At 35.3% G+C, this 72089-nt stretch overlaps 1 protein-coding gene and 1 long non-coding RNA gene across 2 annotated transcripts; both read right to left on the reverse strand.

Moving 5' to 3' along the window:
• Positions 1-4401: 4401 nt before the first annotated feature.
• LOC111512327 (UDP-glycosyltransferase UGT5) lies at positions 4402-41369 on the reverse strand. The gene is made up of 4 exons (XM_074183632.1): positions 41015-41369; positions 31395-32198; positions 12161-12380; positions 4402-5059 (listed from the first exon to the last, which is right to left on the reverse strand). The coding sequence occupies exons 1-4, from the start codon at positions 41259-41261 to the stop codon at positions 4783-4785; spliced, it is 1548 nt and encodes a 515-aa protein (XP_074039733.1). The 5' UTR covers positions 41262-41369; the 3' UTR covers positions 4402-4782.
• On the reverse strand, positions 21602-23467 carry LOC141485939 (uncharacterized). Its single transcript, XR_012467544.1, has 2 exons — positions 22848-23467; positions 21602-22787 (listed from the first exon to the last, which is right to left on the reverse strand). It is a non-coding gene; the product is annotated as an uncharacterized lncRNA (long non-coding RNA).
• Positions 41370-72089: the final 30720 nt, after the last annotated feature.

A 72089-nucleotide genomic window follows, 5' to 3' on the forward strand; every position in this document is an offset into this window, starting at 1 on the left:
GTTACATGTCAGATTGATAGAAAGAAAGAAAGAAAGAAAGAAATGCTTTATTGACTACGATATGCACAATATACATGGGTAGTAGGTCAATTTACGAAGAGTGTTGAAACATCCCGTGGTTTATATAAACACATACTTATTCGCAGTAGACAAAGACAAAAAATATACAATTATGTAAAGAAATAAAATATATATATATATATATATATATATATATAAAAAAAAATATATGCGATGGGGGCATCAGCATTGATTGGATTGAATTGATATTGCCTCCTGATATTCACTAACGGAATAAAAACAGTTATCAATGAGTGCTTTTTTAATAACTGTCTTGAACGCATGCAAACCAAGACATCTTGCATACATATCAATTTTATTGTAGAGGCTGAGATTCAATGTATTAGAATGTGATGATTTCAATCTCAACTTTAGTGGTCTCAGCTGGCAGCCACTGCGTGTTGGATAGCTGTGAAAATCAGAGTTCAGCTTGAACATTTCTTTATTTTTATGAATTTCAATGAGAGTTTGATATATGTAAATACAAGGTAGTGCCATTATCTTATGTTTGATGAAAATTTGCTTGCATGATTCATCAAAACGTGCTCCATCGATGATTCTCAGTGCTCTCTTCTGCAGTCGAAATGCTCGTATAGCCTGAGTGGAGTTACCCCACAGCAGGGTTCCATAGGATATGTGAGAGTGAAAAAGGGAGTGGTATGAGATAAGCAGTACATCAGTACTGACAATTTTTTTAAGTTTGCGTAACACAAATAGCTGACTGGACAGTTTGTTGCACAAACTATCAATGTGGCTATTCCACTTAAGACCGTCATCAAGTATTATTCCCAACAGTTTGGCAGTTGACCCATTGGTAAGATATTTGTTAGAGGAGAATGTGATGGTTTGGGTTTTATCTTTGTTCATTTTCAGTTGATTTGTGTTAAACCAGAGTTCTGCTCTAGATTTCGTGGCTGTCATGTGTATTTTGAGTGTAGTGAGGCTCTGATGTGAATTGAGCAGGGAAGTGTCGTCCGCAAAAGCAATACACATATCCGGCAAGAGGAAGTTAAATATGTCATTGATATATATGGTGAACAATAGTGGCCCTAAGACGGAGCCCTGTGGTACTCCGTATTGGACACTTGCTTGTTCAGAGTTACCCCCATTGACAGAAACACATTGCAGTCTATTGGATAGGTAAGATTTGAAAATGTTAAGTGGGCTTCCTCTCACGCCATAGTATTCTAGCTTTGTTAACAGTAGCTGATGGGAAACACAGTCAAAGGCCTTGGAGAGGTCACACAGCGTAACACCTGTTAGTTCACAGGACTCAAAACCCTCAATTATCTTTTCAACCACCCTGCTTACTGCTTGGACTGTGGAACGATTAGTACGGAAGCCAAATTGACAATCATGGATTGTGTTATGTTTGTCAAAAAAAGAATTCAAACGAGTTTTTAAAATCATTTCAATAATTTTTCCTAGAATTGGAATGATTGAAATAGGCCTATAATTGTCGGGTAGGTCTTTATCGCCTTTTTTAAATATCGGTATTACCTTAGATATTTTGAAGATATCAGGGAAGACTCCCTCCACGAAGCTCAAATTAATGAGTGCTGTCAATGGATCCACAATACTATCCCCCACTTCTTTCATGATTTTGCTATTTAGGCAAAATATATCAAAGCGGGGAGAATTTTTTAATCTTTTAATTGCTGACCACACTTCATGTTTAGTGACAGGTTCTAGAAAAAAAGAATCTTTCGGTTTCGAGGTGCGATCTAAAAAATCGATAACACAATGATTGTTCTGTGGTAACTGTTTAATTATAAAGTCAGCCACTGAAGAAAAAAAATTATTGTACTCATCTGCTGATAGATTACTACTATGTTCAGTGTTGCCTATTTTTGCTTTGTTTCTTTCGAAATTTATTAGCTTCCAACAGTCTCTACTTTTATTTGCTGAATTTGATATGAGGTTGCTGCAAGATTCTTTTTTTGCTAAGGTAATTTCCGATGGATAGTGATTTTTGAGCTTTTTATACGCAACTTTATCTTCTGTGGTACCTGTGCAATCAGACACAACTTTAACTGCATGCACTTGTCTCCTCAGTTCTCTCAGGTGATCATTATAAAATTTTACAGGAGTTTTATTGTTGTTTTTCACTCTCTTCGTCGGTAGAAACTTGCATACTAGATTATGTAAGCTGTTTGTAAGAAATTCAGCTGAGTCATTTATGGGTGCGTCTGTAGTGTAAAAAAATTGAAAATCTATTTCTGCAAGACTGTTTTTATTCTATTCAGCCCTATTTTGGTTACAGGTCTAGAGATTCGAGAACATTCAGCATCATGCTTGCATTGAATATCAATATATTGTCCTAGATGATCAGAGATACAAATGTCAATGACACCAGAATCCGTGATATTATACACGAGATTTGTGGGTATGTTGTCTATATGACACGTTCTCCATGTTGACAACGCTACGCCGACGATTCGCGTGCAATATCCAAGTAGCCCATTGTCGGCGTTTCCATAACAACTAAACTTACCCAAAGAAAATAGTTTTATTGTCGATTGTTATAATATAAACAGTTCTGATTTATTGAATATTGAATATAATGGAATACGAAGATTCAGAGTTGGAAAATACACCTCCAGAAATTGTTCAGAAAACAATTGATATTTGCAAGAATTTGCTACCAAGCATATCAAGAGAAAATTATGAAATAGCTTTGTCAAGAAGATTGAAATCATCAATATTATGGTCTCAGTACTCGATAATGAGGAGTACCTTAATTATTAAAAACTGTGTTGATATATCAAAATACGTAAAACTATGTGCATTTTTTGAAACGAAAATCTGAAAAATATGCTCCAAAACAGTCAAAAACATTAACTTCTGAAGAAATTCAACAATTTTTAAAAGATGCACCGGATGAAAAGTATTTGCTAATAAAAATTGATGATATGGAAAATCTTAATTCGGCCCTTTAATGAAATTACTCGATACTAAAACCAAGGTTCCTAGAAATTTCACAGTCACAGGAGAATTCTACCAAATTTACAAAAACATATATGAATCTTCAACCATGCACAAATGAAACACGTTTTTTTTATTAGAAAAATAGCAAATGTACGAAACATCCTGTGGGGATAATAAATTTGGCACCATGGCTAAAGAAATAGCGAAATTTTTGCAATTGACGAACCCTAAATTATATACTGCTCACTGTTTCCGAAGGTCATCTGCGACTAATTCAGTTAATGCAGGGGCAGATCTTTCAACTTAAAATGCCATGGGGGTTGGAAATCCAGCAATGTTGCTGAATCTTATATCGACAACTTCATAGCTAACAAAATGATAATTTTAAAAAGTATAGTAGAATCCTTTCAGCCTCCGGCGCCTTTAGAACCTGAACACAATAATGGTGTGGAAGCTCAGTACGTTTCCCCATCAACTTCAACCGCAGCTAATATTTCAATTACTGAAAACATGTTGAAACAAAACGACCTACCAGAAATTATTTTACAAAATTATTCAGATATAACTGTTAATTACTATTTTGAATAAAATATAAAAATGAGTTAATGCCATACAAGTTTTTTTTTTTGGGGAAAGAAAGTTTTTGCTTTCTACTACTCCATCTGATACATTAATTAATCACTCCTAAAAATATAACCCCTCCAATTCAGACATACAAGTATTATTATATATGTATTTTAGTTTTCAATACTTGGAAACAACGAATTCAACCGTAGAAAAAGTACAGTGTACAATGCGTAAGAAAATGATATATTACTCACTCGATCGATTTTCTCACTTGATGTATAATATACAAGTTAGTTGTAAAAACGTTTCAGTGATGATTTCCTGACTATTTCATAACGGTATTTTAATTTTATTCCATGAACATTTCTATGACAAATTTATAAAACATTTATTTCTATTGCCTACAACTATATTGTGTTCACGGCTCGTCTAATAAAATCAATCAGTATTTTGGGAGTAATTATAAAACACCAACATAAAAAAAACATTTGCAGCACCATGAAATTATAAAACAATTTTGCTGGTTGAGTATGAATAATACTCCAGTAATATTCATTTAATTTGAGAGTAGTACTGAACGATACTGTTTTCACAATTTTGTGGAATCAAGCATCAATTATGGATGATTGGTTGAGTTGTCGTTCGTAGGGGTGCGACAAATTTTTCAACTCATGGCTACCAATACTTTTATCGAACAATGATAAGAAAATGTTCATCGTGAAGAAGCCGTATTCATTATTACTTTCAATGTAGGTAGTAGAAACTGAGTTTCTATATCATTAGCAGGTTTTTTTGGTATTTTGAATGAATTATACGGAATAATTGGAATTTGATACTGGTCTTGAACTGTTTTGCTTTCAAAATTTTATTTAACATTCCTTAGAAGAAAAAATTGATGGATGCAGCTCTTACTACGTAGTAGGGAATCATAACGAAGAAAAGAGAATATGAACTTTCTATGTTATTAACCACTTTTATTTGTAACTAACGTTACTGCAGTTTCATCCTAAGGACATTTTCAAACTTATACATTGAACTAACGATGGTTCATTACATTAGTCCTTATAGAAAGTTCCAATTCTCTTTTATTCATTAACATTCCTTTTAACATTTTCTGAATCACTGATAAGGAGATTCCTGTTGAATACACGAAATACTTCTTTATTCAAAATAGTGAGGTGATTAGGTATCATAAGGAACTACCTTCAGGATTTTCACATCTAACTCTCAATTACTTTTGATTTTCATGTCACTTTTTCTTGACAAACATAACTTTTTCATCAATAAATACGAAACAAACATCAAAATGATACCAATGATCAGAACTACTGAAATAATATCTAGCAATAAATATTGATACCACGTTAAGTTCAGGGCAGCCACCCTCAGATGCGGTGCTCCTTTGTTTCGGATAACGTATTCTATCCAGTAAATCGCAAGATCCATGGGTTTCACTTGACGGTCATGCATCAAAGCTGATCTCTTTTTGGCATTTTCCCTGTACCTAGGAAGAAAAAAAAAAGTTACTTTATATACAATATGAACGAACTTAAAAAAACATGTATCCTGGTGTTTAATGAAAGTGAATTCCATCAAAGATCATCACTGTATGGTATGAAACGATACACTCTACATGAGAGATTGATTAATGCTGGCCTGAAAGGTCCCGGGTACAAGGAAGAGAACGCATTTTTTGTTCAAAATTGGCTTTATAAAAATCTATGTAATCTCTTTCTAGAGTAACATAATCATTCCAGGGCCGCTCTAACATTTCGATAGCACTTTTGTGGAACAATTCATCTTTTACCTCAGAATAGGTTTCAGTTTCAGCTATAGCCTCCCCATTCGACCAAAATTCGTCACCGATGAGCATTTTTCATAGGTCTGCGAACAGCCAGTAGTGACTAGGAGCCAAATCTGGCGAATACATTTCTTCGCAATTTCGCCTGTAATACTACGATAATATCCTCTTCCTTTAACAGAGTAATAACGTACAAAAATTAGAAAGGTCTGAATGGTGGAATTATTGGATTTCTCAACCGAGAAATCCTCGTGAAATCCCACTTATCTGTCATCAAAGTACCATCGACGAGTTTTTATATACAGTGTCATTCCCAAAGTATGCACCAACTTATTTATTAAGGGTTTTTCAACAACAAATGTTTGATTTTGAGACAGGAGTAAATTACTCTTTTTCTGGAAAATCTCGGAAAATGTTAATCTGAAAAGTTGTTCAGCATTGAAAAAAACATCTAGATTTGGAGTCATGGCCATCTAAGTGGAGTTTTATTTTTTACCCATTTTTTTTAATGGGGACTACGAAAATTGAAAATTTGCTAAAACAATAAATAGACAGCATCCTGAATACGACGGTTCATTTTAAAAGCCTGCAATATTACAAATCACACAACTATGGTGTTAACCACGGTCAATTTTTTTGAGAAGTAAAATAATCCTCAAAGTTTTTGGTGCAAAGTTATATTTATTTTTTGTTAAGACCAAAAATTACTCAAAATTGTGCAGTCTTGTAACAAGAACTTCTTATACAACGATATCAAATCACAAAACATTAAAATAAAATAGATAATTCGGAACAAACTCATTGATTATCTGGAGATTATTTTGGAGATTCATTTTGGACAAGAAAATCTCCAAAAAATCAATGAGTTTGTTCCGAAATACCTATTTGATTTTGATGTCGTGTGATTTGATATTATCGAATGTCAAGTTCTTGTTACAATACAGTATGATTCTGAATAATTTTCGGTGTTAACCAAAAATAACTTTGCACCAAAAACTTTGAAAATTATTTTACTCCTTAAAAAATTGACCGTGGTTAACACCATAGTTGTGTAATACGTGATATTGAAGGCTTTCAAAATGAAACGTCGTATACAGGATGCTGTCTATTTATCATTTTCATTTTTCGTAGTCCCCATTTTAAAAAAACGGGTAAAAAAATTCGCTCAGATGTATTTTTCGATGATGAACAACTTTTTCAGATAACGTTTTCCGAGATTTTTCAAAACAAGAGTACTTTACTCATGTCTCAAAATCAAATTTTTGAAGGCTCCTCGTATATTATATATGTCTTACTGTATTTTGTTGGTGAATGTTCAGTTTTAGGGGATGCACAAACTTTAATCAAGAATAACTTTTTGTCGAAAAACCCTTAATAAATAAGTGTCCCATATGGTGCATACTTTGGGGATGACACTGTATATTTGTCACCAGTGAAATAATACTTAACTGCCTATCAATCCTAGGTAACCCTCTCACTATTGCGTTGTTTGTTTTATTTAAATAAAATTTGGCAGCTGCCGTCACCAGATGCAGATTTCTTCACATCAAAATTTGGATGTAAGGCAAATCCCAAAAGGCTGTAGTGTTCGTGCCGAACGCACGAAGGCTGGTCTTTTTGATATCTAGTCATTCAGTATACCTACTCACAATCTTAATTATGTGGTTCCAGAACTGAATTTTAATCTTAGTTAAAATGCTTTTCACTCACTATTCTCTTCTCGATAGATTGACAAAAAGTCTCTTATTTGTTTTTGTTCTCTTAACTTCATCTGACTCTACGAGGATGTTATTTTTCTCATTCCGAAAGGAGATGAAATTCCAAGGTTTCAAATATAAGGTGAAATGAGTAGGAAAACTACTCCATGGACAAAATAATAAAAAAAAACAACGTGTAAAATCTTATATAGAAGGAAAATGTTGAATTCTATGAAATAGAACCCTGGAAATGCCGCCAATTTTACCATGCTATGTGCTAATTATTTAACCTGTTGAATAACTTCGAATTTTCGCCCTCTTTCTTTTGCAATTGTAAAATTATTCTAGCTAAACAATCAGCACTAGGAACTCAACAAAATATATGTGACAGGCAATATCTGGTTTGTTGAAGGATATACACAAAAATGTTTCATACAAAAGTTTTAGGAGTTCATGAGAGCTATATTTTGATATAATTTTTAAATATACAGGGTGTTTGGTGTAGGTGCTACAGACCAAAATTCCATTTTTTAAAATAGAACGCCCTGTATATCATTACATATTCAGATGCTACGTTAAATTCTGATATCATTTCATGTTTGGTTTTTGAAATTCGGTTACGGCGTTGTTGAGTTATTGCTTAAAATGTAAAGTCTTGAGAACGACTATTATTTTTTAAAATATCTCATACAATTATTCTCTCTGCATCAGATCACATGAAAATTAGTCGAAATTTTGGGTGTTCGAAGTAATGGTTACAATTTTGAGTTGTGGAATTCAGTCAGGAATCATTTTGAATATGAAACAATTGCGAAATTGAAAGAGGTGTATTCGAAAACAAATCTTTAATTAATAACAATGTAAATAATATAACTTGATAAATCATTTCATAAGAATGGTAGGTACCTAGAAATAAGTCATAAAAATTGTTCAAAGTGATGCCCATTAGATATTATACAGGCTTCGAAACGTCGAATCACTTCTCTCGTACAAGTCGCTCTTATAATAGGTTCGTTCCAACCAGCGTCAGAAACACTTTCTGACAGTCACGATTCTGCGCAGTAATGTGATTGCGTTCCAACGTGAGTTTCCAACCATTAGTAAACTATCAGTTTTCTGTTCCATCCAAGATTCAAACCTGTTCGAAATCTATCAGAATGGTTTGAGGATTATCTTCTAACCATCAATCTGACGCATGCGTATTCCGTATTATTGTTTCTGTTTTATGTTCATGCAACTTACAAACAACATAACCTGCAAAAATTGTTATAAAATAAATGATGTATTTGCAGGCGCAGGAAAAATTCGGAATTCTTTAAGTGAACCTATAATATGAACATCTTTAATTACACAAATTAATTATTGCGGTGACCTCCCAGTTCCATGTTGATAAGTGAATAGAATAGAGATATAAAATACTGCAACCTTCTTTTACTCTCCAGAAATACACTTGATTAGATTTATTTTTAAAGAATTGAAGGGGTTATATTTTTGGGAGTGACATTCGTTGTGGAATGTTTGAAATACAAACTGAGTAGAGAAAAGTATCTTCTGTATAATTCAGTGTTCATATAGAAGTATTTGTTTCGAAAGAATTTTTTTTTCTTTCGTGTACTTCAATATTTATATGAAAGTAACTGTTTCAGGAGGACATTCTTTCAGTTTGTGTCTGAAAGTTACTTCTTTGCATGATCTACACATCCATGATCTACACATTCATATTGATTACTTCTTTCCTTTCTTTGGAAGATTTCCTCGTCCCTTTTTTTGTATTAAGATGGAGTAGTAGAAAGCCAAAAACTTTCTTTCCCAAATTATTTTTGAAGGTTAGGTTGAAATTCCATGCCAAACTTCAGTTGAACTATCAGCTGTTCCAATCAGAAATTTCAAATCAATCAGAAACCAATATTTACCAGACATGCGCGTTGTCAACGATTCACAAACAGTTGGAAATCTGTTTGTGACTCAAGGTTGGAACGAACCTATTATCAGGCGTAATATCACTGCACGCTAGTCGAATTTTCATTTTCAGATCATCCACATTCAAAGGGGGAGTAGAAAAAACAATATCTTTTAAATAACCCCATAGGAAAAAATCAAGCGGTGATAAATCTGGGGAACGAGCCGGCCACCGAATTGGACCCTTATTACCAATACATCTATTTGGGTACGTTCTATCCAGATATTCAGTAACAACCTGTGAATTGTGAGGAGGAGCACCATCTTGTTGCCACCAAATTCCTTGTCGTTCTGCTATGGGAATATCTTCCATCAACTGGATCAAATCATTTTCTAGAAAATGTAAATATCGCAATCCATTGAGATTTTCATTGAAAAAGTAAGGTCCTATGATGCGGCCATTGAACAATCCACACCATACATTAATACCCCAAGTAGTTTGAAAATTACTTTCGCGGACCCAGTGGGGATTTTCTTGAGACCAATAGTGACTGTTATGTCGATTCACAACTCCATTATTGTGGAATCGCGATTCATCGTTCCACAAAATTTGACTGAATATGTTAGGACTTTCATGTAATATTACCTGAATACAAGCAATGAATTCAAGTCGTCGTTCAAAGTCCGTGGGTTTCAAACCTTGTACCAACTGAATTTTGAATGAGTGGTATTTATTTCCTTTCAGAATTCTCTGTACATTAGATTTACTCACACCGACTTCTTCTGCAAGAGTACGGATAGAAACATGTGGATGAATAATAATATAAGCCAACACATTGATCTCTAAATCTTCAGTTCTAACAGATCTCGTATGATGACGATGCTTTATAGTAGAAGGAAATGACCCAGTTCGCAATTTTTCTACAACTCTCGAAAAAGTCATTCGTGACGGAATGGGTCTGTCTGGAAAACGTTCTTGGTATAGACGTTGTGCTTGACGGCAGTTTTTCTGACATTCCCCAAAAATTAATAACATATCAATGCAATCACTTGGAATAAACGCGAAAGGCATACTGGAGTTTTTGCACAAAGAACACAGTTACTGTTTTGCAAAGAATCACTGAATCGAACTGACAAGTAGATACAATTCAACAACATTTGTTACTATGGCATCAACAAGCATAAGCTACTTGATGAAATTGTGCAATATAAAGCAATTCACCCTCAAGTTAGTCACATTCTCAAGAATTTCAATATTATATTCAACTGATATCGATATCGTATCGTACTGGTGAGAATAATGGTTTGTATTCAGTAGTAGTCTAGTTCAATTTAATAAAAGATTTAGACTGGATTCGTGTACGAGTAAATAAGTTTTTTTGAAACTTTATATTTAAGGAAAAGTGCAATAACTCAACAATGCCGTAACCGAATTTCAAATACCAAACATGAAATGATATCAGAATTTAACGTAGCATCTGAATATGTAATGAAATACAGGGCGTTCTATTTTAAAAAATGGAATTTTGGTCTGTAGCACCTACACCAAACACCCTGTATATTTAAAAATTATATCAATATATAGCTCTCATGAACTCCTGGAACTTTTGTATGAAACATTTTTGTGTATCTCCTTCAACCAACCAGATATTGCCTGTCACATAAAATGTGGGACACCCGATATATATATAGAAGTGAACTCAGACAAACTCTCAATATCAACTGATTGATAAAAAAAACACTCACATAACGCCTCTTTGAGTGGTTCATGGTCAACCACAGGTTTACTGCCAGTCTTCAAGCATAGCCCACTGACTAATAAGAAAACCATAGGTTTCGTTGACTCGGGGTGTCTTCAACACCAACACTTTTATTTCAAACTCCCGTGTAACCATCAACGGTTTATGATTTTACTGCTGATTTTCCTTAAATTTCGCACCACGCGCTTAGGAAAGAAATAAGTTCCCTATTTAGGCCACCTTCCTCAGCCTCGAAGGCTGAGGGATGAGACCCCCGATCTCGTCTCGACGGGCTTTGGTGACCGACTTTTTGTGTCCCTCCAAAAAACTCACAAGCCCTCGCGTCAGCAATGCTACTCACAAAATCCTCATCTTAGCATTTTTAACCTCCCCAGACGTATGATAATCGACAGGATATAATATATTCATTTGTTTAGTCTAGCCCAACTTGAACATGACCACAACGACGCTCGAAGATCCGACAGTCATGAAAAAGTTCGGCGCTTTTTCAACTGGAAAACGGGTGATCGACCTCGATCTCTATGAATGGCAGTTATTACACGGCCTTCAAACGCTCTGTTGATGGAATTTCTCTTCTCAAGATTGTCGATGAATATCACACCACGCATATCTGGAACTACCAAAGCCAGACGATTGTTGTGCTTTTGGGCGCTTTGCACGAAGTCACCATACGCATGCAATATGAAGCAAACATTTTCATTTGATAGCTCTGCCATGTCAGCTAACTAACGCAACTTTTCTTTTCGATCATTCAAAACGATTTTGTGAATTTTTTTATGTTTTCTGGTGTTACTGCCTTATTTTGGACGTCCACCGCGTTCTGCATCATCGGTGTCTCTAAGATCATCTTTGAAGTCAGCAAAACAACGTTCAGTTGTTGTTTCTGATAGAACAGAGTCATTATAATACTTTTCAAGCCATTGCTCTGCTTGAACAGTATTTTCATCATCAAGAAGCAGTGTGAAATTTAAATGCGAAATTGTTTTCAATCCATTGTTTTGCAAATAACAGAAGTAGACTTTCAGTACAATAACTACCAAACTTATTGGTAGAATATCATGAAATTTCAACAGCTTCCTTCTGAAGTCTAGTACCAACTGGAAAAGCGGTTATTCCAATATTACTAGTGCCCTCTATGTGTGGGGCCCGAGACTTTTCAGCCCATGTGGTATATACCATACTCCACCCTATGAAAAATCAACAGACCAAGTTGCTATTCCAAAAAGATTTCATGCAAAAGAAATTTAATTCGTGAGATGTATGGGGTCTTGTGTTTTATCATTTCATGTATCACACACCTATTTGGGGTAAGGCAACATGGAGTATGTGTATATCATATCTGCAGTCGAACCGAGAACAACCGGCAATTCAAAGTTATAAAATGAGTACGTACCCAGTGAAAAATATGAAAAAGCAGATTATAGATCTGAAATAATATGTTTGCTTACTTGGGATCATTTAAGAGTTGATTTAATGCATCAGAGATATCGTCTTCAGTAATCTTGGATATTGACAGCGATAACGCATATCCTCCTGCAACTGCATGTGCTGCATTCATTTTCTGGTCTCCAAAAATGGGTAGAGCGAGAATGGGCACGCCATGGTAGATAGTTTCTGTTGTACTCAATAATCCACCATGAGTGATGAACACCTTCACATTCGGATGAGCTATTGAAAAATGCATTTTGTTCAATTTGAAAAAGATCATAAACAAAAATTATTATCCAAGAATTTTTTAATTCTCACATCAGTAATATTCCATTTAGAAACATGAACTTTTTCCTTATTACAACAAAACTGCTGTCACATCTCCTGAATATGCTAACTTGGTTAGTGCAACGTGTGTTGGGAGAAAAGTGTCCCCAATAGAATCAACATCAAGTGGAAAATCATAATGAAACCTGATTTTTGGAGTTAATAGTGAATTTGAGAAAAAAATGAAAAAAATTAAGCTCTGGTTAGTTGAAAAAATCTGTCGGAATCTACTTCAACCATCTGTTGCATCTCTACGAACGATAACCCTCCGAGGTTTGAGTTTGTGCGGAGTAGTATAGCTAACGTGGTTCTAGATACAATGGTAACCATGCCATCGAGCTGTCCATCGAGAGCGTAAGGGATGCGGTTGTTTGGGGTGAAGAAGCATGTCAAAAAGGCCTTGTTGTCGAAGAATAATGGTGTGACAAAGAGTTCTTGAGCAACCCTTGTGTAGATCGTCAATGACCAGAGGGTTGTGATGGTCAATGACCAGAGGGTGTTGTAAGAAGAGGCCTCGGCAGGTGTAGGTTAGCCGTGTCGTAGAGCCGTTTTGGCTCAGTGAATGGTCTTCGGCCAACCCTCTTCAACCCTCTTCGGCCCTCTTCGGGCAACCCTTTTCGGGCAACCCCTGTTGGGGCACCCTCATCAGGCGACCCCTTTTCGTTAAAGCAGGCGTACGTCAATGTGTTCGATGAGTCGGTGCACCAGTTGACCTTGAGACAACTTTGTTGCAGTTAATTAGGATATCGTTGCATTTCATGGGAATACTTGTTGTTTGCCTGATAATAAACCAGATTAGCTGACCTTAAGGTCATATGTATGATTAAATATGGATATTTTTTGCAAATGAATTGGAAAATACGTAATTCCTCATGAATACAAGGTTTCATTCGATTTACAATAACAAGTAGAGTGTAATAATAAAAATAACATTGCTACGTTTTTTATGTTTTATTTTTATGTAATAAAAATTTTTATAAATGATTCAATATATGATCTACAAACTGGACAATTATCACATCTGATAGAACAATCAATGCAGCATGCTACATGTTTACATGGTACAAATAATATATCCATTTCTTTTTCTAAACATATTTTACAAATATTACTTGAATTTGTGGGAACGTTGTCTTTGGGTGGTTTTTCTTCTCCTTTTTCTTAAGTTTCTTTTCCAGAGAGCAATGTATTTCCATCAAAAAATATACAATCTGGTTGCCATCTGAAGTGATCCATCAGCGGATCGTCTCCCATTTTCCATTCAAATCCTTCAATGTGACATTTCGGACACGCAACAATATCACCTTTACCAGTATAAATGAAACCAGCATCAGCAAGTTTATCTTTTGGAAATTCATGTGTCCAATTATGAAAAGTTTCGATTCTACTTTCAAAAGTTTCGAAATTTCTTTCGTGTATCAAATGCATACGTGCTTCGACTTCCATTCTCTCTAATCAATTCTGTTGAATTCTCATGCAATTATGTTAGCTTCTCGCAGTTCTTCAATAATGGAATTTATTTCATTTTGATGACCTGAATGACCTGCCTGCCTTGAGGATAGTAGTAAACGTAATCTGTCGCAGAGTTCGTTTGGATCATCCCATCTAATATAATCTATTTTATTGTTATTTGCTTCCATAAACATACCTTCTCCCGATATACCAGTTATTGGAGCTATTATATTTTTATATTTTTGCAATTTACTACCGTCAATTTGTTTATTTGGTTGATAATGCCGCCGGTGAGCATTCGTTTTCAAAACAATTTGTTTATAATTTTGTTGATCTTGTTCGGTGAAATTTTCAGGATATTTTTTGAAAAGTAATTCATATAGACCGGGTGTACCCTTATATCTTCTATTTTTAACGATTACATCTGGACCATCAATGTGCAGTCTTGAATCTCCGATTGATAGTTTTTCAGTATTTTCATCAAGTCGTACACCATATTTGTGATCGAATTCTTTTTTGTCTACATCATGGTGCATATCCTCGATATACTTTCTTGGAAGAGGATCATATTGATTTAAATAATCAATATATGAAGTTTGTGTAATATCTTTCAGACGATTAACTCCAGATGAATGACTTTCTTCTTCTTCATCTTCAGACTGAATATTTTCTACAATAGATTGCTTGATTTCACTTGGTTCATCGTCATCAGAATGTGAAACATTTTCTATCATTGGTTCTGAATTTGATAGTAGTTTCATTGATAATCGACGAGGAATCTTGGGAAACATCTTTTCATTTTTTGGAGTTTGCAATAAGTATTGTTGTATTGGAGACGTTTTATATGTTTCAGATGATGTTTCTTGTTGTTCACCTAATTTAGGAATTTTGTCTTGTAATTTATTCTCTATATTTTTCAGGTGTTTTGTAATTGGATTGAACATACTTTCATGTAGTAATTCACCATGTTTCAAAAATTCCAATTCATTTTTAACAATTTTTCGTTTATTAATGAGTCTTTTTTTCAGTTCTATGTCTTCACTTCTCATTGTCAAACTGGTCTCTATCAGGTTTTGAATAGATCAGGTATTTGAATAGGTTGAACCGACACTTGATCTGCTTCTATCAGGTCTGTTGAACTGGTTTTGATCCGGTTTGAACCGGTTATGAACAGGTTTTATCAGGTTTGAACTGGTTTACAACAGGTCTGAACTGGTATTAATCTGATAATGTGGTTTGTTTCCATTTTTATTCTTGAATGTGTATGAAGTGATCGAGTCCTTTGCGGTAACGACCCCTATTGAGACAACAATCTTTAAAAATAGTAATAAATCCATAAGGTTCTCTCCAACATAAAGAACAAATCACCTTGAAGGTATCAAAGGTCATGTCAGTTCCTACATGATCGGTATAGATGTGTCGCAAGTTTAGATCATCTTGTTTGAAAGCGATTAAACAATTGGCATTGTCTCGAATTAAGTGTTTGGGTATTTTTGCATAACTTTGATTCAAATAAAATGGATCGACAGCAGCATGTCTCGCCATACTGAAGTATTCTCTTATAACTTCCTGATTATCACAAGCAACATCATCAAAAATAAAAATCGAATTGGGATTAGCTTCAGACGGATGCATTATATTTTCACTGGCACTGAATGCGTAATATCCGATTCCTTTTATTGGTTTAAGCAGGTGCTCCAAGTACCTATATTTAGGTTGATTAAGTGATTTAGAATACACATATATATTTTCAAATTTCAGTCCATTTTCATGCTCCAACATATTCACCATTAAATTTGTTTTACCGCAGTTTGAAGGTCCAACAATTATACACCTTATTGTAGAGGGGAATAGCATACCATGCTTTTTGAAAGTTTCCTCTGTTTCAAATATATTATTCTCGATTGGTAGAGCAATTTTTCGTGGAATAACTTTAATACCTTGCATATCTATTTCCAATAAAATACTTGAGGTAACTGAATTTTAATCAGTCAACTTTCAAACTTATACGCGAAAAGATCTAATATGCAACGTTACGGTGATGGGTTGGTGAATAGCGCTATCAATAATTTACCGGTTGAATTGCATATACCCGGATATAAATATTGCGGGCCAGGTACAAAATTACAAAAACGTCTGGCTCGTGGTGAGAAAGGTATTAATGGTTTAGATGAAGCATGTAAAAATCATGATATAAGTTATTCACAAACCAAAGATTTGAATCGTAGACATGAAGCTGATAGAATTCTAGCTGAGAAGGCTATGACGCGATTCAAAGCGAAAGATAGTTCATTAGGAGAAAAAATGGCTGCCCTAGCAGTCGCAGGTACCATGAAGGCAAAAGTCAAATTAGGTATGGGCTTACAACGTCGTAATCGTACACCTGTAACTGCTAATATCAAGAGAAAATGTATTCAATTATTGAGTGGAATGAATAAACGACTAACAGATGTAACGAAGAATATTGAAGAGTGTTTAAAACTTCTCAACAGTAGCAATGGAAATAAAATTATTCGAGTTGATAAGAAAAAATCTAAGACTGAACGTCTGCCGCCGCCGCCGCCGCCACCGAGACGAAAACGACTTATTATCGATAACAAAGAAGAAAATGAACCTATGGATATTGATATAATAGAAGACTTGAAGCGTGCTACTAAAAGAAAATTCCTCAACGATATACCTGTTATCCCAGATAAAAAAATGAGAATAATCAACTCAAGAGAAAATAAACCCAAATTATCTGCGAAAAGAAAAAATTTAGAGCAACAAATCGAGTCAGATATTCAGAAAAATGGCTCAATTGAAGGAATAAATGAACAAATGTCTCAGCAGCAGCAGCAGCAGCAGAATCCTAAAAAACGAAATTTGGAGGAAGAGTTTGAAAATGTTGATAATAAGAAAATAAAAATATCCATATAAATATTTACTGTAATAGGATGAATCTGTCAGTGTATCGAGTAATTCATAACGAGATGGTTGTCAAAAAATGTAAAAGAAAACAATCTAAAAATAAGAGGAAAAATATCTCTAGGAAGAAAAAAATTGTAAAGAAATGTAGGAATAAAAAGGGGATGTGTTTCATGACAGCGACACGAAAAATAAAAAAACAAATCATCAGTAAAAAACCAAAGACTTTAGGAGAAGCTGTGACGGTAGCTTTGAAATCTGCAAAAAAATTGAATATTAGACCAACACGCGTTGTGAAAATACCCAAAACAGGTGGAATACTTCCTTTGATTCCAATTTTTGCTGGGTTGAGTGCATTCGGTGCCCTAACAGGGGGAGCAGCTGGAATTGCCAAAGCTGTAACTGATGCTAAATCTGCAAAAAATCAGTTAGAAGAAGATCAACGTCATAATAAAACTATGGAATCTATTGCATTGGGGAAAGGATTTTATTTAAGACCTTACAAAACTGGTTTGGGGTTGTTTTTGAATCGTACCACCGTTTGAGAGGGAGAGGTGAAACATGAAAAAAAATCCTCATAATCGTCCGTTATCCAATATCGACTTGATAAAGTATGCAAAGGATTTAAAAATTACATTTTTCAGATCTGTCTATATGAGAGATAATTTACCGAAAAAAATCCGAAAAAAAGAAAGAGGAATAATAAATCTCGATAAACAATCTGGACCTGGGACTCATTGGACTGCCTACCGCAAAAATGGTTCCCATATAATTTATTTTGATAGTTATGGTAATCTGAGGCCACCTCTGGAAGCTTTAATATACTTCAATTCAGATGGACCTTGTCTCATTAATTATAATCATACTGTATATCAATCATATAATTCTGTTAATTGCGGACAACTATGTTTGAAATTTCTTTCTCAATAAACATGTATGTAATCAATGTTTTCTCTTCATTCTACAGATAACCTTTAACATGTGTTCATATACGTTCACCTTATCAGGCCGAGATTCGATTCTCTCGTCTAAAATTAATCCTATCATACTGGACGATACAAAAAATTATGTTTTAGGATTGATTGACTTTGTAACATTCAATACAATACCGAATGTGGATGAGACTAATAATATTTTTTATATTGGGTCTACAAAAATTAAGATTCCTCCTGGTTCATATGAAATATCTGATATAGAGAGTGAAATTATGAGGCAATTGAATGAAGTGAAATTGAAAGAAAGTACGAAACAAGAACTCAAGGCGAAAACTTCAAATATCATAACTAAAGAAGAGGAAAATTCTGAGAGTAGTATCGATCTGAAATTGTATGCAAACCGAAATACTTTGAGATATGAAATCATGTCCAATAAACCAATTCATTTTGAAAAACCTAATTCATTGGCACCTCTATTGGGATTCGAGAAAAAGAAATTACAACCGAATAGAAAACATATATCGATTTTTCCAATCAATATCTCCAAAGTGAATTCGAATTGTGTTGAATGCAATTTAATAACGAATTCATTCAATAATGACAGTGCCGTACATTTGTTACATATGTTCTACCCCACCGTACCAAGTGGATTTCGAATTATTGAAAAAGTTGCAAATGTTATCTATTTACCAATCAACACCAGACATATCGATGAGGTTTTCCTTAAAATAAATGATCAAGAGGGTAATTTAGTCAATTTCCAACAGGAAACGATAACAGTAAGACTTCATCTCAAAGAGCAGCTCTGATGGTATTTTTATATAATATTACAACTTTTCCAACAACATCAACAACAGCACATAGTATAATTGATAAAGATCCTGGAAAATGTGTCACTATAGGAAGTGCTGTTAAACGGTTAACATCAGAAAATCGACAGTTTCTTCTTTCACTTGATTTTCGAGTACTTTAAGTGTCAAAGTGTCAAAACGGCTACTTTTTACGAGTTTTGGTGTAACCTCAAAGTCAACATCAGTTCAAGATTCAGACAAATTTTATTATTTTTCAAGTGTTCTTGCGGTGGCAGAAGCAGCAGCAGCAGCAGAAGTAGCAGAAAAACAAAAATACTAGATAGTGGAAAAAGGATGAAAAAAACGCAAAAATGAGCTTTAATATATTGAATATTGGTGAACATGTATTGATGGATGATTCTATAACTAATTACGAGATGCATAGTCATCCACCTTATGCAAATACGACATTCAATAATTCTGATGAAATTAGAATTCCTATTCAAACTCAAGATATTTATACATTGCCATCCCAAAGTTACCTTTATATCGAAGGACGATTAACTGATGCTGAAAATAAACCTAGTATAACATTAAATTTTGTGAATAATGGTATGGCATTTCTGTTCGATGAGATAAGATATGAGATAGGAGGCACAGTAGTGGACAGGGTGAGGAATCCAGGTATAACATCATCTATTAAAGGATACATCTCCTATACAAGTAGCGAATGTGATAGATATAATAATGCCTGTTGGAATCATTTGGAATATCCAAAAGTATCCGATCCGAATGGATACTTCAACGTCTACATCCCCCTGAAACACCTTTTGGGTTTCTGTGAAGATTTCAAGAAAATAATCGTAAACATTCGCCAAGAATTGGTACTCATTAGAACAAGTAGTGACGTAAATTCTGTAATATCAACAAAGGATAATGAAAAACCCAAAGTTAATTTAACAAAAATTCTCTGGAGAATTCCTCATGTTCAAGTTTCCGATACAGAAAAATTGCGATTACTCAAGTACATTGAAAAAGGACGTGATTTAGAAATTGCATTCAGGAGCTGGGAACTACACGAATATCCACTTTTACAACAAACAATGACTCATTCTTGGAATGTGAAAGCATCTAATCAATTGGAAAAACCACGATTCATCATTGTAGCTTTTCAGACTCAGAGGAAAAATCAGATCAAGAAAAATATTAGTCATTTCGATCATTGTAATATTACCAACATCAAACTCCACCTCAACTCAGATGTATACCCTTACGATAATATGAATTTGAACTTCAAGAAAAACCAGTTTGCATTACTTTACGAGCTCTTCGCCCAATTTCAAGAATCCTACTATTATAAAACTTCTGGAGAGCCCTGTCTTACATTGACTAAGTTTCACGATATCGCATCTCTATTTGTTATTGATTGCAGTAGACAAAATGATAGCTTAAAGGTAGGAGTGCAAGATATAAGACTCGACTTCGAAGCCAGTGAAAATATTCCTGCAAATACATCAGCATTTTGTTTGATTTTACACGATCGTTTACTCAGATACAATCCACTAACGAATTCTGTGAAACAATTCTAGAGTGAGTTATGATGAGTAGTAATAATAGAATAACTTTCAATGAAAAGAAAAATGAAGTTCATTACATATTTGCTTGGAGTTTCGCCTATAGAAATGCAAGAAAAACTTATTGGGAATTTTTCGCCATTGATCGAACACGCTTTCAGCGACGTATTCGGAGCAGTTCAGCTTTTATAGATCCAATTTTAGAAAATTCACATAGACAAAAAATTTTTGACCAAAGATTTCGCGAGAAGAGCTCGGAAAATTTTAATCTTATTTGATAACAGAAAAGTATAAATATATTCATTGGATTTGTAGTTACTTATAAAGTTTTATCTCAAACATGAATACACAACAATATGATCGAATTGACATTGAACAGTATACCAAAAATTTGATTAGAGAACTTTGTCCTGATATGGAAGAGCATAAAGTGTCTTCCGAAGCAAACCGTTTGATTATCAAAGCTTCCAGAATTCTTGAGAAGAGGAGAGCACAACCACCAAATCAAATTCGAAACAAAAATCCAAAGCATCCAGGAATTAGAGAATGAGTACCATTGTTTTATGAAATATGTATGACAGATAGTGTATGTATTAATAAAATTTCATCAATTTTCTTGAGTTTTCTTCTGACCGTCATACCATGAACTTTCAAACTGATGTTAAAAGGGATATTATTGAAGAACTTCATGAACAAGCCCGAATCAATTTCAAAAGACGAAGAGTAATCATTAAGGGTTTCGATGATCTTTTTCAAACTGATTTAGTTGAGATGATACCATATTCTAAAGTGAATAAAGGATATAAATATATTCTAACTGTGATAAACTGTTTTTCAAAGTTTGCTTGGGCACTACCTTAAAAAATAAGACAGCTAATGCTGTGTCCAAAGCTATGGAAGAAGTTTTACGTAAACAATCACCACAAAATTTACAAACTGATTCAGGTTAAGAATTTTTCAACTCAGAATTTAAGAAATTGATGGAAAAATATAAAGTTAATCATTATAGTACGTTCAGTGAAAAGAAAGCATCAATAATTGAGAGATTTAATAGAACAATGAAGTCTTGGATGTATAAAGAATTCAATTTTCAGGGTAACTATAAGTGGCTTAATATATTGAAACATATTTTGGAAAAATATAACAATTCCACTCATAGAACCATCAAAATGAAACCTGCTGAAGTGAGTAAAAAAGATGAAAATAAATTACTTCACACAGCCTACAATCATATCAAACAAATTGACTTCAATAATAAATTCAAAGTAGGAGATCATGTACGCATATCTAAATTACGAGGAATTTTCGATAAAAAATATTTTCCAAACTAGTCAACAGAAATTTTCACGATAGCAAAAGTACAATTGACAAATCCTGTAACCTATTTACTGAGAGATGATAAAATGCAAGATATTTCAGGAGGTTTTTACAAAGAGCAATTACAAAAAGTAAAACATCCTGATATATATCTCGTAGAAAAAGTACTTAAAAGAAAGAATGGAAAAGTTTTCGTTAAATGGTTAGGATTCGATGACAAACATAATAGTTGGATAGATAAGAGAAATATTGCGTAATCAGCATTCGTATTATAAATACTCTATGAATCAGTATATTACTTTATTTTTACGGTGTCATTGAGTGTGGTATCATGTTTATCATCGATGTGCAAGGTTTTCAATATGGTAAGGGAAATTTTTTATGTAAAGAAATTGCAATTTTGAATGTTGAAAATGGAGTATGGTACCATCGAATGATTAATTTACCAATAGGCATCAATCAATATATGCCTCATGTGGAAAAACATATGAACTGGTGTACAAATAATCTACATGGATTGTCATGGCAGCATGAGCAAAGTTCAACAACAACAGTAGCAACCATCAACTACGAACAAATTTCGGAGTTCATCAAGAATTGTGTTGGTTTTGATGCTGTTATAAGTCTGAAAGGTTGTGAAAAGAAAAAATGGTTAAGTCAACTCATTCAAAATGAAATTTCCGATTTGTATGAAGAAGGATGTCCTGCAATAGAAAATTTGAAAAGTTTTCTCAAGTCACACCATTGTATGAATCATTTAAATAACAGTTTGAATTGTGCACTAGAAAATGTTTTTTTATTGAAATATTGGTATTCTCACTGTAAGAAATAAATTCTGAATTCTTGTTCTTTTAATGAAATATTTACTTTTCACACATTCTCATTATACATGTGATTTTTACTACATTGCAGAAATAAAAAAATATTTTTCTCAATTTTGTTTATTTTATTATAATAAATAAATTTTACAAAAAATCTTGGGATTCTTGGAAATAAGTAGGGTGTTGAGAGTTTTCTCCTTCAAAATCTTCGATTATGACAGGAGATAGTGATCGTGTTGGAGGCGGTAGAATTTCTTTTGATGATGATGATGAATCCTTCAACTTTTTTGGTGGTGGAGGTGATGGAATAGCGTCCACGTCATCATCATCTTGTATATTGAAATTGAACCGTTTCACTGCTGTTTCCAGAAACCCCAATTCCTTTTCATTTTCAGCCATTGCCCGGGTTACTTTCACTGGCAAATTACCAAATTTCTTGGTCAAAGTAACCATCTTCGGACTTTATTTTAAATATACTAAAATACAGTCCTCAGATTTTTTTACAATCTGCTTCACACCATATCTATAACAATATGAAAAATTGTTCAAACACAAGTAATAATATCAGTTGAAAATGACTTACCTGAATAATTGTTTAAGCACCACCATTGCCATATTAACGGGCAACATTTTTGTATTTGTAATATTAATAATTAAAGTTGTTGGAATAGTCGACATTTTTGTTGTTGTATCGATTCACTCGTAACTAGAATGATTTTCCAAAGACACAGATCCGTCAATTTATACTGTGAAATTGTGCTGATAAAAATGAATAACATCGTACGTATGTTGTTTATGCAATGATAAACGAGTGCATTATCATGTATCAAGTACGTGATATAATTTTTCTATTAAGAAATATCAATACCGTGTTACCATAACACACATGTAAAGTTCATGAGTTGCGAGTGCATTATCATGTATCAATTACGTGATGTAATTTTTCCATTAATTCATTGCGATAAACAGACGTTTAAAGTTCATGATTCACATAATCAAAAATGACCTCTAATTTATGGAAATAGCGCGCATTTTAAATAACAACATTAGCAAATAAGTGCTGCATAAATCTTGTAAAGTAGGTTTGTAAATTGAACTGATCGCAATTTGACATCATTCGCAAGGTAAGTGAGAATAGATTAAAACTGTGTTGATTATCGTTCGTTATTCACTTTATCATTTTCACGCTACTAAACAAGAATGAATACCTGTGCAGAAATAGAAAAAGTTAGCGATAATATTGTGTTGAAAATTCAAAAAGTTGGTAAGTTGATTAAAAGTAAAGCTGAGTATTGCAAGTGGATTAAATTTTTGAACAAAAATATCTTACTTTTGAAAAAATATATCAAATTCAACGAATGTTCGAACAAAAAATATTTTTCCAAATTAGAATCGAATTTGGCTTTATTGAAATATTATAAACAAAAATTCAACTTTCATAAAAATGTTGATAAAAACAAAAAAAGAAATTTAATTTGGCAAGAATTAGAATCATGTTTCAATAGTCGTGTAAGGACTGGTGCAATCATTAATTTGAAAATTAAGGATCCTACGGAGTTCTTCGATAAAGCATACAGATCTTTTATATGTAAAGTTAGGAGAGAATTGAAAAAAACTTTATTGAAAGTTAACGTTATATTTTTAGCGAATTTCATGAAGCCTCAAACCGGTGAAACTGACATCAACCATTTTCAAACAAAAAACAGAATTCTCGATTCGAATACAGATTTGAAATTATTTTACGATGAGCATATCAAACATAATATTTTGACAAAACTTGAAGAATTTCAAGAAAAAGACAGCGGTTGGAGCCTTTATGAAATTTTACAATTGAAGGTGAACCTTAATAACTATACACCGATAAATGTAGGTATTTCCACATATATTGAAGTACCTAAATTCATTCAAAATAAAAAGGCTGTCCTTAACATTCAAAATAATGATCCGTACTGTTTTCTTTGGTCTATTGTGGCAGCTCTTCATCCATGTGCAACTGATGTCTGTAAAAAATCATCATATCCACATTTTTCTAATATATTGAAATATGAAGGGATTGAATTTCCACTTAAAATTAAAGATATAACAAAATTTGAGAAAATGAATAATATGTCAATAAACGTTTTCGGTATTGAAAAAAAGGAAATCGTTCCTATTCGTTTGAGTAATCTTGAATTTTTAACAACAATTAATTTATTAATACTTCAAACCGAACATGATTTCGATGATGTTGATTCATGTGATGAAGAGGAATTGATGGACTTAGATGAAAATGTGAATAATTTGAAAAATATTTATCATTTTGCTCTAATAAAAGACATGTCGCGGTTGTTGTGTGGACAAAGTGGTGACATAAATCACAAAAAGTTTTATTGTACCAAATGTCTCAACCATTTCTATTCACAGGAAGTATTGAACAACCATATATTTACCTGTAGAAAAATGAATAAAACCAAAATAACTCTACCATCTGAAAAAGAAAAATTTTTATCTTTCACAGACTTCAAAAATAAAGAACCCGTACCGTTTGTGATTTATTCAGACATTGAAAGCATTTTGGAAAAATATGAGGATGTGAAACCTAGTAAAAAAATTCGAAAATTTCAAAAACACATTCCATGTAGTGAAGCATTTTACTTATTGTGTACTTTCGACAATTCAAAATCAAAATTCGAATTATATACTGGTAAAGATTGTATCAGCTGGTTCGTCAAACGTTTACAACAGCTAGCTTTCGAATTAAATCCAGTATTTTCTAATGTGGTTCCAATGATTCCGCTATCACCTCAACAAAAACACGATTTCGATTCAGCCACTAACTGTCATATTTGTCTAAAACCATTCACAGAGGATCAGATCAAGGTTAAGGACCACTGTCATATATCTGGAAAATTTTGGGGTGCAGCCCATTCCACCCCTTGCAACATTAACTATCAGAATGATAATATGATACCTGTTGTTTTTCATAATTTATCTGGTTACGATAGCCATTTCATTATTAGAGCTTTAGCGAAAGAGATTTCTGGTGCTGTCAGATTGTTACCAGTAAATAAAGAAAAATATATATCATTTAGTAAACAAATTGACAATACAAGTATAACATACCGATTCCTAGACTCTTTTCGTTTCATGGCAAGTAGTCTAGATAAATTGAGTTCATATTTAAATCATTCAGAAAAGTTAATCACAAAAAGTTTCTGTAAAAATCAAGAGGAATTCAAACTTTTATCTAAGAAAGGTATATTTCCATATGATTATTTTGATAGTTGGGATAAAATGAACATTGACAAATTACCACCGATCGAATGCTTTTTCAATAAATTGAGAAAGTGTGGTGTAACAGAAGATGAGTATTCACACGCTGTTAAAGTATGGGATACTTTTGAAATTCAAAATTTATAACAATATATGGAGTTATATTTGAAAACAGATGTATTACTTTTGGCTGACGTTTTCGAAAACTTTCGAAAAATATGTATGAAAACATACGATTTGGAATGTTTGAAATATTACACTGCACCAGGTCTAGCTTATGCAAGTTGTTTAAAAATTTCAAAGGTTACTTTGGAATTATTAGATGATGTAGATAAGCTAATGTTTATTGAAAGGGGTATAAGAGGAGGAATATCTCAATGTAGCAATAGATATGGTAAAGCTAATAATATTTACATGAAAAACGAGTATGACCCTGATCAACCCTCATCATATCTCATGTACTACGATGTTAATAACTTGTATGGTACAGCATTATCAGAATATTTATCTGTAGGTGATTGTGAATGGAAAAATAATACTGATTTCTATTCTGAAGATATATTTAATACACCTAATGATTCTGAATATGGTTACATATTAGAAGTTGACTTAGATTATCCTGTAGAACTTCAAAATGGTCATAAAGATCTTCCATTATGTCCTCAAAAAATGATTCCACCCATATCATCATCAAAAAATCCAAAATTGTTAACAACACTTTTCGATAAGAAAAATTATGTTATCCATTATAGGAATTTGAAACAGGCAGTCAGTTTAGGTCTCAAAATCAGCAGAGTTCATAAAATTTTGAAATTTAAACAAATACCTTGGTTAAAAACTTATATTGATTTGAATACGATGTTAAGACAAAACAGTAAAAATGAATTTGAGAAAAATTTTTATAAGCTAATGAACAATAGTGTCTTTGGGAAAACAATAGAAAACTGTCGTAAATATAAAGATATTAAATTATGTACTAAGTGGGAGGGTAGATACGGAGCAAAAAGTTACATATCTAAACCGAATTTTCATAGTTTGACCATTTTTGATGATGATATGGTGATCATTGAGATGAAAAGAGTCAATATAAAACTGAATAAACCCATTTATGTGGGTTTCAGTGTTTTGGAAATTTCAAAAACTATTTTATATGACTTTCATTATAATTATATCAAACCTAAATTCAATGAAAATGCGAAATTGTTGTATACAGATACTGATTCATTAATTTACCACTTTTTCACCGATGACATTTATGCACATATCAAAGAGGACATATATAAATTTGATACATCAGACTATGCTGTAGATAACCAATTCGGAATTCCATTGGTAAATAAAAAAGTTTTAGGTTTGATGAAAGACGAAAACAATGGAAGAATTATGAAAGAGTTCATTGGCTTAAAGTCGAAAATGTATGCGATAAAAGTAGAACATGGAGAGAATGACGGGGAAAATTTGATAATTAAAAAAGATAAAGGTGTCACCAGAGCCTCTCTCAAAACAATAAATTTTCAAAATTACTACGATTGTCTATTCGGAAATGAACATTTTGAAGTAACGGAAAATCTGATTCGTAGTAAAAAACATGAGGTATATACAATAAATCAAAGAAAAGTTGCATTAACTCCTTTCGATGACAAACGAATTGTAAATTATTTATCAAGAGATACATTGCCTTGGGGTTTCAAAATTTAATCCACACTTGTAATATTCATTTTCACAATTAATTAACTTACAACTTATATTTTAACACAATGGAAAAAACGTTTCTATCTTGAGTTCTTTTTCCGATTGATTTGTGATTTTACAGAGCAATATGAACAAAGCAATCCAGGAAAATATTATTAGTAGCACTAATGGAAACGAAATCCCTCAAGTCAATGGTCCTTCGAAGTATCGGTGTAATGACAGGAGATGTTTGAGAGTTTATGAAAGTTTTTCATCAGACTATAACTTTTGTCCACCCTGTCATCAACGTCGGGATTCTGGGTCCTATAGACAAAGAATAAGGAACGAGAGGGATTCAAGAAGTCAGTTGAGGAAACAACAACTGACAGCATAACCATCATAACCGCTTCAACTGTTCATTATTCATTCAACAACCACACATGAGGAATTTAATTTTTCGACCTCCAACACACTTTCTGTTTCAGTGAAAATCAAAAGATGGATTTTAGCGATTTATTCGAGGACACTTTATTGAAAGCATGTGAAGATATGGAAAAAAATTTACTACAACTCTGTAAAGAGAAGAAAGAAAAAAATATAAACCTTAAAACGAAAGAATCCATAAAAAACGTATTATTTTGCAAACTGTGTAATACTCCAAAAGACAATAAGGAAGTATCAAAAAGAAGTACAAGACAGTATTGTAAAAATTGCAAAAAGAAAACCGTTTTTGAATTATAATCGCCGAAGCATCTGAGAATTGATAAACGTTATGCAGACAATCGTGGAGTCATTCGTAAGTAACCAATAGCATCATTCACATCATTATGCCTGTACCAGTGAAATATAAGTGTACTAAATGTGGAGGACAAACAAATTATCCGAATATATTATGTTTAGAATGTATAGTTGAACAGATTTCACGTGACGTATATGGTATAAAACATCCCTAATACAACTGTTACGTGTAGTAGTAATCGAGTTGCTTTCAAAGAAACACACACAGCGATAAAAATATGTATTTGTTGTACATTATTCTTCTACTTTCACAAATTTGCAACATCCTAACTTCAAAAGTTATTTATATCAATACACAATACAAGTTGGAAAATGGTAGCTTTTTATTAATGGAAGTACATCCAGATACGATTATTTTGAATGAATATCCAGCTTTCTACTCTGAAAAATCAATACCGTTATGTAAGATAAACCAACAATATTCCTCAAACATTTTTGTAATTATTCTTTCATTTTTTCAGATTTTACGGTAACATGTAAGGACAAAGGAAAAAAGTATAGGTGCGGATACGTTATTGGATCACACGAAAACATTGTTCCATTCAAAAGCCGATTAATGTGCGGACATCATAGCATTGAACAATTCCATAAACCATCCATAACTTACAGAGGTTTCTGGTGGACAACTGTTGAAGATTTTTTATGAATATGCAAATATTAATCTCAAAAAATATTTAGCTTTACCAGAAATTTGTTATGTACACTTATTGTCATCTAAAAAAGAAGAATTTTTGAAAATAACTCATACATTGTGAATACCTACTAATTAATAAACGTTAATAAATTACGTATTTCCTTTTTCACAATATTCATGTTCAATCATACATTTGACCCTTAAGGTCAACTAATCTGGTTTATTATCAGTGAAACACCAAATATTCCAACGAAATGCAACAAAGTATTCAAGTTTAATTATACATCTGACCTTAATGTCAGTTAATCTGGTTTTCTATCAGTAAAATAACAAATATTTCAACAAAATGCAACGAAAATATCCTAATTAAGTGCAACAAAGTATTCATGTTTACTTATACATATGACCTTAAGGTCAGCTAATCTGGTTTATTATCAGGCAAACAACAAGTATTCCAATGAAATGCAACGATATCCTAATTAACTGCAACAAAGTTGTCTCAAGGTCAACTGGTGCACCGACTCATCGAACACATTGGCGTACGCCTGCTTTAACGAAAAGGGGTCGCCTGATGAGGGTGCCCCAACAGGGGTTGCCCGAAAAGGGTTGCCCGAAGAGGGTCGAAGAGGGTTGGCCGAAGAGGGTTGAAGAGGGTTGGCCGAAGACCATTCACTGAGCCAAAACGGCTCTACGACAGGGCTAACCTACACCTGCCGAGGCCTCTTCTTACAACACCCTCTGGTCATTGACCATCACAACCCTCTGGTCATTGACGATCTACACAAGGGTTGCTCAAGAACTCTTTGTCACACCATTGTTCTTCGACAACAAGGCCTTTTTGACACGCTTCTTCATCCCAAACAACCGCACCCCTTACGCTCTCGATGGACAGCTCGATGGCATGGTTACCATTGTATCTAGAACCACGTTAGCTATACTACTGTGCGGGCTAAAAATTACTGAGGTATCACCTTCCAACGTACAGAAACATAGGCTTCTACCATTTGGATGGTTTATTAAACAGTTATTATATTACTCGCGTGTTTGAAAATCCTCAAGGAGAAGAAAATATTAAGAACATATAGTTCTTGGTTCACAGTTGGATCAAAAACACCCCTCGGTTCTGGTGCAGGTGTTTTCAGTCGCACATCAAGGATAGAGTTATCAACCTGCCTAGGAACCCATGCAAATGTATTTCAAGCAGAAACTCACGCTGTTGAATTGTGTGCGGAGAGATTGGGAGAAGCCAACCTCATACAAAGGTCAATGAAAATATTTTCTTACAGTCAAGCGGCAATGGGAGCTCTTGGCTTCTACCAAGCAACGTCTGAATTGGTAGCAAATTGCCAAAAACGACTCTCCTCGATAAAAAGACTTGACAGATTGTCTCTGATTTGGATTCCTGACTATACTGACCTGGACGGCAGTGAGTTCGCTGACTCCCTTGCAAAGGAGGGTGCTTCAAGGAGATTCATCGGACCAGAAACTATCATTGGCATCGCTTTGAGCTTTGCCAAACAAAGATTGAACACCTGGATGATAAGAAGATTTATGGACTTCTGACAGAATCTTCAGGGATTGGCTCACTCCAAAGTGTTCATTCACCCTTCCAAGTTTGATACCAAACAGTTGTTGGACTACAGTAGGGATGAACTACGATGTATAACAAGCCTTCTTACAGGTCACTGTCAATTGAATCATTATATGCAGGGACTCGGACTGTCGAAAGACAGTGTGTACTGCCACTGTTTGGAAAATGATGGAACAGCAGACCGCACACTTTTTGCCTGCTCCTTTGGGACCGAATCAGGTTTTTAGAGTCCGGCATAGCCGTACTCTTACCATTTGACCTGAAATACCGCTCACCATACAAACTAATCGGCTTCGTAAAAGAGTGGGTTTATTTGGTCGGGTGTGAATGGGTGTGAGCCACAATAAACCCCTACGGGTTGCGGTCGATAGTCGAATAGACCCACTCACTTTGGACCTAACTTAACCTAGTATTTTGGAAAATAGAAGGCAGAAGTAACTGGAATTGGAAACTATCAACATTATTTTCCTTTCAATTTGTGGTTTCCGATGAACTCGACGAAGCTGAATTGAATGGAATCGTGTATCTGAAGACATTCAAATACGTGGTAAATAACAGTAGTAGTCCAATAACTGAACATCATTTTCAATAACGAAAAGACTTGTCACCTTGTAATTTCAGTTTTTTATTTTAATAAAATTGTTATTTTCTGTGAATCTTTAATTTTTTCCAGGGATTTCAAATCAATTCATATTATATTAGACAATGGAAGTCCGAACTGATGAAGTACACCACGAAATATTGTCAACCACTTTCAAAAAAATATGGATTCTTACTCCGAGACGACATAGGTTCACCGTATCATCTAATTCATGATAGCAATCACACGATGGAACCCCGTTAATCGTCATCTTATTGGGTTTTTACTTTGAATGTTGATGTTTCAACGTGATTGTAACATGATAATGAAAAAATAATATATAGCTCTCGAATGACTGACTAATAAACGATAATTGAATTTCCAACAATATGTTAGAACAATACAATTGTATTTCCAGTCGGTATCATGTCAACCTTCGATTTGTATAGTCGATAGAAATTGACAAAACAGTAATACCAAGTTTAATGAGAACTGAAAACTATATAATCTTGAATGAGTTTGATTTTTCAAGTAACTCGAATAGAAATCATATCATTGCGTAAATTCAATTCATGAGCAGGTAGAAATTTGTCGGATAACTCACCTAAGATCTCTTGCTGTGGAAACCATTTATTTGTTCTGATGTTCTCTGGATTTCCTGGAAGAAAGTCTTCATCCCATTTCCACAGCACTTTTTGTTTGATTTTTCCCAAAGCGTTCAGAAGCGCCTTTTTAGTTTCATTTCTCATTTCAGAAGGTTTGACATTGGAACCCAAACTGAAGTAAACTACTCCCTCTTCTGCGTTGTCAATGTACTCTTTCAGGTCTCTTGGCAACTCCTTCTGAGGACTTATATGGAATCCACCGATATTTATCATATTGGGTACTAATGGCACTGGATTGTTGACACTCTCGTGTGAGTTCAAAAGCAAAAGTGACACATTTGAAAGAGGACCTTCCTCACCGACACAATGGGGAAAATGTTTCTTAGCAAGTTCATATTGGAAAGGAAGAAAAAAGAACTTGTCGTTGAGTTTTTTGGCTGAATACATGAATACGTTCATTAGGCGTTGCCAGAAATCCATATTATCCGTGTAACTCAGGTGTAAATCTGGGATATATGATGGTGGTGTTGGGTTTCCTACCAACGAATTCACCCATAAGTTAGCTCCCATCGTACTGAATAATACCAATGGTGTTTTGAGGTGGCAAGCTAAGGCCAGTAAGGCATCATTTTTGAAATACTCTAAGATCACCAAATCAAATTTCTCTTCATAAATATTCGAATTTTCCGAGTTGATACTTTCCAGAGTTGAATTTGTTACTTCGTTGCCCATAGTGTACATAAGTTGTGCAGCTGTAAGTGGATTACTCTCGCCAATCTCGAATAATTTGATATTTTCAAGAGCTGAAAAAAGTTGCAGAGTGATATGCTATTGGATATATCTGAATGTATTTGGAAAATATGCTATGCAAAGACTATATTCCTTTATTTCATGGAGACATTTCGACACTCCTTGAAATCATTGACTAATCAAACATAGTGAAAATTACATTATCATTGAACTTTCGTGATTATTATCATTAAATGATTTATAAGCTACAATCAGGCACATCACTCATTATGGCACTTCACATGTAGAATATTTCAATATATTTGAAACATGTGTGTTGTTCAAAGGATTGTCGGGATTGTAATGATGATAGTAATAATAATAATTTATTCATCAGTAATTAATAATACATAAATATAAAATGAAGTATATGAAGTACAATATACCTTGATGAATAAACGGATACTTCCACTGAGGGTAAAACTCTGTGTGTGGGTAAATTACAGAACAATAACAAAACAGAACAATTATATGAGTAGTCCTTGAGAGCTGAATAAATGAACAATAAACAATGGCATCACTGAAGAGACAATCGCAAGATTGCTCCTTGTGCGTGACGTAGCCTTTAGAAATGATAAAAATAATTTTACAAAAAATATTTTATATAGCACATAACACAAAATTTAAATTCTCACAATCCATGTCAATTGAATAACACAATCTGTTTGAAATCTCAGTAAACATGACATTCGTATTATGTTCCCTGAGATTTCAGTTATTCTAAAACACACCAATAATAATAAAAAATAATGAAATATCAATGTCACACATTCCCGCATCGATAGACAAAATCAAAGGTTACACAAAAAAAAATTTTAGAAACAAACAACCACATGAAGACAGATCACGGAAGTTCATACTTGTTTGTGAAGATGAGAAATATTAAAGTTTTACACATTATATACAGGTATTGATAAACTAGGGAGATACAATTATTGACTGAATTAATAATATGAAATATATAAAATACAATAATATACATGTAATGAGTAGAATGCAGAAAGGGCCAAGTTCATATATTGGTAGTGCGATGTTCAAATTTCGTGTTTTAAAACTGTTTATCTTTTGTCTTGTGTTATTGGATCAAATTAAATTATGAACACTCTCTCTAGGTAAGTTCTTTATAAATCTGACTAGTTTACTTTTGAATTGGTTTATATTACGTATCTATTGAATATTCGAAGGTAAGCTGTTGTATAGTTTTGGACCCAAGTATTGATGATATTTCTGGCCCACCGATTTACGAATATGAGGACATTGGAACTGTTTACGATGCCTAGTACTATAGTCATGGGTAAGCGTCTCTAACTGATTTTTGTGTTTATGTTGTCTTATGTTACAGTTTTTGTAATACAATTGTCTTACATCTAGTAATCCCGATTCTTTATAAAGTGTATCACTTGGATATCTCAAGCTCTTAGATAGCATCAGTTTTAGAAATCGTTTCTGAATGACTTCAAGAGAATGGATGTGACTTTTAGATGTACCTCCCCATCCGAGTAGTCCATAAATGATGTGACTTTCCACAAGACTGTGATAAACTTTTTTTGTTTCAGGTCAAGAATATCATTCAACTGTCGGAATTTATAAAGAACAAATCGAAGTTTTTTCAGGAGGAAGTTGATATGATGTTCCCATTTCAGATGTACATGTATAACTATTCCAAAATATTTCATTATATTTGCTGACATTATTCGTGTATTTTTTTCTAGAGATAGTGAATCAAATTTGGGCATTGTTGTTTTGTAATTAGAAAAAGGTAAGAAATGATTTTTATCTATGTTGATAGTTAGAAGCTTGTTGTCAAAGAACGATTTGATTAGGGAAAAATCTGATTCTACATCTTCTTTCAAAGTAGGCCATGACTCGCCATTATAAATAGTCATAGTTATCCACTATTGAAACTTCAAGTGGATATTTAGTTCTTTCTCATCATGACTCCGTCTTGTTCAACAAAATATTAACACTTTGGCACTTTGTTATATTTAACCTTTTCCGTATGTAATCAGACGTCAGCATTGATAAGGAAATGTATGCTCCATCGTTTATAATGACTCAAAAGAGATGACAAAATTGATCAGGATCATTCTGAATATTCTCTCTTCGGAAAAGTTGGGACCGAATTCTCATGTAACAATTCCAACTCCATCACATATATTTCTTGTGAAGTATTATCTCCAATTTATATCGCTGAAATTTTTGGTTTTTTGTTTCGTTAGTTTCACTTTATCTCAATTTACTGAATTTTGATCGATAAAGTTCAGCCATTATTGATGACGAATGATCCTGTTCAACTTTCTGTTTGTAATTAATCCAATTAAGTTTTTGTTTTGCTTTTTTGAACAGTATCAAATTCTTATTGGTTCTTTGTATTTTGATCACTACCAACGTCTGTTTTTTTGCTTTACCTATTGGTAGTTTCCCAACGAATGTACAAAGTTTCATTGTTATGATATTCACATTGTCAATACAGCTATTCTTGCTGCTAATATAATAAACATCTCTCTCCTTTTCTTGTTTTTCAATCATTTTTATTCATTCCAATTTCTTCAGTTCTTTCTCTACTTTCCTTTCATATGAATTCGAATATTTCAGTTTTCCACATTGAGAAAAAAAGAACACTATTTCTAGTCACAGTTCATTGTAAATTGAATTAGGTTTTGATTGTTTTTGAATCCATCCATCCAATATTTGGATGGATGGATTCTGTGGCTTAGGCGGTGAAATTCATTTAAAGTGACTGTATTGTGATCGTTCAGGATTTCTTCTGGATTTTAAATCGCTCTGTTTGAAATTTTAATAGAGAATCCATAATACTGTATGCCTTCGAAAGCAAAATTTATTGAAATATCTATTACAGAAAGTCATTCAGTTCAAAGTTATTGTAATTCCAAATAAAAATAAATATGTGGACGTTAACTAGAAACAATACATCAAGATCGGTAGGATTCATGAATGAAATATTCTGTATAGTACTTTCTGATACATACAAAAAATAATTCGAAAGGTCCTAGGAGGCAGTTATCATACCACTCTCATCAGTAATCTACGGTATTGATCAGCATAGCGTAACCTGAGTGATGTAAATACTACGTCCAACGATTTTTTTTCATCTGATCAATACCATAGATTGCTGGAGAGAGTGTTGTGATGATTGCTACCCAGGACCTTCAGAATTATTTTTCATTTTAAAGTACATTATCTACATATTTGGAAAAGAAAGTTTTTGGCTTTCTACTATTCATCTTGATACAAAAAAGAATTTTTGAGTAATTCAATAATTATATGAAAGAAGCTGTTTCAGTAGGACTTTTTCTTCCAGTTTTTGTGGAAGTTACTTTGTTGCATGATCTACACATCTACGTATAGAGTTAATTACTTCTTTTGAGATTGATTGCTTCCTTCCTTTCTTTGGGAGATTTCCACATTTTTTTTATCAAGATGGAGTACCTAGTAGAAAGCCGAAAACTTTCTTCCCCAAATATTATTCACTGCTGAAAATATAACCCTTTCAATTATCTATATCATTATCCACTTTATTTTCCATAAAACCGTTAAAAAAATAACTCATTTTATTTTCTAGTTTTTAGTTTCTGATTTTTATCCATCCCAATGCTACACAGTTCTCGACACGTTTCAACCTTTTACCTCAACTTGGGTGGTGTATTGTTAACGACGTATCATTTTAGGCCACCCTAACAACACACAGTCCACGACACGATATAAAATCTTGACGTGGGTGAGAGATCTATGTTTCTATCCCAAATCTGAGTTGACAAAAGTTCTCTGTATATTGGATTTGCATCTTTTTACACAGGGTTCGATCCTCACCATTGGGATCTCGGAAACTATGAGAGATAGGAAGATGTTTAAACTAGATCAAAGTTGCGCATTCACATGACTAACACTATGCCGTTGAGAAAGTTCTGAAATTTCGAGTATATCCGGAGATATCCGAAAAAAATAGAAGTTTTTATTTTTTTCTGGCTCTATTTTTCGAAGGATTCGAAAATAATTTGTACTTACACGTTGCCACTTTTTTTCTGCTACATAGTGGTGTTTTCAGATTTGCTATCTGACGTTTCGTCTTCTGGCCACCACCATTAACTTTTTTTTTATGGGCGCTACATAGGATTATTTCTGTTCTGAATAGAATGAAATTTTACCTTCTCAATGCTGTATCACAAGTTATCATTCTTTTTCGAAAAATTGGAGATATTGAAATAAATTAATTCTTATCATAATAGGTTTCGACTTAGATGTTTCTAAATTTGACTTTCAATTTGTTACACTCAATGACATTTCGTTATTGTACAAGTCATTCAATTTTTGACGGAAACTGGCTTTCACGAATAAAGAAAAAAGAGATATGATACAAAGTTTGTTACGGTTCTCAGAATGCAAGAGTGTATTTATAAGATAAAAGAAAAGTAATGTTTTAAATTCATATATTTATACACAGCATCCACCCTGTATAATATTCAAAACAATTCAGTTTCAGTTTTTTATTGCCTGAAGATAATCAGAATAATTCAAGCTTGAAATAACGTTGATAGGGAGAAAGAAACCAAAATATTCAATACGGGAATAATTATATTTGAGTTATCTAAAGGAATAACTCGCCCACAGTATTGGGGATTTTTATATTTCAATTAACTACCCGTTCTCTTGTCAAACTCCAATCTTCAGGCCACACAATAACTACGGTAAGAACCCACTTCCCGAAAATACCCTGAAGTATATATCCTTCTGAACCTCAACCTTATTTTAGGCCTTCTTATTACCAACTCAAGTCGATATTGTGAACTATATCCTGGTTTACCTCTCGCAAGGCTAGACTACTACACCCCTTATATCTCTGATTACGGTCTTCCGAGGAGCAAGTTATCTGCATGGGAAAGACCATTGCTTGAGTGGACTGCCTACAGGGGTTGGATCGTGCTGCTGGAGACTACTTTCCCATATCCCACGCATGTAAGGTCTTTTCTGTTATGTATTACACCCTCCCGCACGACCTCGAATCAACATTGCGGCACAAATTGCGAATTCTAGAATAATCGAAGTATTCACCACAACTCAAGTTTAATCATCAGTTGCTTACGTTTATATCTGTCAACCCAAAAGTATACTTCTGGGCCATAAGCCTGTAATCATTATCAGCTTGGCGTGTTTGAATAAACAATACACTTATCCTCCAAGTGGACTTATATTTACCCGCCGTCCCTCTCCGCTGAGTTTCGGCAGCCCATAATTTAGCTCCTAAGTAACAAAGTAACCCGTTTCAATCAACGACTACGGATGTTACAAGTTATTACAAATACGATAGAAACAGTGTTAGGACATTGGAAATGTAATTTCACTAGTATCCCGAAAGACGGCAACCACATCGAACTATGTTCAAGTAATTGGATCAAAATCTCACCAAGTTTGGTTCGTTTGAAAAGCCAATGAAAAAATATGAAGACAGAATCAATAATAAAAATTTGATAAATGCGGTTTGTTTGAGGTAAATTAGACATTGTGTCGTTTTCAATGGAAATAGAACTTTGAACACGTAACAATAATTAACTGAAATGTAAAGACAAAAGAAAATCACATCAAATACTCGAAATTCTGGTCGTGTTAATGATAAGATGAATGTGCCCTTCTATGAATATTATTCACTGCACGATTAATTTCCCTCCTCCTCAATCTTCCGAATCCTCTAACAATGCTGTGTTGAATGTCCTCAATATTTTGATATTTCCTCTGACCATAAACTCTATTTTTCAGTGTACCCCATGAGAATGTATCCATAACACTCAAATCCGGAGACCTTGCTGGCCACCTCACCGGCCCATTATTCTCTATCCATTTATCACCAAACCTTAGTAATCAGATATTCGTCTGGTAGTGCGGTGAAGCACCATCATGTTGAAACCAGATGTTCTTATAGTTAGCCAAAGGTAGATCATCGAAGTAGTCTTCGGAAATCGACATAAAAAACTGGTGATAGGTTCCTCCATTCAGAATTCCGTCAAGTTAATGGGAACTCAAAATTCTTTTTTTTCCTGCTCACACGTTAATACTGAATCGAATTTTTCGGAACTGCCTGGAGTTGTTTATGCTCCAAATGTGTTCGTTATTCCGGTTGAATTTTCCACAATTGATAAAAGTGCTTTCATCTGTCCAAATTACATTTTCCAGGAAAACAGGAAAATCACTTTTTTTCATTAGCCAACTCAAGAGTTTGAGGAGTGCCTAGAAGATGACAGTACGACCAGCTGTCGAAAACACTCGCAGATAATTAATAAAAGATATAAAGATATATATATATATATATATATATATATATATATATATATATATATATATATATATATATATATTCGCATTTGCTGTCGGGGCAAATAAGTGTTGCCCATCGTTACACTTGGCTGCATCGCGCTGATGGGGCCAATAGCCAGAAACACGTGTCCAGGGTTTGACCCCCTTTTTAGAGTGTTGTGTTCACGAATTGTTTCATTCTTGATTTGTATCATAGACACTCGATAAATTCTCTATCTGTATTCATATCCTGGACTCGGATGTCACGCAGGTAGCATAGCTGCCTACGTGGTCATGTTAGATGTAGCCTGGGAATTCTAGGTCTTCTAACTGGAACCGCAAATGTGCGGTTAGCTTCTGCTGTTGACTCCGTGCGAATGTGTTGTTTCCTGCTGTCGGCAAACAATTGTTGCCCATCGTTACACTTGGCTGCACCGCGCTGATGAGGCCAATAGCCAGAAACACGTATCCGCGGTTTGCCCCACTTTTTGGAGTGTTGCGTCCACGAATTGTTTCATCCATGATTTCTATCATAGTCCATAAACTCTCTACTACCTACTACTTACATGTTGTTGAGTTTTACCTGAGTTCTTCTTCTTCTTAGTTGACCTCATCTCCCCGTTAAGGTATCGAATATGAAATCTGAAGTTTTCACGGATAGAAATATGCTGAACTGGTTTTTCCGGGTATTTGATCCGTGTATGTGATATTATCTCTAATTTCACCGACGTTTCGACAAAATCTCATTTGTCATTATCAAGGTGTGCTGTTACGTGTTCAGAAGTTTGTTGACCGTGCTCAACTCACTTCTTACTATACTGGTAAAATGGTATTCGTTACGTGTTCAGAGATAGAGTAGTCCATAAACTCTCTACTACCTACTACTTACATGTTGTTGAGTTTTACCTGAGTTCTTCTTCTTCTTAGTTGACCTCATTTCCCCGTTAAGGTATCGAATATGAAATCTGAAGTTTTCTCGGATAGAAATATGCTGAACTGGTTTTTCCGGGTATTTGATCCGTGTATGTGATATTATCTCTAATTTCACCGACGTTTCGACAAAATCTCATTTGTCATTATCAAAGTGTGCTGTTACGTGTTCAGAAGTTTGTTGACCTTGCTCAACTCACTTCTTACTATACTGGTAAAATGGTATTCGTTACGTGTTCAGAGATAGAGTAGTCCATAAACTCTCTACTACCTACTACTTACATGTTGTTGAGTTTTACCTGAGTTCTTCTTCTTCTTAGTTGACCACATTTCCCCGTTAAGGTATCGAATATGAAATCTGAAGTTTTTTCGGATAGAAATATGCTGAACTGGTTTTTCCGGGTATTTGATCCGTGTATGTGATATTATCTCTAATTTCACCGACGTTTCGACAAAATCTCATTTGTCATTATCAAAGTGTGCTGTTACGTGTTCAGAAGTTTGTTGACCTTGCTCAACTCACTTCTTACTATACTGGTAAAATGGTATTCGTTACGTGTTCAGAGATAGAGTAGTCCATAAACTCTCTACTACCTACTACTTACATGTTGTTGAGTTTTACCTGAGTTCTTCTTCTTCTTAGTTGACCTCATTTCCCCGTTAAGGTATCGAATATGAAATCTGAAGTTTTCTCGGATAGAAATATGCTGAACTGGTTTTTCCGGGTATTTGATCCGTGTATGTGATATTATCTCTAATTTCACCGACGTTTCGACAAAATCTCATTTGTCATTATCAAAGTGTGCTGTTACGTGTTTAGAAGTTTGTTGACCTTGCTCAACTCACTTCTTACTATACTGGTAAAATGGTATTCGTTACGTGTTCAGAGATAGAGTAGTCCATAAACTCTCTACTACCTACTACTTACATGTTGTTGAGTTTTACCTGAGTTCTTCTTCTTCTTAGTTGACCTCATCTCCCCGTTAAGGTATCGAACATGAAATCTGAAGTTTTCACGGATAAAAATATGCTGAACTGGTTTTTCCGGGTATTTGGTCCGTGTATGTGATATTATCTCTAATTTCACCGACGTTTCGACAAAATCTCATTTGTCATTATCAAGGTGTGCTGTTACGTGTTCAGAAGTTTATTGACCTTGCTCAACTCACTTCTTACTATACTGGTAAAATGGTATTCATTACGTGTTCAAAGATAGAGTAGTCCATAAACTCTCTACTACCTACTAGTAGGTAGTAGAGAACACGTAACAGCACACCTTGATAATGACAAATGAGATTTTGTTGAAACGTCGGTGAAATTAGAGATAATATCACATACACGGATCAAATATATATATATATATATATATATATATATATATATATATATATATATATATATATATATATATATATATATATTCATGAAATATTCCTGGAATATCTATTGCTATGTGGGGATTTCAAATCATTTCATATGATATCAGACAATGGAAATCAGAACTGATGGAATTCATTATGAAACATTGTACATCACTTTCAAACAAACATATTTCATTCACATTTTGAATAGTCAAGAAATATCGTATACTCACGGTCTTTGATATCAGCGAGTCCTTTCAGTACAATACTGGAGTATTTTCCATTTTCTGTTGGGTTTTTATCCTTATAAGGACTAACTATTGTAACGTCGTGACCAGCATTAACTAAACCACGGGCTAAGGCACTACCGAGAATAAAATGACTTGGCGAAGGTACAGGAAACATAACTAAAATTTTGTACGTGTTCCCAAGACACATTGCATGAAGAAAAATGATATAGTGAATGGTTTTCATATTCATTATGTGTGAAAGTAATGAAATGGAGCATGAAGAAATATTTACTTCTCGATAATAAGGACAGCGACCTAATGATTACTCTCAGACTACTTTGCAGGCACTATCTAGATTTTGCGTTATCCGTCAGCCACAGAGTCTGATTTACTATTTACAGTACCGGATTAGTTTCATTTGTGAACATGAAGTAGAGAAGCAGACTCACGAAGATAAAAACGGAAAATATACCTGTTCAAGAGGTCTGTTGAAATTATCATAGCATTTGAAAAAGTTGGGAATATTTCTTATGATTGATTCTGAGACAAAGCCAGTACTAGAGGAGATTTAAAATAGGAGCAAAATGATACATACATTGCAGTTACTTGTTAATATACTTTCCATAGGTCTGTGATCCCTGTTCTTCCTCAATAATTTTCTTCTTTTATTATTTCGCTACCACCACTTATAGGACCTATCGTCATCACTATTACAACGTCTACGCGTAGACTCCAGTATTCGAAATCATGACGAACACTTCAGTCACATATATCCAGTGGGGATACTTGAAGACTGGCTGTAAATCAAATTAACCAAACGAACAATTTGTTCAGGTCTACCTCGACTAACCTACACTGTAGGTCAAAGGACTGACACCTATCAGAAAACAACAATTCTCGTGGCTGATACCACAAAGGGCGTTGGATTTTATCCAACAACTGTCAGTGCAGGAATTTCCACAGAAGTATTTCCTGCATATGCTGTTGGCGATTCAACTGCTGTATTCGATTTTTATTTATAGGAACGGGCACACTTGCAAACCGGTTTTGGGCTATTTGGCCTCTCGTCAGTGCGAGGTAGTGGCCATCATCAACCTGAAGTTGATGATATTCGATAATCAAAAAATCAAAAATCAAATTTTATTTAAACTATTATTTCTCTAACCAAGCTGAAGCGAACGACAAACAACGAATTTGTCATCGCTCCATCTGGTATTAGCCAGGGGCATAGTTGTTTTCTGATAGGTGTCAGTCAATCAACCTACATTGTAGGTAAGTCGATACTAACCTGAACAAACCGTTCTTTCAGTTGATTTGAAACACTTCAGTTATACATATTTCACTCATTAATGTCGCTATATATTGAAACTTGGTGATGAGTGTCCCGCGTAGACGTGCCTCTGGCTATTGGCTTTGTTAGCGCAATGCAGCCAAATATAAGGATGGGATGATTGCCAAAAACTACACATATGCACTCAGTCATGAACAGGAGCCAATCGCACATATTTTTGGGTTCATTCGGGAGACATATCATCCATATCATCATAAAATTCGTACCTTCTACATCACGTCATAGTTATCCAGGTTTCAAACGAAAATCAATTTAGTGAACAAGTGATATCACTTAGTAAGGTGGAAGTGCATTAGAATCATATGAACCATCCCACCATAGCTCACAAACATGACAGCAAATTCATCAAATAGTTATGGAGGATAAAGCCGTTCAGCAGATTATAGAAGAGATAAGAAAAGCGAAAGAAGAAATTAGAACCACAAAAGTTGAATTGAGAAATAGTATTGAGGCAAGGTCCTGCTAACAATTAAAGACGTGAAATTTAGAGTGCACCAACTTGAAGAGGAAATTTTTTTTTTAGAAATGAATATTACAGTTTTTTTTATAATATGAACATATTTTACATATACATTCATTCGATTCATCAAATTATTTATATTCAACATAGCGTTATTAAAATGAATCAGTATATTAGGGACTCTGAATATCATTCGGTAAAAACAGCACAAATTGAAAATATTGAAGATTACAATAAACTTTTAAGAAATTGCAATCATGAAACATGAAATTTTGGAATATTTCACCTAAATATCAGAAGTGTATCAAAAAATTTGGATGAACTTCATGTGTACCTTTCACAAATGAAAAAAAAATCCAAGTCGTCGTATTGACAGAAACAAGAAAACTGATACATCCTTATATAACCTAAATGGTTATAACTTACTTTATGATAAACAAATCAAATTCACAGTGGACGTGATTTTATTTAGATTGAATTATGTGAATGATGTAAAATGTTCAGTTAATTTGTGGGCATCTATGTTTACTTGTATATGTGTGTATATATGTGTATATATATATATAAAGGTGAATCTGTGTTCAATCTTCTTCCCTTTTACTCTTCACTAGCCTGTATTACAACTGACTTACCATATACACCCAAGTGTATAATGAGGAGCTTGACTACTCCTTTAAAATAATCAAACTGCACATCTGGAAACTTTTTGAAATAAAAATTATACAAAACAACAAAACTCTTTACCTAACCGCTATACCGGGTGTCCCACATTTTATGTGACAGGTAATATCTGGTTTGTTGAAGAAGATACACAAAAATGTTTCATACAAAAGTTTTAGGAGTTCATGAGAGCTATATTTTGATATAATTTTTAAATAACAGGGTGTTTGGTGTAGGTGCTACAGACCAAAATTCCATTTTTTAAAATAGAACGCCCTGTATATCATACACATATTCATATGCTACGTTAAATTCTGATATCATTTCATGTTTGGTTTTTGAAATTCGTTTACGGCGTTGTTGAGTTATTGCACTTTTCCTTAAATATAAAGTTTCAAAAAAACTTATTTACTCGTACACGAATCCAGTCTATATCTTTCATGGAATTGAACTAGACTACTACTGAATACAAACCATTATTCTCACCTCTACGATACGATATCGATATCAGTTGAATATAATATTGAAATTCTTGAGAATGTGACTAACTTGAGGGTGAATTGCTTTATATTGCACAATTTCATCAAGTAGCTTATGCTTGTTGATGCCATAGTAACAAATGTTGTTGAATTGTATCTACTTGTCAGTTCGATTCAGTGATTCTTTGTAAAACATTAACTGTGTTCTTTGTGCGAAAACTCCAGTATGCCTTTCGCGTTTAGTCCAAGTGATTGCATTGTTATGTTATTAATTTTTGGGGAATGTCAGAAAAACTGCCGTCAAGCACAACGTCTATACCAAGAACGTTTTCCAGACAGACCCATTCCGTCACGAATGACTTTTTCGAGAGTTGTAGAAAAATTGCGAACTCGGTCATTTCCTTCTACTATAAAGCATCGTCATCATACGAGATCTGTTAGAACTGAAGATTTAGAGATCAATGTGTTGGCTTATATTATTATTCATCCACATGTTTCTATCCGTACTCTTGCAGAAGAAGTCGGTGTGAGTAAATCTAATGTACAGAGAATTCTGAAAGAAAATAAATACCACCCATTCAAAATTCAGTTGGTACAAGGTTTGATACCCACGGACTTTGAACGACAACTTGAATTCATTGCTTGTATTCAGGTAATATTACATGAAAGTCCTAACATATTCAGTCAATTTTTGTGGAGCGATGAATCGCGATTCCACAATAATGGAGTTGTGAATAGACATAACAGTCACTATTGGTCTCAAGAAAATCCCCACTGGGTCCGCGAAAGTAATTTTCAAACTACTTGGGGTATTAATGTATGGTGTGGATTGTTCAATGGCCGCATCATGGGACCTTACTTTTTCAATGAAAATCTCAATGGATTGCGATATTTACATTTTCTAGAAAATGATTTGATCCAGTTGATGGAAGATATTCCCATAGCAGAACGACAAGGAATTTGGTGGCAACAAGATGGTGCTCCTCCTCACAATTCACAGGTTGTTACTGAATATCTGGATAGAACGTACCCAAATAGATGGATTAGTAATAAGGGTCCAATTCGGTGGCCGGCTCGTTCCCCAGATTTATCACCGCTTGATTTTTTCCTAGAGGGTTATTTAAAAGATATTGTTTTCACTACTCCCCCTTTGAATGTGGATGATCTGAAAATGAAAATTCGACTAGCGTGCAGTGATATTACACCTGATATTATAAGAGCGACTTGTACGAGAGAAGTGATTCGACGTTTCGAAGCCTGTATAATATCTAATGGGCATCACTTTGAACAATTTTTATGACTTATTTCTAGGTACCTACCATTCTTATGAAATGATTTATCAAGTTATATTATTTACATTGTTATTAATTAAAGATTTGTTTTCGAATACACCTCTTTCAATTTCGCAATTGTTTCATATTCAAAATGATTCCTGACTGAATTCCACAACTCAAAATTGAAACTATTACTTCGAACACCCAAAATTTTGACTAATTTTCATGTGATCTGATGCAGAGAGAATAATTGTATGAGATATTTTTAAAAATAATAGTCGTTCTCAAGACTTTACATTTTAAGCAATAACTCAACAACGCTGTAACCGAATTTCAAAAACCAAACATGAAATGATATCAAAATTTAACGTAGCATCTGAATATGTAATGATATACAGGGCGTTCTATTTAAAAAAATGGAATTTTGGTCTGTAGCACCTACACCAAACACCCTGTATATTCAAAAATTATATCAAAATATAGCTCTCATGAACTCCTAAAACTTTTGTATGAAACATTTTTGTGTATCTCCTTCAACAAGCCAGATATTGCCTGTCACATAAAATGTGTCTCCTAATACTCATAAGAAATTTTTAACGAAAAATTTGCAGAATACCTGCATAAAATTTATGGATATAAACCTGAACATTTTGTTATTATTGGTGATATAAACTTTGACCTACTCGATGAAAATAACGAAGATACCACAGAATACTTGAATAATTTATATGAGTATAATTTTCATTCAATGATAAACTGCACAACCCATTCCCAAAATAATTCTTGCCTTGATCATATCTTTATTAACAATATAAACAACTGCAATTCTGAAATTGAACATAACAGATCACTATGCAACTACAGTTCATCTGGAATTCAATGCAAATCATTCAAACCATCCGTACCTTGGTACAAACGTAAAAAAATTATTAAGTATGAAAAGATCTAATAAATTACAACTGGCAACTTTTTCATACTCTTAATGATCCCGATGAAATGACAGATTCATTAATCAATATATTGAAAGACGCTATTGCCAAAAATACAGTAAGTATAAAATACCGTCATAAAGATATACATAGAAAACACTGGATCACTCAAGGTTTGGTAAGGTCTGTAAATGAAGGAGACAAATTATTTCTCATTCTCAAAAACAATCCAGGAAATCCAAACCTGAAAGAAGAATTTATCAGATACCGAAACATCCTTGACATACTATTAAAAAATGCCAAGCAAAAATATTTTCAAAAGATCATAGAAGATAATAAACAAAATAGCCAAGGTATATGGAAAATTGTTAAAGAAAATAATAAAAATTAAAAAAATTGTGAGATAAAAGAAATAATTAATGAAAATGAAGACATTATTAAAGATAATAAAGAAATGGCTGATACTTTCAATAGATATTATGTGTAGGAAAGAAATATGCAGAAAATATCACACCGCCGCCCACTCCTCCACACAGAAGAAAACAGATATCCGCATCTATTTTGTCCAACCCAGTCAAGGACAAGGAAATAGTAAGTAGTATCATGACTTCCAAAAAAAGAAAGCCCCTGGTATAGATAAAATATCTGCTGAAACATTGCACCATATCAAAGATCAAATAGCAAAACCTATAAGTACACTTGCAAATAGAATTCTAGAAAACGGAATATTTCCTAAAGCATTCAAAGTGGGAATCATCAGGCCAATGTATGAAAGTGGTAATAAAAATGAAGTCTTCAGTTATTGCCCCATCACTCTAATTTCCAACTTGGCAAAAATATTCGAAAAGGCGATTGAAGCTAGAATCGAATGTTTTTTATCCAAAAATAAATTATTATCTAACAATCAGTTCGGCTTTAGAACGGGGCTGTCAACTCAGAATGCTATTCTGCTGGTCACTTATAATATCTATAAAAATTTAGTAAATGGTAAACCTTCATTGGCTGTGTTTCTGGATCTCGCTAAAGCGTTTGATACCGTTGATCATTCTCAATTGCTGCACACACTTTTTGATTCGGGGTTCAGAGATACTGCACATGAGCTGATAAAGAGTTATTTGATGGACAGAGAACAATACGTGGAAGTAAACGAAAACCTGTGCCACAGAGAAACTATGCAGTATGGAGTACCACAAGGGACAGCTTTAGGATCCATACTCTTCATTATTTATATAAATGAAATACTCACCTTAAACAGTTCTGGAACCATATGCAGCTTTGCTGACGATACCGTTATCATATATGAATCGGAAACCTGGAAAGGCTTGAAGGAAAAAGTAGAACAGAATTCAAATTTAACCACCAACCACAAAATACTCACCATCAACGTCTCAAAAACATGGTTTCTCCCCTTTACATGTTACGCAAACAAACTACCAACATTCGAATCTTTATCAATTCATAACCACGGAAAATATATAGAAATGAAACAAGCGGAAAAAGTAAAATATCTGGGAGTATATATTGACAGGCATATGAGATGGGATGTACACATCCGAAGAACAGTACAATCTCTGAGAGCCATGTAATCAAAATTCAAAAACCTAAAAACACTTCTAGGTGAATTTCACTTTAAAATAATATATCATACACTTGTTGAATCACGATTATCTTATGGAATAGTGGGATGGGGTTCTGCTTCCCCGTACCATATGAAGCAACTTGAAGTAATTCAGAAAAAGATTCTGAAGATCATATGTGGTAAGCCTCAACGCTATTCGTCGGATTCACTGTTTTCGGAATGTAAAATTTTAGATGTACGCCAACTCTATTTCCTAAGAACAGTTACTAGAACATTTCAACAGAAACACTCTTCATTATTGATTGACCATAGATATGATACAAGACTGAAACCAAAAAAAATGTATGAGGGTTTCTTTTCAAACGAAAACAGTGGGACAGAGAAGCTTTAACTACGTCTCGCCAATGCTGTTTAATTACCTCCCAGACGAAATAAAATACCAAAAATCATTATACTCTTTCAAAACTGCCACTAAAAAGTTTTTATTTGATACATCTCGAAATTATAACCATTGCCTGATAGATCCTTTGAAGACTATTTGATTTGCCGTAATCTCAAATTTGATATGTATGTGTATGTTGAGTTCAGAACCCCTTTTTTTAAAAGTAATTTTTAAATTGTATTGTATAATAATTATCATACAATAATAATTATTAATATAAAGTGGAATTGATTATAATCAATTCCACTTTATATTAATAATTGTACTATTCAAGTGTTTTTACGTTTATGTGCATGTATATATTTTACAAAATTTTGTCTTTCTCCTTACTTTACATCTTTTGTATCCACCAAATCAGGATTATCTTAATAACCATGCTCCTGCGCACTGTATCTGCCTTAGCAGGAATCATTGTTTATTAGCACTGAATTTTTTTTCTTAGCGAAATACCTTAGAATGTAAAATTATTTTATATTTTACCTGTTTGTACTGCAATAAACATTATTATTATTATTATATTGTAGCAACTAAAATGATCACATAGGCAAACATGGATACTTGCGTGAGATACCTGTCCGGAATAAAAATTCAGAACGAGTGTATTTCACACGAATCATGAAAGGTGGATTAGCGGACGAAACACTCAAAAATGGAACAAAATCGCAGACATGTATTTGCCTCGTCATATGAAAGTATGATTACACTGGTCAACACAGTTTCGTGACAGACCATTTTAAAGAAATAGTTACAATATTTTTTTTATCAACTCAAAACTTCAGGTTTACAACTTCAAAACTGACGAAATTCAATATAATCATCAAACCCCTATTTTTCGCCTTGAAGGTGAGAAGTCCTGATTGCCTTTCTTGATCTATACCAGGGGTCTCCAAACTACGGCCCGCGGGCCAAATCCGGCCTGCCAGTGTCATCAATCCGGCCCGCGACGGCCAATGATTTACTGAAATCAATCAGGCCCGCGACAGCCAATGATTACCTAATTGTTGTTACTATTGCTGTGATAAGTTGGAGAAGAAAACAGAATGATAATTACTCGGTTTTATTTACTTGCAAGGTAAAACTTAACGACAGAAATGATGACAAAGAAAACTTAAGTATTCAAGTTTAAGCATATTAATGTGAACTTGAGAAAATAAGATAAATTGAATCTCCACTTAAACAACCTTTTATTTAAATAAATATTAAGAAAGTTACTGAACAACGAACTGTACTCCTATATAAAAAGAACTAACATTCTCTCTTCAATATTTTTCCACTCATACCTTATCTGTTTTTATGAATCCTTAACTACCAAAAAAAACAATGCAATAAAAGAAATGTGTAATTCTGCCCACAGCCATCATTTGCCTCCATTGTTGCCGTCGGCAGTGATGCCAGTTCACACTCGGCCATTCCTGACCAGATGATGGCTGGTCTGTTGTGACTGAAACAAAAAAAAAAACGTTTCAATTACATCGTTGGTTCGAAGGAACCAGAACCCCATTTTGAGAGATTCCATTCCTTTTAAGTAGTACTATAGCTTCGGGTCTGAAAGTCCTTTCCCTTTTTCATGGCACAGGGACACGTTCCCGACGGCCAGACATGGCACAGGGATACGTTCCCGACGGCCCAACATGGCACAGGGACACGTTCCCGACGGCCCAACATGGCACAGGGACACGTTCCCGACGGCCCAACATGGCACAGGGACACGTTCCCGACGGCCCCACATGGCACAGGGACACGTTCCCGACGGCCCCACATGGCACAGGGACACGTTCCCGACGGCCCCATATGGCACAGGGACACGTTCCCGACGGCCCCACATGGCACAGGGACACGTTCCCGACGGCCCCATATGGCACAGGGACACGTTCCCGACGGCCCTATATGGCACAGGGACACGTTCCCGACGGCCCAACATGGCACAGGGACACGTTCCCGACGGCCCCACATGGCACAGGGACACGTTCCCGACGGCCCCATATGGCACAGGGACACGTTCCCGACGGCCCTATATGGCACAGGGATACGTTCCCGACGGCCCCACATGTACACACCTTATTTCAGCAGCAAGCATCTCCAAGGGTCCATCTTTTCATATGTTCTGCAGCATAAACACCCACGTAGGATGACCGTGTTCTTTTACATCCGGGTATGTTCGTAACCTCGTATCGATCGTTTTCTAGTTGCCGAGATACTTGAAATGGGCCCTTCCACTTAGGAACCAGTTTCCGTCCTGAACCCATGTTTACAATTGAAGAAATTTTCACTAACACGAGTTCTCCGATGCTGAACAATGAAGGTGGTGCTCGATGCGAATCGAACTCTTCTTTCTGACGAGTCTGGTTATAGTGAATCCTTTGGGCAGCGAGCTCACGAAGCTTACTAACATCCACAGCATTTTCATCTTCTATTTCGCCAATATTATGTGGACCTGTTCTATACCCAAGAAGTATTTCTGTTGGGCTAGTATTAATACTTCTATTCCAAGTATTATTGATCCCCAATTGTATATTGGAGACATTCTCATCCCATTCGTTATCCTCTTTGTTGGCACCCATCGTGGCTAGACAGTCTAATATAGTTTTGTTGTATCTCTCCACTTGTCCATTACCTCGTGGCATCCCTACTGCATTGAGGTGGTGACCGATATTCTTCTCTAAACAAAACTCTCTGAATTTTCTCGATGTGAACGCGGTACCTCTGTCGGTGATAATTCTTTTGGGCACTCCAAAAACTTGGATAATTTTCATTCAGGGCAACAAGAACATGCTTTGTTTTGGTATTCTTTACCGCCTTGATGAATGTGAATTTCGTGAAAGCATCTACCAAAACCAACACCTGAGTGTTCCGCTGTTTACTCTTACAAAATGGGCCAATATGATCAATGTGTATAGTGTGAAAAGGCCGAGCAATCTTTGTAATTGGATGTAAGTATCCTGGCTTTTTCCTCGACGCCGTTTTGTAATATAAACAATTCATACAAGCCTTTACGTATTTTTTTATAATTTTTCTCATTTTTGGGAACCAATATTTATTTGATATTCTCTCCAAGGTTTTGTCGAAAGCAAAATGGCCTACGTCATCGTGATTGAACCTCAAAATCTGCCATATGCAAGCTTTCGGCAATACCGCCCTGTTTCCTCGATCAGTACGACTCTTCCCCTCCGAACATCATATTTTTCAAAAATGTCTTTGTTGCTGTTTCGATCACCCGATAAGATAATATTCTTGATAGCTTTTATGTCCGCATCGGATTCTTGAGTAAGCATAAGCCAGTTGTCATCGGACAAGATCGCAGCATATATGCCTTGACTTTCTCTTTCCCCCACTGGGTTACGACTCAGTGCGTCCACATGGGTCATCCTTGTACCTGGTTTGTGCACTATCTCGAAATCATAGTCCTGCAATTCCAGAACCCATCTGCCAATCCTCGGGTTTAGATCCTTCTTTGACATGGCGTTACGAACAGCTGAGCAATCTGTGAAGATTTTGAATTTAATACCAGCTAAATAATGTCTGAATTTTTTTATGGAACGAACGATGGCTAGTGCTTCCAGTTCATACGAATGATATCTTTGTTCGGTGGGTGTGGTTGCTTTGCTGAAGAATCCAATCGCTTTTTCCATTCCATCGTTCAGCTGTACCAACATTCCAGCAACACCCCAGCGACTGGCATCTGTATACAGTATGGTTTCTTTTCCATTGTCAAAAAGAGTAAGTACTGGGAAGGACGTCAATATTTCTTTGAAGAACGCAAAGGCATTCTCCTGTTCGGGTTCGGGTTTCGCCTGGAGCGCGAATTTAGGTACAAACTTACGAAAGTGTCCAACTAGTCCTAAAAATTGCCTGACCTGATGTATATTACCTGGGCGAGGAAAACTTCGTATCGCAGCAGTTTTGCAAGCGCTGGGTTTTACTTCTCCATACTGTATTCTGTATCCAAGATATTCTACCTTATCAGTTAAAAAGGTACACTTTTCAAGGTTCAACTGAACACCATGATCATTTAAGCGCTCAAGTACTCGACGCAGGACATTTAATCCTTCGGGTATTGTTCTAGAGGGAATAAGTATATCGTCCAAATACACAACAACTTGATTGAATCTCAATTCACCAAGAATATTATCTACAGCGCGTTGAAAAAAATAGGGAGCATTCATTAGGCCAAATGGAACTTTGAGATATTCGTATTTGCCCTCCGGGGTGATGAAAGCAGTGATTGGAACAGACTCTTTCGAAAGTTTTATTTGGTGGTATCCTGATTTCAAGTCCAGTATAGTAAAGAATTTCTGACCGACTAACCTGTCAATCAAATCCTCAATGATAGGCAAAGGGTAATTTTCTTTGATTGTTTGTTTATTAACCCCTCTGTAATCGACACACAAACGAGTATCGCCATTTTTTTTCTTCACCATTATCACAGGACTTGCAAACGGAGACTGAGAAGGCCTGATAGTATTACTCTGTATTAATTCGTTGATCAACTCTCGAAGTTTACATTTTTCAGAATCAGATAACCTATATGGCCGATAAATAATAGGAGTGTCTGTCTTCAGTCTGATGGACATTTCGATACCAGCTATCGTGCCTAATTTTCCTGTATTGCTTGTAAAACAATTTGGAAATTCTTTTATAAGTTCTCGTATTTCATTTTGAGCTGACGTCTCTGCCACATCAATGTGGACGACCTGAGGCTGAACTTCAATTGAATTCACGGTCAGAGCGTAACTGAAAGTTAATCGAGAGCCAATCCGCGAATAAGTAATTCCAGGATCCTCACTAAAATTTTGTCCAATCACTATTTCCGCACCCGGTATACAAGTGTCCACTAGCAATATTTCTATTGATAATGCGACATCATCTATTTTGACATTACATGCGGCCCACTCTGTTACTAGTATTTCAGAACCTCCAAATGCCGTTAATATAATTTCGTTGGGACAACTTTCGACCTTCAACTGAAGTTTGTCTGCCATTGCGTATGTAACAAGGGAACACTCGCTACCAAAATCTACAAAACATGTTTCCTTCTGATCCCCAATGAGAATACTTTTGAAGAATTTGTTTTTATCCCGATTTTTAGTTACCAGAAATACCCGCTTATCATCCCTTGTGACTGTTTCTTTCTTTTTATCTAATTGTATGTCGGTTGTTTTCGACTTTTTAAAACAACTATCCACTGTGTGCCCCCTACGACGACAATAATTGCAGTATTTTATAGCATCACCCTGTGAACGATCTATTTGACAATTCATTTGCTTGTGGCCCAACCCGTTACATCGAAAACAAATAATATTTTCTCGAGTTGTATGGACATTCTTTAATCTCTTACCGTCTTTACGGGAACTGTCGTTCCATTTTCGTGCATATTTATCTGGAGATGAACCTGACAAGTTCGGATCGAACGACTTCAAATAAGTTGCCAACTTCGATGGATCATCGATATTGGCGGCCGTAACAGCGAATTTTATGGACGCATTGTTCAAACCACCCACAATTAAATTGACTTCGTCGGCACCACACAGTTTTAAATTCATTTTCTTTATGAGAGATAGTTTTTCAAAACAATATTCAAATAAACTCTGATTTGGTTTAGGATGCAAAGCGAGCATTTCTGTCATTAGACAGTGTAAATCTCGATTTGACGGAAAAGTATTTGATAAAAGGATTTTCCATTCCCCCCAACTTTTTGGCATACAAGTTATACTTCTATACCAAGTTTCTGCAGGCCCTTTCAATTTATTAATGGCAAGATGACATATATGCAAATCATTCCAATGATATATATCTGCATACTCATCTATTTTTGATATCCAAACTAACACATCGTCATTTAAAGGGTTGAACTCATGAACATCTATATCTTTAACTGACATTCCCAATCTACCATGATTTTCTTTCCTCAAGTTATTAACTATTTCTATCAAACCTGTATTGCTGCAACCCTCCGAAGTAAAGAGCTCGGGAGTCTGAACACGGTCACCATCACTCATGTGCTCATGGGAGCTGCCACCTTCCCGACTTGTGCTTCTTTTCCTATCTCCTCTCGTTCGTCTTCCTTTCGGTATCCTTGGGGAACGAGACCTAGAACGCTTCCTCTTTCGACTGCCCATATTTGATGAAATTTTACAAGTTATTTTCCGTTGTATAATCCCACTTCTGATGTGAACTTGAGAAAATAAGATAAATTGAATCTCCACTTAAACAACCTTTTATTTAAATAAATATTAAGAAAGTTACTGAACAACGAACTGTACTCCTATATAAAAAGAACTAACATTCTCTCTTCAATATTTTTCCACTCATACCTTATCTGTTTTTATGAATCCTCAACTACCAAAAAAAACAATGCAATAAAAGAAATGTGTAATTCTGCCCACAGCCATCATTTGCCTCCATTGTTGCCGTCGGCAGTGATGCCAGTTCACATTAATAACTAACAAATAATTAAAATGAATCACAGTAAAACAAAAAAACTAATGAGATTTATGTAATTGTGATTTTCCACCGACAATACTTTGTAGTTGTGGATCAATTTTACTTGTACCAATTATCAAAAGAGATTTAAGATGCTCATTGATTAATTGAGATCTGTAAACATTCTTTGTGTACTTCATCTTGGAAAACGTTTTCTCACACAAGTAAGTAGGTAGTACCAAAAACAGAAAACAACACACGAGCAAATTTGTGCAAATTATCAAATTGTTCCAGTGGAAGACTCTTATAAAATTCCAACAAAGATGAATTTTGATATTTGTTCTTGAGCATATCACTGCACCGTAAATCAATAATTTCCATTTGGACAGGGTTTCAATGTCAGAATCGAAAGGATTTTGAAAAAGCTTAATTTCATTCGCAATGACATCAAAATCTGAAAAACGAGTGTCAGCACTCAGAGTTTCGATTGCAAAATTGACGGGAAATTCAGTCTCTGTAGTGTGGCTGAATATTTCACATGTTTCAAAATGTGTGAAACATTTTTTACGTAATTGCGATTGAAATAGTATTATTTTCTGCCTGAAGGCTTTGATCTTGGTGTATAAATCAGGGAGAAGGTGATTTTCCCCTAGCAATCTCAAATTCAGTTCGTTCATATGATTTGTCAAGTCGACATAGAAGGCTAACTTCCACATCCATTCACTATTTTCCAAATCGGCAAAAGGGCGCTGCTTCTCATTTAAAAAAATTTCAATCTGCTCGAAGTTCAAAAAGGCGCTTAAGGACTTTTCCGCTTTTATCTACTCCGCAAATAAAAATCAACACCTGAGCAGTATCTGACACATCCGTTGACTCATCCAATGCTAGAGAAAACCACTCATGGTGTCCGTCCATTTTTGTCAGACAGTTGAGATGATTTATTTTCTGCGATATCTTGCACCCTCCGAGCCACGGTGTTAGCTGACAAACTGACACTTTCGAATAAATTTACCTTTTCGGGGCATATTTCTTCGGCTACTGCAATCAAGCATTTTTTTATCATTTCTCTATCGGTGAATGGTTTGCCACGTTTTCCGATTTCAAGAGCCACACGAAATCTGGCGCGAGTTGCAGACTCTTGTTCAGTATTCGCTTTGGTAAACAAAGATTGCTGCGATTTGAGTCCGCGTTTCAAAGCTTCAAATTTTTCCTTCCGCAAACTTCCTGTATACTTGGAGTAACTTTGAAGATGTTTCGATTCATAGTGTCGTTTACTGTTATAGTCTTTGAGAACAGCTATGGTTTCATTACGAATTAAAAAAGCGCCTTATTACTGGACTCAATCACAAAATACTGAAAGTTCCATTTTTCTTGGAACGTTCTGCATTCACTGTCAATTTTTCGCTTCTTTTCCATACTAACATATCACACATAAAAACAATAAGTCAAATCAAAATACTTTTATTAACGGGTGTTACTTTATTTCACAATAGACAGTTTCGCTTCCTTCGCCTTTCCTACGCAGACTAACTCGTAGTTGCGCCGCTAGCCTTTTTATATGCAATTATTACTGCCATCTCGAGGTGATCGGAATACACTAGCTAGAACCAGAACTTTCTCGAACCAACGCGGTAATTCCAAATATTTAATTACGCCTGATGCCACCTAGCGGTTAGCTGAAAAAGATAGTACATAGTACCACTACTCGCCACTAGATGTCGTTAAGTGTCGCGATACACAATAATAATTGAAATGCAAAAAAAGCGTAAGTTTGCTTAGGTCACGCATTTTGCGACTATCCTAGTCTAGAAATATAGTTAAGGGCAGAAATTGGCCCTTGGAACAAACTGAAAAAATCATCATGGCCCGAAGGCTTCAAAGTTTGGAGACCCCTGATCTATACGAAGAACGAACCTGCACATTCCAAGTTTCTGAGTTCAGTAGCTTCGGCTGTACGTTAATATAAGAATTTACGTCAATTAATAGGTACCCACTCAAACAATATTATATAACATCAGCAAAAACACTAAAAGGAATGAATACATTGGTAATCCTGCTCATACTAATATTATGAATGTGTGGTGATGAATGAATGTGATGTACGTATTTACGTTAATTACTGTTTCACGCCTAAACAGCTCAACGGATTCGAATGTAAGTTGGTATATAGAAAGATCATGACCTCGAATAACACAATGGGTAGGTTCCCACGGTAACGCGAGTAAAAACCGCGGGGAGCACCTAGTATTGCACCTGAACCTAAAATCTTAAAATTTGCAGGTAGGTTCTTTGTATAGCGTGAATGGGCATCAAAAAAAGATATCAAAATTTTCCTCCCCAAAGGAGAAAAATAGGGTTTCAGAGATTGTATTGAATTTCACATTCATAATATTAGTATAGATAAAACGATTGAAGAATAAATGTATATTATTTTCAGTAATACTTTTTTTTGTTCGTGGGTATTTTCTCTCCATGAACTCCAAATATTTTCTCTTATCACGCCCAGTTTGTGCGGGTTCTTGTATTTGGCCAAGGCTTTTGACACGGTTAGCCATAAGCAGTTGTTACAAACTTTGGACGATATAGGATTACGAGGAGAACCGAACAAACTACTCACTAGTTACCTTTCTGATAGAAGACAAGTAGTGAAAATTAACACTTAAAGTGCCATGTGAGACATACGTGTTCTCACATAATTTTGGGAATGTTCAGCCGCGTGCATCCTATGTGGTCTCACGTGATCTTCAGTTCTATTTGGCCGCGTGCATCCATATCGTTCTCCAAATGCGCTTTAAAATGCATGGGAATTAAAAGTATGCGGCCAGATAGAGCACCTGAACATTGTGGCCTGTTCAATCGTAAGTCCAGTGTGGTCTCACATATGATTTTCCAAAAAATGCAAGACAGAATCAAATCTTTATTTTTTGATTGTGTTGATTATAATAAATCATCAGAACATTTGGTATCAAATAATAAAAATGAAAGTTGTATGTTTTGGTTAGTTATACTACGAAAAACAAATTTTTGTGAAGATTATGTACGGAGAAAAGCATTCCTAACAATACGTTTTTTCACATGCTTTACATCTTAGAGTAAGTAGTCTGAGGTGCTTTTCGTTGTGCCTCAATTCTCCCCAGTTCGGATTTAAACTTTGCAAAACAAATAACACATCTTTGTCGTCCAGTTCTACCGAGATTTTCCAATATATGTTCAGACGTAGTATCAATTGTGGGAGGTATTCGGTCATCATTCAGTTGATGGAGTCCTGCTATCACTTCTTTCCTGAATCTTGTAATAGACATGTTCTCATTTGCAATATCTTCGAAGGTAACATAAGCATTGTTGAAACAGGTTCCTGATAATAATTCTATTGCCAACTTACGGTACCACTTCAGAGATTTCCGAAGTGAAGTATGGTAACTCTTCATTTGGTCGAAAAGATCTATATATGTTTTTGATTTATTATAATCAACTACTATTTGGGGTTTTTGGATATCTTTACCATGTCTTTGGACAGTCACCATCTCATTTGTATGTATGGTACTCAGCATCGATGCCTAGATCAGATTCTCTGGCGATTGTTTCATCTGTTTGGACGTAGAGTACCCAATAGATGTGTGTTCCAATTGAGTAACTCGTAAGCTAGTGTTACTGATGTATAATTATTATCTGTACACAGTACATAGCCTTTGTCCAGTAGATTATTCATGAGTTCCATCACTATTTTAGATGCAACGCAGGTATTTTCTGTTTTTTCTTTACCACAATAGATTTTCAAATCATAACACAAACCTTCTTTCAGGCACAGCTTGAATAATTTGATTTCAAATTTATGACGTTTATTAGCAATATACTGCTTGAATTTCAACCGCCCTCTAACAGGAACCAACGTTTCATCAATGCATATATTCTGATCTGGTATTATATGTTTTTGACAAGATTCTTGCACATTCTTTATCAGTGGTACTAATTTTTGAAGCCTGTCATTTGAAACGATGGTATTGTCGCTGAATGTAACATTTTCGGCAGTAACTGGAGTCTATTACGTGACATTTTTTCTTCATATAATTGGTATATATTTCGTTATTACTCCAATATGACTGAGGAAAAGGAAATGAACACAGTCCCATCCAGAGTATAGTACCGATAAACTTTCTTATTTCAAAAACGTCTGTTTCGTGCCACGGATTCGAACGAGCTTTGGGTAACGTATTTTTTTCAACGCATTATTTTGCGTACCGATTTGTTTCGGTAACTTGGAAACCAACAAATTCCAAAACCATGAAAATTACAGATATATATTAAAAAACTCACCTTCATCAGCCATATATCATCTGTTACGAACAGTTTGAAAAAGTCAACTGGCCGTTTGTTGTGAAATTCTTCATGTAAAGCGGCGGTGGAACCTGTTTCCTTTGGAAGGAAGGGAATTTTTTTAGACTTGTTCCATCTACTGAACGCCACTCTACATCATTTCTTTCATTCTGGGTATCCGGTTCTTCATCAGAAGATATAGTGAAATTTTTCACTACATCATCTATTGTTTTTACATACGACGAACTAATATTTTCTCTGATTTCACTCAGAGAAGCAGAAGTGGAAGTAGTTGGCAAAGTATACGAAGTACTTGGTGAAGAATCATTTACAGATGGACGTATATCTCTTCTCACAGAAGCGCGTGGTGATTTATGTTTCATAATCCTAACCCGTTTATTATTTTTTGAACGGATGGTTTCACTTTCTTCGTCAGAATATTCTTCCGACTCTGTTGACGGTTCATATTTGTTTCCAAATAAAGATACTTGTTCTGACACACAATCTTCATCCGATAAAATGCATTGTAGTAAACTTTCCAGATTTCATTGTACGACATATTTATTCCCGGAGGAAATTCGTAAAAACGTTCTCATCACAGCATTATCAAATGTGAAATAACAGACAAGTTGATGCCTGCGTGAAGCGTATCACCCCCACTAGATTCCCCTTCCCGTCAGTGTGATGACATGTTAGGGTCACATAACCAGTTGAATCTAAGGGACTTCTCCAAGGCCGCGTGAGACTAATGTGTCATCCCATTTTTTTTTTATAAAATGGGGGTTTTTTCTATGAGAAATTGTCGGTAATCGACTTTTCAATAAATTATAAAACATGTCGCACGATATCAACGGATTTTATGACGCGGCCTCTGAGACCATTTTTTTCAATCATATGGTGGCACATTACGTATTCAATGTACTAAGTGAAGAAGGGGTTATCAACTACGGCGTACCCCAAGGTACAGTTTTAGGACCGATACTCTTCTCCATTTATATAAATGACTTATTATTGTCAAACATGTCAACAGAAAACATTATCAGCTTCGCCGACGACACTGCTATCCTCTATACAGATCAAACATGGGACACATTGAAAAGCAAAGTAGAAGCGGATCTGAAAAATCAGTTGGTTCAATCAAAAAATATTACCTGTTAATTTTGAAAAAAACATTTTTAATTCCATTGCCGATAATGAAAGCACACTACCCAATTTTGATAATTTGAACGTAGAACATAACGGAAATATGGAAGTAATACATTCGCGAAACGACATAAAGTACTTAGGAGTAACAATAGATAAACACCTACGATGGGATCTTCACATAATGAATATAACGAAGACATTGAGATGCTTATTATATAGATTCAGAAAATTATTAAACATACTTGACATCACTTACCTGAAAATGATATACTACGCTCTCGTTCAGTCAAGGCTACAATACGCCATTCTCAGCTGGGGTGGTTCAGTTGAAACCCATTTGAAGCAGTTGGATATCCTCATAAAAAGAATTTTGAAAATAATCTGTGGCAAAAAACAACTACTCCTCCAATATATTATTGCAAGAAACAGGTATACTCGACATCAGACAACTGTTTAGGCATCAAATAATCATATACATCTACAAAAACAAATCTGTACTCAAAAAAATCAATCACAAATATGAAACAAGGTATAAAGAAAATTAACATGTCCAAATAATACAAACTAAAAGAAATGTGGTAACACGAAACTACACTTACCTATCATCTAAAATATTCACTTACCTGAAACATTCAAAACACATCTTACTTCGCATTATTCGCTGAATATGATCAAAAGAATATTCAAAAAATTCATTGGAAGAGACACAGTACACTTCTTAATCGAAAGTTAACAAAAACAGTCAATAACAAGCTTACCAACCATTTGAACCAATCAATGTAGAATGTTCCAACGTAGTTATAAGGTTTTAATCATTTCAACGTATCCATAGTATTTCAAAGCAGCATAAGTTTTTAGTAAAAAATCACTCTTACCATAAATTAGTTTTTAATGTCTATACCTGCAAGTAGCACACCTGTTAGCAATACAAGAACCGGAAACCCTTCCACGCACAACCAAATCGGTTTTAGTGGAATTCATCCTGCCCTTGTTTATTGTCTGATGTAACGTAATGTCCATCGTATTTTGTATTTTGAGATGGCCAATAAACATCATTATTATAAAAAAAAACTGATCATATTTTCATTGTATTGCTTGTTCCTCGTGCTCTTCTGAATTGGCATTCATATTATTTTTGAATTTATTCCGTTTGGCATGTGGTTTCAAAGACATCGTGGGACCCATGACTTTGAATTTTTCACCATATTTTTCACTAGTTTTTAACTTCACCTTTATTATTTTCAAAAAATTCAGACACTAAACTATTCCAACTTGCATTTTCAACCCCATTGATCAAGCTTGGCAATTTTCCATAGGCAAAAATTTGTCAAATTTTTTTCCGACGACTTCCGGAAAAAATGTTTTTGAATATATAAAAACCAATTTCAGTAATTTTTTTCCATATAAACTGAGTGAAGAGATGGAAAATCATTTTAGTTGAGGAATGAAACAGCTTCCAGGCTTTCTGTAGAGCTGTCTATAAATGAACGCCTTCCAATAGGAACACAGGGTATCCCAATTTCTTCAAACACACCTTTCATGTAATTGAAAAAACCGAAACAATCTTCTTTTGTGAACAATGATGGAAATGCCGAGTTTGTTGATCCGTGATATTCACATCAAAAAGTGAATTCCATTGTTTTAAACATGAAGCCAAAAGCCCTGCTTTACTCTTCGGCATATTGTTGTGACTGTTCTGGCGTAGGTAAAATTTTCTTATCTGGTACACTATTTTTGGAACTGAAAGATGAGTCAGTTTGTGTGCGATAATATTATTGCAGATCCAAGTACTGGAAGTGCCAAGCTGAAAGAATTGAAGCAGAAAAAGAGTGAAGGTTACGATTTTCAATTTTCGAGCATTTTGGTCATTACGTCTTCAACGTGGATTGACAATGCAACAGTAGTAGTCATCAGCATGGTCTTTTGGTTCTTGCCAAGATTAATCTTCCTCTTGAAGATTATCACTTGGTGATCGAAACAGGAGTCGAGGTGTTGAAAATAACGATTTGGTGTTAGGAAAAAACTCCAGTAATATTCATTATCACACCAAAGGTTTCAAACAGTGCATCATAAATATCGAACTTATACAGGTGCGGGGATCTTCTGTCAACAAATTCATGCCCGAGCAGCACCCTTTCAATTATTGAAAGTCCGACACAGATAATATAACCTAGCAAATAAGTAAGTCGGATTCCCAAGCTCCAACTAACGTAGAAGAAAAGGTGACAGAAATTTTGAATAGCCTACCTTATATTTATGATTAATTTTTGACCAATTGGGTCTCTTATAATGAAGACAAATAAGCGTTCGATAACTTGGGGACTAGACGTTTGGAGAAAAAGTTGAGAGGAAGTCGAATTGACAGAAATCGAATGAGTCTAGGGCTCTGAAATTCCACCATAATTCTCGATTGAACAGGTTCGTTCAAGGAAAAGAGGACATCTCAAGTCTGCATGCAGAAAACAAATCAAAAGATATAGTGGAAGTAGTCATAATAGCAATCAGGACAATAAAATAACATCATCAACCGAGAACACAATCAAACATTGTGTGCTGCCTATGATCGTGAGGATATCATGTGCTGCCTCCACGCACATGATATCCCATTTCATTCAGTCAGCCGAAACTACTTGATTATAAAATTGAATTTTGCAAATCAGAGCTGAAGAAAATCTATTTTCAATGAGAGCCGTCATAAATGGAAACTCCAGAGTTATTTTTAATATAACTTCAATAAAAGTCAGGAATGGGAGAATTCTTATAGCGTCTGGAATAGAACATCATAATCGTTACTACACAATTCTGTAGGAAGTTCCACAAATTCATAATATAGCACAGAAACTTTCTGCAATATAACAGGTGAAAATGAAAAGTATAGACGAACTTATTCTGTAAGAATTGTCGATTCGGTCAATAACAGCGAAAGCCCTTCAAGGCAAAGAATCAAGATACAGATTGAAAATCAGGAGAACACATTCATACTTATGTGGGCAGCAAAATATAATTAGTGTACATCTATTGAAGGTATCGAGTACATCATTGTTGAGAAAACGAATGCACCTTAGCGATATGATCGAACCAAATATTAATTATCGAATTGAAACAAATGATCGAAAGACAAACTTTTAATTACATCAACATAGTCAGAAGTGACAACGGGAGAGAATATACCAATCAGAAATTCAAAGATAATTAAGATAAAAAGACACTTTTCATAAAACTAGTGCACTATACATTCTCAAACAAAAAGGAGAGGCGGAACAATTGTAGAAAGCGCAAAGCCAGGCTTTGTATGGATTCATGACCAGGAATAGTGAAAAAGACTGTGAAATTTTGGGATCTGATTACGAAACACCATACAAAAAGTGAACATTGTAGCAACCCAATCTGACTTAATTGCGAACAACATTTTGATCAGAAGCATATGTTTACATCTCAAAGCAGTTCAGATGTAAGTTCGATAGCAAATTCAATCAACAGTATCTTCAGACGTGAGTTTGATTGGAAATCCAATCAACAGTATCTCGATGGATGTAATGGATGAATTCAAAAAAAGTTGCTGGTGCTAGAGACGTAGTTTTCAATGAATGTGTTTCCGATAAAGAACTTCCTGTCATGCATTATCCAAAATGGAAAACCTGCCGGAGATGAAGAATCAAAATACAGGATATCAGTTGAGAGAGTATCACATGGGCTGAAAAGTCCTGGGCCTAAAGAAGAAAACGCGTCTTTTCTGTCCAAAATTGGCGTTGTTCATCAACGTGATCCCCATTAAGAGCCACACAATCATTCTAGGCCCGCTCTAACATTTCAATACCACTTTTGTAAAACAATTTATTTTTTGCCTCAAAATAAACCTCAGTTTCAGCAAAATTCCTCACCGCTGAGCAATTTTTCGAGGTCTGCGAACAGCCAGTAGTTGCTGCCATTATTTCGATTGACTTGTGACACGGTGCGTTGTCTTGGTGGATCAAACCTTTTTTGCCATAAGCAGTCGTTTCTTTGCAATTTCGGCGTTCGAACGCTCCTATAATGATATGTAATATTCCCTGTTGATGATATTTCTCTTCTCAAGATAGTCGATAAATATTACACCACAATACCGAGGCCGTAACCTTTCCAGCCAATTGTTGTGCTTTCGTGAGCTTTGGACGAGATTCACCGGTTTGTTATGTTCGAACATGGCCAAACACTGCACAGTGTCATCAATACGTTCTTGTTTTTGGTCAACAGTGATCTCGCGCGGTACTCACAATATTACCTAACTCACTCAACTCAACTTTTCGATCATTCAGAACGATTTTGTGAATTTTTTCAATATTTTCTGGTGTTACTGCCTCATTTGGACGTAAACTACATTCTGCATCATCGGTGTCCCTACGACCACGTTTGAAGTCAGCAAACCAAGGTTCAATTGTTGTTTCTAATGGAGCAAAGTCCCTATAACACTTTTCAAGCCATTGCTTCGCTTGAGCGGTATATCGGTATATTTTTGTTGGAAAGAAAGGGGCTGAGCGGATCCCCTTGCTCAACTCCCCTACGGACACGTAATTCCCTAGTATGTTTGCCACCAGACTTTATAGTCGTCGATGAAGAGACCAGAAAACTGGCAGTATATTGCACCTTTCTAGAATCGATTCCCAGTCTTTCATGTGCCCTAACTACGGAATGATGACTTAAGGTGTCGAACGGCTTACGTATTTTTAGTGACATCACGCAGCACCCTTTCCTAGCACCTCGCCTCTCTTCAATATAGGTATCTGATATCAGAAAGTTGGCCAGCGTCCCATCCACGTCCGTGAAGCCGCGCTGTAGAGAAAGCAACGACACCAGCCTTCTCACCCTGTCTACAGTTATACCGTCCACCCCAGGGGCGGAAGTGGGCCAGTTGACTTTGGTCTTGTTGACTTCCTCGACAGTTATAGGGGAGAAGGTGCACCTAATAGATGGTTTGGGGTCAGTCACCACCTCGTCGTCACCAGAGGACGCGGATTCCAAGATTCCGCCGGAAAGTGTTTCCACGTCGCTTATTTCAGAGTAAACATCAGCCTGGTCGAGCGCTTTTCCTGCCAGGATGCGGTCAACCGTTCTTGCGTTTTTTTATAATTGGCTGCTCGAGGAACTCTACCAGTGAAGTTTTGGCTATACGACTTAAGCCTGTCTACCCTTCCTGCTGGCAGATCGGGCTTGGCTTCAGGGGCCAGCCCGATTCTGTATGTTCAGTGTGTTAAGCGACGATGCGCCTCTGTTTTTCCTAGAACGGCCCGCAAGAAGCAGTGTAAAATCAAAACAAAAATTTTTTTTCGATCCATCGATTTGAAAATAAGAAAAGTAGTGTTACACTTAGCACAGTAACCCACGAACTCATCAGTAGAATACTAAGAAATTTCGATTTTTTTTAAGGTGAGTACTAACTGAAAAAGCGGTGAATGCAATGAGACTAGCGTCATCTATGGCACGAGACTTTTCAGCCCATGTAGTATAAATGCGGCTATCATCCATGAACCACAAACTCATAAAAAAGCTGTTGGAAGCAAAGGAAAGAAACTCACAGGAAGCAATGAAGGTCGAATCAACGTCCCTTGATGATAATGAAACTTAAGTTCTAGAACCAGTACTACCCAATCGCCGAATTATCTTCTGTTTACAAGGTAAAACTGAAATCAGATGGACACATCACTAGATATGAAGCTTCATGCAGAAGGATATTCGCGAAACATTCGAGCGCTTTTCAGTGAAACTTCACCACCAGCAATTAGGTTTCATCCTGTGAGGATACTTTCGACGTTTGCAACTGTCAATGAACTAAAACCTTGGCAAGCATTATTTTTCACTAGAATATTCAGACTTCGATGACGGAGCACGTACTCTGCGAACCACATCAGGTTTTCAGCAGGGTCCTACTATTGCCAACTGACCTGGAAGATCACTAGCCAGTAAATGAGTTATCTCCGTTGAGAAGGTGGACCCTCTTCTGGACTGGTTTCGAATAGACATGTTCATTTCAGACTCACCTACCTGTATCGTGTGGGACAATAAGCTTGGGCCTCTCGCTATCCAAGCAATCAATCAATTTAATTAGTAATAATACACATCGTGCCTCTACAAGTCGAGAAAAAATCAGTACATACATCAAAATGTTTGTACTTTTTGTCATACATTTGAAAATTTATACAAGGACGATTTGATAAATGAAATTAAAAAAAAATAAAATTCGTTCATTGAGTTGAATACAATTCAAACAATCATGGTAGGTCATCGAAGTCATTATTCACGAACTCCTGAATTGAGTAAAATTTTTTTTTTTACTAAATAATCTTCGATTTTTTTGAAAAATAATCTCTCCTCAAGAAGTCATCGTCATTGGCAAGCAATTGAAGAAATGTACCCCATAGTAGTCAGTTCCTTTTCTGGTTCTATTCAATCTGTGATATTCAAGCATAATGTCGTGGTTATGATGTTTTAAGCTCAGCAAAACAATGCCTGTAACACTGACGATATTCAAGATTCATAATAATGAATGTAGCCTTTGTAACATTTTTTCCGAAAGAAAATAGTGACCCCAACTCAGCACAGCATATTCATGTCATGTTTGAATAAAAAAAAACATAATTAGCAGATATTATAGTTTCTCTAGATACAGTTTTAACAAGTGATCTTATTATATATATGATTTTCGAGAACTTAAACGATAGTTGAATTATGTTTCTTTCCCATGTTACACCTTTATCAATAATTATTCCAAGAAGATTCACCTCATCACTTCTTGGCAGATCTGAATGCAGAGGTCTGAAAAAAAAGTTGCTATTTTGGGTCTTGGTATGGTTTAGATAAAGTTTGTTCGCTAAGACACATTTTTTATCTGATTCCGTCCTTCGGCAATAATTTCTTGAATTGGTTTTGATGAGTGACATACTTGTAGATGAGAGGTGTCATCAGCAATTTTATGAGTTTAGAGCCAGCTACATTGACTTCTATGTCATTTTTGTAGATCAAGAAGAGTAGAGGCCCCTGTGGAACCCCATGATGCGACTGCATCAGAATGAAAGTTGTAAAACTCAAGTGTTTGAACTTTCGAGTACATTTAAAATTGTCTCAAGAAATATGTCAAATTTACTATTATTACTATTAGTACTCGTCCAAGGGCGCCACATTTCAGACAAATATCAAAAATTTCTAGTAATTATAACTGCACCAATATTGAATTTCAACACTCAAATCGCGATCAGTTCCTGAACTGAACATTGACAACACTACTGTCATAATCATCCTCGCCTTCTATTCGTCACTGTAACATCACTTCAAATTTAATTTTGTGACTCTTCAGCCAATCATAAAACTCGGTTGGTAAAAGTTATCCAATACGAACCACCAATTCTTCAGTCCACGTGGACTAGTTGGCAGCGGCTTCATTTCTCTGTATTGGTTTTTTGGCCTCTGAGAGCGCTGATAACCACAAGTAAGCACAATACCGGTTATTTCGACTATACTTGTTTACAGACCAGCTGCACTTGACACATTGATACATGTGACGTAGACACAAGTCTGAAAAACCGTAGAAAACCAAAGAAACCGATGGAGAGGAATAGATGAAGTCAATTCCCAATAACAGGACAAGATATTCTGGCCCTCAATAATCTGTTAGGAATCCGAAATGATTGTTATATGAATTTAGATCAGAAAGTAGGTTGATGAAAATAAAACGCAGAATATCTTGTTGGAGGATCCTGTGATCAAATTGGAACCAGATCTTCATCACGTGTCACTCAGAGAGAAACGTATCATGCAATGAGTCGACCATCAACAAGAGCCAGTGGAAGTGCCAGCCTAAAACGTATAGTTTGTGGAAGGGCAAAACTCCTAAATCTTTGAATGTATTAACTCGTGACAGCAAGATATTATTTATGTGATACGAATATGTAAGAATCATTTTGTTGCGGGTGAATGATATACAACTACATTTGGAAAAATTGAGATATGATTCGTTTTGTTTACAAAATTCAAATAAATTATTTATGTTACTCTGAAATCTCAAGCAATTTTCAGATCATCAGCATACATTAAGAATTTGTCATTTTTAAAACATTGTTTAATGTTATTAATATAGATAATAAAGAATAAGGGCCCTAGATGGGACCCTTGTGGCACTCCAGAAGGTGTTGGCTAAGGTTCAGATGAATAACCGTCTATAAAGATATATTGAGTTCTGTTTTTTAAATATGATTCGATCCATTTTAGCATCGCACCACTTACACCGACTTCAGCAAGTCTCCGAAGTAGTGTATTATGACTAATTTTGTCAAAGGCCTTGCTGAAAAATAATTTGTGATAAATTAGAATCATTGTCTGTTTCAGTAAATTGGTCCTGACAAAATGCATTTTGTTTATCAACAAAGACGCTTTTGAAGAATTTTGAAAATAAATATGCTATCTCATGACCATTATTTTAATGGTCTAATGGTATAATTCTGACTATGAGCTGAAACTGACAACTGACACGAGTCCTTATGGTATTGGATGTTTAATAAGTCATGTCTCAGCAAATAAAATAGAGAAACCTATAGCATATGCGAACCGTACGCTCTCGGATGCCGAGAAAGGTTACAGTCAGATTAAAAGACAAGGTCTAAGTAGCATTTATGCTTTGTGCAAGTTCAACCAGTACTTGTACAACAGAGAGTTCATTTTGGTAACCGATAATAAGACTTTAATGGCAACTCTCAATCCAAAAAAGGGTATACCGCAGTATTCAGCAAATAGGTTACGCCGCTGGGCGGTCATTCTCTCCAATTATCATTATAAGATATGTGGATATGTGAAGTCCGCAGAAAATAATGCAGATTTTCTTCCACGTTCACCTATATCTAACGAAGGTGATAGTGAGTGGAAATCTGTTGATGTTGATTATATCAACTATTTTTCTGAAAATGAATTGCCCACTGTTTGTTTTGAGCATATTAGACAACACATAGAGTTTGACGAAGTCAAATTTGGTTGACCTAGAAGTTCAAAGAATAGTGCAAAGTTCAAATAATACTATTCTATTAGACACGAACTTTCGATTGAAAATGATATTTTACTTTAGAATCATCGAATTGTCATACCAGACGGACAAAGAAAGCATATATTGGCGCAACTTCATTCATCTCACTTTATCCGGCCGTACACGGACCACATATTTGCAGTTGAGACAACCACAACATTGTGGCAACGTTGACTGCACTTCGCGGTTGACCCAACCACATTTTTTGGGTCGCACTTGCAGTTGAGGCAACTGACATCCATATTTTGTGGTGTCAGAATTTAGTGCCAGATGATCACTTGGTGATCGGAACCCGTGTCAAGGTGCTGAAATAACAGTTTGGTATTGGAAAAAACTCCAGTTATATTCAGTACTACACCAAAAGTTTCAAACAGTGCATCACAAGTAATTATCGTGTATTGTTAAAAAAACCATCATCGTCTGAAATCGATCGTAAATGTAAAAGGTTTCTGAATCATTGAACTATAATCATATATAATTTGAAGCCTGAACTTTGACTTCATTACTATAAAAATCAATAAAACTTCCAATGTTTATAACATCAACCACTTAATTGTTGACTTAATGGTGATCAAATTCTATTTCGTCTTCATTTCTAACCGATACCTTTGTTCATGAAAACAGTGATATTGCGTTTGTCTTGTCTGAATATTCATAGGAATGATGCAATTGACAAGGTATGTCTCATGCTTTGATATGGTCTATTTCCTATTATAGGAGTTTCCCTTCATTCCTCATTGAGATGCCTTCACACTGGTGTAGCGAATAACTCTTGACGTAAATGACTCAATCATCTGTACCTCACATTAGTGAAAACAAAAGGCAACTATCAATATAATACATAAAATGTTAACTGCCATGACCGGAGATAACTGTGTGAAAACTCATTTTGCTCATGTTATCTGAAGAGATAACGTGCAAAATTGTGAAATATGCAAACCTAGTAGAAATCAGATCTTATCATGATTTTTAATTTTCCAGATTTTCAATTTTCAGCTACTCTCTCAATACATGTACCATCGTGAAACGGAATGGGAAATTGAGAGACTCTCAGAGGAAAACGTCCAACTGAAAAAGAAAGAAGAAAAGCAGAACAAAGACATACTGAAACTCGTGAGATATATGAGAGTACTAACAACAAGGATCCATGAGCTAGAGCAGAAAAAGAAAAAGAAAAGTACAAATAAAAAACAATCAAAGGAAGAACCTGCAAGGAGGAAACTGGCACACAGGAAGAAGAAGCTGAAATGCCAGAAGAGTCGAAAGCAGAATCCTGAGAGGATAAAAAAAATGAGGACGAAAAAGAAGAACAGCGACAAACCAAGCGGCAACCAAACATGGAAGAAACCTCAGAAACAGAGTCCGAGGAAAGTCTCATAAAGGAAGGAAAACCAAACGGCTGTACCAGAAGGCGCCGCACCCCAAATGACGGAATGTCGATTCAGGCCACACTTATTCAGTTGTGCCAACTGAATAAGTGTGGCCAACAAACAGAGAAGAATTGCCAACCACTGAAAAGTGGTACCAACAGTAGCAGCCACAGAGAGTAGTAAGCCGCCACCAATCGTGCTCCACGGTTCGAAAAGATATAACGAGATATCCAAGGATTTCGAAATAAGAAAATATCGAATGCAATAAAGCCAAACTGATGAAGGATAGCATTCACATAGAAACTTGAATCTTATTGTGCGGGTGAAACCAAAAAGAACAAAAAACACCATAGTCTGCCAATGCCATCGGTGCCAGTTCTTCGGGCATGCACGATTATGCTGCCTCGCAACCGCGCGTTGAGTGACATGCGGAGACAATCACGAGTCTAGACATTGCCAAAAGACACGCCGGCAAAATGGGCCAACTGCCTAGAAGCGCATCCAGCGAGTTATTGGGGGTGCAGAATGTTCCACAAACCGAACACCACATGGAGCTGGTCCTGTTCCACATAGACTATTTAGTCTACGTGGAACAGACCCAGACAACCAAAGAGTCGAAGGCCGAAAACCAATAAGCGTGGAAGCAAAAAGAACCCACCAAAGACGCCAACGGCAGAAGGAAGCAACGACCTGAACAACCTGATGAATCAACTTACGACTGCGAAGAATAAAAATCGGGCAAGTACAGGAACCCGAAAGACGTTGATGGTTGAACGTATAATCTAATAGTGGAAATCTAATAGCGGATAGTGGAATATCAGCAGCGCCACCGAAAGGAAGGACGAGCTCATGGAGCTGCCATTACGACTAGACATAGACGTCGTGGCAATCCAGAAACAAGGTTCAGAAACAATCAGAACTTTCGCATTCCAGGCTACAATACTCATAGTAACGACAGGTTAGGGGGTCGATTAGCAGCCGCAGGTCGCGCGGCCCTCCTAGTAAGGACATGAAGACAGAAAACCGAAACTCCAGTTTGGCGAGACAGTCGTCGTCAGAGATGAGATAAGGCAATATGAACAGCTGAGGATCTCATCGGTGTACTTGCTTCGGCAAAAAAACATACAGAGGGTCGATATACGGACTACTAGCCAAAATGAACAATTTTGGCTACTCGAAACAAAGACTAAGACTAATCGAATCTTTTCTAGCAGATCGACGGTGCCGTTTCAGAGTAGGACACGAACTCTCCACCATGCGACTTCTGGAAGCAGGAGTCCCACAAGGTATAATTCTTTCTCCACATATATTATCGGTATATACAGTAGACGTGCCCAAACCAGAGAACAACTGCAACAAGTTGGCACTCTATGCAGACAACACAACTCTACTGGCGAGATCCACTAGCCACGCACGAGTCACCAGATAAATTGCAACAGCAAACGGATAGAGTAGGGGAATGAGCCAATCTTTGGAAAATCAGTATAAACCCTGGCAAGAGCCATGCGATATTGTTCACCTGGAGGCCGATACAACTGCAAGGAAAGGTCATCTTCAACTGAGAGATTTCCTTGACCAACGAAGCAAGATACCTGGAAGTGACTCTCGATA

This window comes from Leptinotarsa decemlineata, unplaced genomic scaffold, assembly GCF_025532065.1.
Source record: "Leptinotarsa decemlineata unplaced genomic scaffold, Ldec_3_MD MMD2_tig00026340_RagTag_RagTag, whole genome shotgun sequence".
NCBI lineage: Eukaryota > Metazoa > Arthropoda > Insecta > Coleoptera > Chrysomelidae > Leptinotarsa > Leptinotarsa decemlineata.

Excerpts from the sequence above, each read along its gene's own strand:
- LOC111512327 (XM_074183632.1), bottom strand. The coding sequence starts at position 41,261 with ATGAATATGAAAACCATTCACTATATCATTTTTCTTCATGCAATGTGT. Across the intron at positions 12,381-31,394 it reads TCCACAGCAAGAGATCTTAG|CTCATCCGAATGTGAAGGTG; the intron begins GTGAGTTATCCG and ends ATTTTTCAATAG. Across the intron at positions 5,060-12,160 it reads CAACTCTTAAATGATCCCAA|GTACAGGGAAAATGCCAAAA; the intron begins GTAAGCAAACAT and ends TTTTCTTCCTAG.